The sequence below is a fragment of the Macaca mulatta genome, chromosome 3 (assembly GCF_049350105.2).
Source record: "Macaca mulatta isolate MMU2019108-1 chromosome 3, T2T-MMU8v2.0, whole genome shotgun sequence".
In the NCBI taxonomy this organism is placed as follows: Eukaryota; Metazoa; Chordata; class Mammalia; order Primates; family Cercopithecidae; genus Macaca; species Macaca mulatta.
The window spans coordinates 111,229,787-111,301,875 of NC_133408.1; the positions used below are offsets into that span (position 1 = coordinate 111,229,787).

The following is a 72,089-nucleotide window of genomic DNA, read 5'->3' on the forward strand; positions in this document are numbered from 1 at the left end:
TCTTAACCGTCCTGCCTCATCTGACAAGCAGGGTAAATGTCATCTACGTTACAAAGTGGGTGGTGGTTCTAAATTAGAGAGCCTAGACAAAGTGTCCCTGACTGCTGCATATCATAGGCTCTCAGAAAACATTAACTAACTGCCTTCCTCCTTCCTCCAAAGTTTCAGTTGAGAAAAGTATAAGCTCAAGGAATAGAAGATGAATGTTCAGTAGAATAGGAATGGAATCTAATGCTTTTTCATGCTGTGGTAAATCACTGAAAATGTGTCTTCATGTCACATTCTGTTTGCAGAGCAGTGTCCATTTCCCCTTCTAAATATCATTCATCATTGCATCCTTTCTCGTCTCCAAATAAATGAATCTTAAATCTCTCGTTAAATAGTTATAAGGCATGTGGCTGACACAAACCATAAATCTAGATAAAGATTTGAAGAATATGCTAACCAGGCTTGAGATTACTAGAAGAGAGAATAAGGAAAATTGCAAATGAACTGTTCTGAAATAAAATGACTACCATGCGTTACAATTAGAAAATCTAGGGGAAAACGACAAGTTGAGCTTTGTCTTCTTACCAGAAACTGCACTGCTTTCTTTCCATGTTTCTACTACCACTTTTGCCACATGTGGTGAGAAATACAAAATAGCACGTTAGAAAAGTGAATACTGTCAGATAGAAATCGGGCCTCACTCTTTTCTGGGAATTACATTCCAGGGTTTGAATGACTGATTACCTTTAAGCATGAACAACTCAATCAACTCATCTCTGTACTCAGCCCAGCTGGGTCTTGGCAATAATTCAATTTGGGAAGGATCTTCCAGAAAACCATGCTAATATTTTTAGTTTTTAGAAGAAAAAAATCATACATTGTAGATAATTGATTTGGGGTTTGGCAATGTAGTTGTAGGGGAAAGGGATTCAAGTGAGGACTATCATTTTTTTTCCTTCATGGAAGGCAAAGGATTGGAGAGATTAAGGAACTTGATTAAAGTCACAAAGCTACAAAGAGGCAAAACCATGGTTTTGGCGAGACCTGGCTGGTTTCAAGAAGCGTAGTTTAAGTGTTTTGAGAGCCTATTATGTACCAGTCACTATGTTCAGAAATTTATATACAGTACCTAGACCCCTCACAACAGGTATGCATGGTAGGCATTGTTACCCACCATTTATAATTTAAAAAGCTGTGACCTACCCATTGTCTCCAAACTAGTTACACTGCAAGCCTACATTTGAATTCAAACTTGTTGGATGCAAAATCCTATATTTTCTTTTACTATACTATATTGCTTCCTAAGAACTACAAGTATTATATCCTAGAAATGTTAACAGATCAATAATGTTTATTATCTGGTTATTCAACGGCTTCAATATTTCCTTTGATTGTGTTGATGTTTCCATCTTGAATTTATTCTGAGCCCCTCCTTGTAGAAAGGGTAATTCATGATTGTCAGTAGATAATGATAGAAGTCCTGTCTTTATACCAAAATAACATAAAGTAATGAAGAAATAAAACTGTAGTTATTGAGCTCCTGTTCTGGTTTTTACCAATGAATGATGAAAGTGACACAATCCATGCAAATGCAATCGTCAGCAGTATACTGTGGATGCAGATAAGAGCTTACAGAAAAGAATAGCCAATCTGAGACCATAGACAGAGAAATAGACACGCAAAATCAATGCAGAATGATAGTAAATAAAATACATTCAGATTTAAACTTCAAATTTTATTACTCAGCTCTGTGGCCTACTACTGCCAAGAAGCTTATTTTGAAAAAGTGTGACATATTAAGACTAAAACATTAAGAGAACATGCAACATAGACAAAATGTTCACAATTTAATGACATGCAATAGTAGTTAGTGGCATGGTTAATTTCAAAGTAATGGATCCATACTTTGGTTGATATCGAATCCTGAACCTGGAGTGTAAAGACCTGAACTACCTACGAAAATCAATAATCTTCCAGAGATAGTTTAACTAGAATGCTACTGCTTATACTAAAAGTAGAAAATAAGTGTTAGTAGCAATGGCACATGGTTTACCACCACATCATAGGACTGGAATGAGGTTAATGATATGTAGTCAAAATATTACATTTGTATAGAACTATTTTATCAAAAATACATATCAAAACAATTGTTTCTTGGAAAGCATTATATTAATAAATTTGGGTTATAAAGACTTAAAGTTACTAGGCAACTTTTCCTCCATTGTGTATTTTATCAGTCTTTTTTCTCTAAAATTTTGGCCATTAACTGAATTATTAAATTATCCTTTTCTAAGATTATACTAATACATCTTTGAATGAAATATTTTAATATAAATTTTAGAATAAGAACAATGTTTATGCTATGGGTATACTTTCTGCCAATCTAAGGGGAAACTTGATCAAGTTAAGAAGGATTTAGAATTCACTTCATGCAACTCTGTATTTTATATATTGGGGCTCAGATTTAAATATAATTGTTTCTGCTATTTTTCAGAAGCTGAAACTACCTCTAAAAGACAAAATAAACTATGGATTTTTCCATAGTCTATATTTTTAAAATATCATCTTTTCCTCAAAACAATTTAATGAGGTAAGGATTATTTCCTCTGTTTTACAGACAAAGAAATTGAGAACCCCACAATTTACATGCCTTGCCCCGATTCTTACCAGCTACTTATGTGTCTTGGCCCAATTCTCACAGTGGATTAAACTTTCAGTCATGATCTTCCTTTCAGTTACCCTCTTTATTTCTCCAATAATATTTGGTAGGAGGAACTCCCAACATAGGTTGAAAAAGCAAATGGACTAGTAGCAGGCTCCATTTATGGCTAATACTCACATTTTAGACAACAGGAAAACCACACAAAAACCATTGCTTACAGTTTACCATTCACAATAGTTTAATAATATTAACATAACAAATCTGGTACAAAATCTTAAAGAAAAACTCAAAATAATTTTTTATTCCCCAAAAGTATGTAGCTCCACTAGATAACAGTTCCAATTAGAACTTGACGAAAGTAGAATTGAAAAGCAGACAGATTCCTACAAGGAACACTGGGACACAGTGCTTCAGAGCTGTGTAGGATGTTAAAAGTTGTAGTCATCTTGCTGGTCATGAGGTATTTGCTGCCTTTCACATAAGCATATTATTTCAAATTTACTTTTTATTATTAACATGCAACATAGACTAAGGATTACACGTTCAGATTTTAAGCTTTGTACAATTTACTTAACTTCTCTAAGACACAACTCAAATGTGCTCTTTATAAAGTTGGAATATGGAGGGCATTGTTGTGTGTGTGAAAAACCCCAAAACAAAAACCTATAGGCAATATCCCAAAGCATAACAAAATGTGAGCAAATCGAATCCAACAATGTGTAAGTACCGCATGACTAGATAAGGCTTATCCTAGGAAAAAAAAAGCTTAGTTTAATATTCAAAAATCAGTCAAAGGTATTCATGATATTAATAGATCTTGAAAGAAAAATTACAAAAGCATTCAACAAAATCCAACATTCATTTCCAATTTAAAACAAAAAATAAAAACCTCTCAGTAAACTAAGAATAAAAAAGAATTCTTCAGCCAGATAAAGGACACCTATAAAATGACATAGCTTACATCATTCTTTTTTATTTTTTTTGTAAATTATTTTATTTCTTCCTTGATGATTTAGAGGGAATATAGTCAAACCAGTACAAATATTTCATACATAATACCTGGCCATTTTCTAACCAATTGAGTAATTTGTTGCACAATAAGCTACCTCACGTCTTTCAGCAAGAAATACATTACATTTGAATAGTAAAGACATTACATAATGAATTAGGACACAATTAAAATTTGCTTTAAATATTGCTTTGGGGGAGAGGACACCACACTTCTACTCAATGAAGAGAAATGTTTTCACAGTCCAGAGATCTTTTATTTTTTTAACACCTAGTATGCCATGAATTCACAGGGAATAGGTTCCAGCAGCTCAGGCTCCTTCCCACTGATTCCCACAAAGTGTGCTTTTCTGGGTGGAGCAGGCTGAAGCTTCAGTTGAACCCAGGTACCTTTCTCTTTGGCTTCTTTCTTTTTCTGATCATTTTCCCTCCCACGTTTCAGGAAGCTATCTTAGCTCTTATAGAGTGCTTAATGTGCTCAATACACACATTAATTCTCTTGGCAAGAATCTTGCCCTTAACTTGTTTGTTCACAACAATGCCAACAGCATGCTGGGGAACACTCTACACTTTCCCAGCCTAGCCATGGTAATGCTTCTGGGGCATTCCATTCCTTTGAAGTCTACAATATCACCTTTCTTACAGATCTGCATATACGTGGCCAAAGGAACAACTCCGTGTTTTCTAAAAGGCCAGAAAACATGTATCGGGTGCCTCTCCTCTTTCCCTTTGTGTTTGTCATTTTGGCAAATTACTGAAAGATGGCAGTTCCAGCCGAAATCTCTTACATCATTCTTAATGGTGAAAGACTAAATATTATTTTACCCCTACATCAGGAATAAGACAAGAATGCTCATTCGCACCAATTCTATTAAACACTGTCTAAGAGGTTCCAGCCAGTGAAATAAGGCAAAAATAAAATCTCTCCAGATTGAAGTAGAGCTATTATATTATTCACCATTACCATCATCGTCTACGTGGAAAAAGAAGCCCAATGTAATTGACAAGTCAATATCTACCTCCACACATAAAAATTAACACAAAATGGAACATTTGTGAAAAACCTAAAATCTTAACACTTTCAGAGAAAAAACGAGGAAGAAAACCTGTGATTATGGGGTAGGCAAGTATTTCTCAGACAAAACATAAAAACTATGCACTGTAAAAATTAAAAATTAATCAACTGAATTTTATAAAACTTTAAATTTTCAGTCTTCAAAGACACTGAACAGCATGAAAAGACAAGCCACAGACTGGGATAAAATATTTGCCATCACATATCTGATAAAGGACTTGTATCAAAAATATCTGAAGAACTCTGAAAACTCAGTAAGAAACAGCCCACTTAAAAAAAGATGAGCAAAAATTTTGAACAGAAACTTCACTAAAGAAGATATATGGATGGCAAATAAAGACTTGAAAATATATTCAACATCATTAATCATTAGGGAAATGCAAAATTAAAGCCATGATATCATACTACATGTAATTATTAATATTTAAAATTATAAAGGCTCACCACACAAAGTGTCAATGAAGATGTGGAGGAATTAATATGCTTTTATATACCACTTATGGGAATATTAAATGGTACAACCACTTTGGAAAAATATGGCAGTTTCTTAAAAATTAAAGCTACACCAACAATATGATCTAGTTATTCTACTCCTAGGTATTTACCAAGAGAAATGAAAGCATACGTTCATACAAAGACTTGTACATTAATGTTCATAGCAGCTTTGTTGGTAATATTTAAAAATTGAAATCAACTCAAATGCCCATGAACAGATGAATGGATGAATTAACTGTGGCATATCCATACTGTGGAATACTACTCAGCAATATAAAGGAATGAACTACTGATACACACAACATGGAGTGAATAAAGTCTGACCCCCAAAAAAAGAAAGAAAGAAAGATAATTCCAGAAAATGCAAACTAACCTATAGTGACAGAAAGCAGGTCAAACGTGGTGGTTCACGTCGGTAATCCCACCACTTTGGGAGGCCCAGCCGGGTGGATCACCTGAGGTCAGGAGCTCGACACCAGCCTGGACAACATGGCAAAATGCCTTGTCTACTAAAAATACAAACATCAGCGGGCGTGGTGGCATGTGCTTGTAATCCTGGCTACTTGGGAGGCTGATGCAGGAGAATCGCTCGAACCCAGGAAGCAGAGATTGCAGTGAGCCAAGATCGCAGGAGCAAAATTCTGTCAAAAGAGGGGAGGGGAGGGGAGGGGAAGGGAGGGGAGGGGAGGGGAGGAGAGGAGAGAAGAGAAGAGAAAGGAAGCAGATCAGTGGTTACCCAGGAACAGGAGTGGGTGATAGGAAAGGATGATAAACAGGCATAAGGAAACTTTCAGGGGTGATAGAAACATCTACTATCTTGATCATGGTGAGGACTTCATGTGAATATACAAATCAAAATTTATTAAAATATATGCTTTAACCATTTATAGTTTATTATCTGTCAACTTCCCCAATAAAGTTGTTTTTAGGCCGAGGCGGGTGGATCACGAGGTCAGGAGATCGAGACCATCCTGGCTAACATGGTGAAACCCCGTCTCTACTAAAAATACAAAAAACTAGCCGGGCGCGGCGGCGGGCGCCTGTAGTCCCAGCTACTCGGAGGCTGAGGTGGGAGAATGGCGTGAACCCGGGAGGTGGAGCTTTCAGTGAGCCGAGATCGCGCCACTGCACTCCAGCCTGGGCGACACAGTGAGACTCCGTCTCAAAAAAAAAAAAAAAAAAAAAAAATTAAAATAAAATAAATAAATAAATATTTGTAATCTTCACATATGTATTATATATAAAGTCCTTAGTATAATCTTAAACATTGTAAGATCTCAATAAATTTTGAGTGGTGGACATGGTAGTATTAGAGTATGAGTAGTGGTTGAAATAATCGCAACAGTTAGGAAAGCTACTTTCTCTTGGGCCCCACCAGTGCTGGATATTGGTAGTTCCATCATCTGTCCTTTACCTGCTAGAACGTGAATTCATAGCTCCTTGTACAAGTCTACAATAATTCTGGTGGGGCCAGAGGTAAGTAACTACCTGGCCACTGTCTTTCAAACATTCCCATTGCCACTAGAATCCTGAAGCCCTTCAGCTGATTATTCTCAGCAGATATACAAAATTAAATTTCAGTTAATGAATTACCACATCAAGAGAGTACCCCATGACAAGACAGGGAAATCTGGCTTATAAGAGTAATTCTTATCTCTTTGAGGATTAAATATTGTCTCTACATTATCCTATTTGCCAAAAAACTTTCAAAGTTGGTTAAATAGTACACTGTAAAAAACAAAATCATAGAAAACTAGAAGAAAATGTATTAACAACCTGATCTTGTGGTGGGGAAGGTCTTTCTAAACACTTTTTTAAATGGCCAAAATCATATAAGAAACTATTGACAAATTTGACTATGCTAAATTTAGCATTATGTGTTAAAATTGAAAGGGAATAAGAAAATTTATATAAACACACATACACATAAAAACTTGATATTTTATGTTAATGGCTAGTGTATATTATATATATATAAAAAATGTCAATGAATAAGGTTAATTCAAGTTTAGTCAAAAAATAAAAATTAACTCCACATCATTTTCCTTATAAAATGGGTAAAATAAAAAGAGGTAAGCTGGGCACGGTGGCTCACGCCTGTAATCCCGGGCACTTTGGGAGGCCGAGGTAGGCGGATCACCTGGGGTTGGGAGTTTGAGACCAACATGGAGAAACCCTGTCTCTACTAAAAATACAAAAATTAGCCGGGTGTGGTGGTGCATGCCTGTAATCACAGCTACTCTGGAGGCTGAGACAGGAGAATTTCTTGAACCCGGGAGGTGGAGGTTACGGTGAGCTGAGATCACACCATTGCACTCCAGCCTGGGCAACAAGAGCAAAACTCTGTCTCAAAAAAAAAAAGTAATATTACCAATACTGTTTATAAGTAAGTTCACATATTGCAGATAAAAAATACATTAAATTATACCCTTCTGGCTTGCACAACTTGGCTGTGGCGTGCACCTGGGGTGGAGACCTGACCCTGGCCTGGTCCGGCCTCATGGCGCCTGAATGCTTTGCCCACCACCTGTTCCCACCTCCTGCCCTGCGCCCATCCTTGGCTGAGCCCTGGTGGCCAGATGCCCAGTGTCTGTCTCGGAGTAGGAGCTGTACTTCCTCATCAGTCGGTACCTGTTGACCAGCCTGTGTCAGAGAGTGCTCTAGGTACCAGTGCTGGAGTTGAAGCAGCACCAGTTGCTGCTGAAGAGGTTGGACTGGGAGGGCAAAAAGCACAACAGTCTAAAAATTTGAGACATGATTATTAGACTGAATACAAAGAATTGGTCTTGTCCATTAAGCATGTGGCTCCTGATCATCTGCTGTGGGTCTGCCAGTGCTTCAATCTTATTTTGGATAAAGAAATTCCACTCCGTATTTCAAGAGTCACTTCTTTCCTTTGTGCAGGAGGCAGTCTTTGTTACGTACAGCAAAACGTAGGTTAATGTGGAGATGTGCTCTGCTTTGTGTTAATAGCTGTAAGCACTGTGGAGGAAACGTGATAATATTTATACGTCATGCTGTGAACTATACAATTCTCTGCATTTAGCATAGAACATTGAATTTTGCTGTGTGTTTCATGGGTCCTTCTGCATTTAAAAAATTGATAAGGACACATTTGTTAGCTAAAAAGCTTGAATTTATTCTGAGATGTATTTGAGGTTTTATCAGTGTGAATTCTTAATCTTCCACTTTGTAGCTCACTCATAACTTCATTGAATGTAATTGTATGTGTCTGATAAACTCTTTAAATGCTAGGAGTATTTCATTTGATATTTACATTATGAAAAGTCCTTTGTTATAAAGGGAAGTGATTTTATAAATTTAGAAGCAGCTTGAAAACAAGCACCAAAAATGTAAAACTGCTTGGTTCTTTTCTTTACCAATTTAATTTTTTTTGCAAAGTTACGTGCTAGCAAAATGTTTGGAATTGCTATCCTTTTTCTGTTAGCTTGGTATAAATGACTTAAACTAAGTATATGCATGTGATATGATCCATGTGTACATCTGATTAAATTGTCAATGGGCAAAGATTGTTGGTTCTTTTGATCCTAAGCATACATTAAATTACATCCCATGATTATTTTTTGTTGCAAGCTATTGCTGATGTGATGCTACCTCTTAAATGCACCACCAATATAAAGCTTAACTGAGAAGGAACCACCCTCCCTCTTAGTTCCACGCCAGACTGGTTTGTCAGCTTTAGTTGTTTCTTAGTCCTCTATAGCAATGCCACACTGTGGCATCAGGAAACCGTTTATATTCTTTTTTCTTCTGTGTCCCTATTCACTTTGTAATTATTCTGTTCTAGGTGGTTATATGGTAGTTACTAGGGTAGCATGTTTTCCTTTGTTTTCTCTACTTGCGTCAAGTTCAATGTCATGGTTTTGTTATGAGCACTGCTTGCTACTGGCCGATCTTAGAAGAGACTTCAGCAAGGAGCTCCAGAGTAGGGGCATTAATTCTCTAGTTGTTTTGTACTAGTACCACAAGAGGATGCCTTGTAACTGCTCTTTGGTCATGACAGTGGTCACGAATCCATTCATGTAAAATGCAATATGCCTGTTGGTTGTTGGTTTGGGGCACTGAAGATTCCACAGAGGTTTAGTATAATGCTCTGTCTTCTTTCTTTTTGAGTGGTGAAGAAACTAAATTTCAAGCACAGCATGACTGCTCATAACCTGTGTTCTGCTGTTATCTGCTATAGAGGGGGGCAGATGCTGTTTTCTTAGTGCATTTGCTGGTAGGTCAAGGAAGGATGGGACTTTTGAATTTGTGTTCAGACTCACAGATCCTACATATGGGCTCTTCTGTGGAGGATTATCTGTGATCCTAAAATAAAAGGAAAGGTACTTAATTTTAATTTGTCAATACTTCATAAAGAGACTAACGTCATGGCAGTATTGGCCAAATTAATTTTAAAACCGAAGAAGTCAAGAATGTTTATGTAAATTAAAGAAATTTAATTTTTCCTTATAAAAGTTTCCATTTTTAAAAAGTTGAATCAAACGTAAGGCCTTTCATCTTTAATATTGTATGGCATAATGCTATGTTGAAAAATCAGCACTTATTTGGCATTAAATGGGAAATAAATAAATAATAGCTTTCTGGAGACTCTTTGAATATCTATAATCTGATTTGAAAATTCCACCTTGAGAAATTTACCCTAAGGAAATTCTCAGAGATATATATAAAATATCAAATGCTAAAACGTTCATTTCAGTCTTATTTATGACAGCAAAAGATTTCAAAACAACATACTCAAAATTAGACTGAATAATGGCATTTTCATACAACAGAAGAACATATAGTCATACAAAAATCTTACTATAGAAGTGTATATTCATGTGAGAAATAGTTATACTATTATAAAATATACAGAATGATTCCAACTTTACAAAACTAACTACATATATATGCATGACAAATGCCAAAGAAAATGTTAAAGATGCTTATCTCTGGGCAATAGGATTATGGGTGTTTTGTTTCACAGTTTCAAAACTGAGTGTATGTGTATATATATATATATGTATATATAAAAAATATTATATATATAAAGATTTATATGTATATAAAGCTTTTTTTAAAAGTAACTAAATGGTGAATATAGAGAAGGAGGAGGAAGCATGAAGCATGGAGTCCAACAGTCATGTGGAAGAGAATAGTGAGAGAACTAGTGGGGTTAGCCAGTACATGGCAAGGGGAAGCTGTCCGTCTTCAATCAGTTTTTCAATAATCAAGGATCCAACCGATTAACCTGTGATCTTCGAGGCTATTTAATTGAGATTGTGCAGTTGCCACACTGTGAACTTCTTTCAGTTTCTGGTCATTTTCAATGAAAAAGACAGGAAAGGGAAGTGGCTGACACAGCTGCTCTTCCCATGGGTAGTCACGTTAATTAGGGGCCAAGGAAGAAGAACAAGGGAAGTTTTCTGATTTTTCCTGAGGAAAAAAACTTACTGTCAGCAGCTTTCTTTCTAATCTCGTTCTTTTAGCAAACCCCTCCTTCTCTTTCTGTCTTCTTTGGGATGCTGAATATTGATGAAAAAAATTTTTTAATCCCTGCCCTAAAATTGAAATAATTTACCTGCAATGCAAATAACAGGTATTGGTTTTCACAAAAGCAATTGAAAACTGTACCTCAGACCAAATTCTCAAAAAATTATAATTCACCAGGCTAATGTTATAAGAAGAAACATTTAGAGTGGAAGAGAGCAAGAGATGATCCGATAGAATACAAGGTGTAGAGCAAATGCTCTCAGATTCCTAGAAGTGCAGAAAAAGCATTAGGTATTCTGAGCTTCTGCTACAAGGTGATCAATGTCTAATCTTGGAGGGAAAAGTCACTGGAAGCCTCATCCATGAGAAATCTTGGAATCTTTGGAAATTCTGCCAGCAGGCTGGTGTCCGCCCTTGGGCAGGGATAGAAGCTGTATGCTCATCTCTCTTCTTAACCAGAAAAGCCAGGAAAGCCAGGCAGGCACCTTTCCCTGTCTATTTAATGAATGAGGGTGCTTTTCTTCAGGAGATAAGTCACAACTGAAGACCAGAGTTCTAAAATGCCAGGGTGGCATTCTCCCTAACACTGCCTCAGAGCAAGATTCTGTCATACATTGAAGAGAAAATGACTCTAGAGTTTGGTTGATTAAGACTTCTCTGCCGTCATATTTCAGTCATACTTCCTTTAGGAGACATGGAAGCCTTCATGATAATACTCTATTTACAATATAAATCTAATTATCCTTATTAGCTATTCTGTTTCTCTTGACAAATTAACATTTGATAGTCTTGATAATTCTATTTAGAGACTTTGTTACGGGAAAAACAACCCTCAACAAATGGCTAAATTTCCTAAGCTTACCTCAGATATAATTATTTGATATAAGTACAGATTGCTTTGATATTTCAGTAAATGGGATTAAAGTTTCTGGGATTCACTTTCTCATTAAAAAGAAAATAGCCAAGGGCAAGTGGGTTGAATCTAAGGCCCTTTACAATATTAAGTGCCCAAGAGATATACACCCCAAATCACTGAAAAGTTTCTTTAGAGTTTTCTTTGTGAGCCTCAGCTCTACAGCGAAAACGTATTCTGATCTAGAAAGGTCACACTGTTTTTATTATCTTGGACTACATCTCTAAGCAGGGCTAAAACAGAAAAAATTCTAATGCCACTTCCTGTCTCCCTGGGTTAGCTCTGATACTTCGACAATGACCACAAAATAGATGTAGATTATAAAGCGCTAGCTAGTATAGGGCAGTAGATCCTGTTTCAGTTTGAAACAGCAAAATGCCACTAATCCAATTAAGAAAGTTCAGCTTCCCAGGTCACTGAAGGAAAATGTCTCTCAGGAGAGGTTTAGACATGATAGAATTAAGGCCTGCTTCCAATACAATGCTTTGTAGACCTCTCAGTCAGGAAGATAATTAGAGATCAGCAGAAATCCATAGATAAATATATGTATGAATATGTTTGCCAGAAATTTGATAGAGCATTGGTTTCTTCATCATCTTATGAACAAATGAAGACCATTTCCACATATGTATCTTTACTTTCATGGCTTTTCTGCCTAGAGTATCTCTACTCTCTTTACTTTTCTGGTGAAAACTATATGCCAAGGCCTAACCCAGGTCCCACCTCTTCTGTGAAACTTTTCCAAGTTGGGTGAAGATTATTTTCTTTATCTTCATCCTTGTGATAACCACCATACCATTGTTTAGCTCATAATTTGCTATCTGGTATTCATTCATTCATTCATTCATTCATCCAATCAACAAATATTTATCCAAACTTATTACATTGTACCAGGCACTGTATTCACTCCTGTGTGTACAATGGTGATCAAAACAGAAGTAACACTGCCTTAGTGAAGCTTAGATTTTGGTAAGTTCTAAGGAAGAAAAGTCCTAGGGAGCTGTGGAGGGAGAGACAAGGGACACATGCTTTAGTTGGGTGATCAGGTGCGGGACGTGGTAATGAACATCTGCCATTGGGGGTGCCCAACATCTTTTGAGTACCCTCCCTATGTCATAGTAGCTTTCTACATTGTGAAAACAGCCTTCCTAAGATTGAAACCAAAAACCTGACTCTATAGGGTAAATACGTGGTATGTACCTTAGATTCCCTCCACTGCCTTCTTCCTTCTAAAGGTGCCACCCATTCTGAACAGTGCCAGCACTCTGCTGGGCTTGCAGGCTGGGTGGAGGCTGAGATGAAGCTCCGGGCCACATGGTCCACATCCCTCAGATGTTGAAGCAATCCACCCTAAGTTTCCCCTACATTTCCAGACCTAGAAGAAACGCCACAGTACCAGGAGTGGGATTCAACAGTGACCTGAATTATACAAGTTGAAAGTCTGAGGGAACCGGCCCATGGTGAGGGCAATCTAGTAAAATAGGAAACATATATGGGAGAAAGCTCCACAGATAAATTTCTCCTCTTTTCTCCCTTCTAAAGATTACCCTGAATCAGTTCCTCTTTTTAACTGCTCTGGAGAAGTATGACAGACCAGTGGATACACATTCTGAACACAGGAACCAACACAGAAATGCATCATAGCACCTTTCTCTGCTAATTTTCTTTACCCTCACTGCTGGATTTGTACTTCTCAAAGAAAGTGTCAACATGTTAATCCTTGCCTCAGGCTCTGCTTTCTGGAGAACATGGTGTAAGAAATGTACATTTCCTAGACTCCTTTGCAGTTGTGGGAGGACAAATACCCAGGTTTCATTGGTCAGATGAATCTCACCTGAGATTTGAATGTAGACAGAAGCAATATGAATGAGTGGCTACTAGTGGGGACATCTTTTGGCTTGTGCCGTTGTGAGAACAGTATTGTGGAGCTTCTGGAATTCAGATCCAAGATCCACAAATGATCACTGCCAACCAGGGACAAAAGCAGCTGTTTTTTTTCTAGGGGTTCGAAATATTGCGTACTTTACAGAACTGTTGAAAAGAAACTGTGCCAGCATATGTGAATGAGTTGCACTATCTCTGAAGTGTTACATAAATGCCTGTCTTTTTTTTTCTGTAAATTCAGGATATTGACATAGATTAGAGATGTCAAAACACCTAATATACTTGCCAACTTTCTCTATGCTGGGTCCATGCCTACATAAGTAATCAATTATAGAATTCTTTTTTCCTAATCCATATGCAGACCTAGAATTCTCAAACAATATTCCACACAACCACTACCATTTCAACAGCATTAACACAAGAAAAAAATACCTATTTAAAATCCCAGGTTTAGATGGTTTCTAAGATCTAGTCTATCTATAACACACTAATTCCAATACTATACTATACATGTGAGTAAGTTACAAATAATTCCACACTGTGTTATACCAAAAATTTGATATATATAATATATTTAGTATAACAGATGTTTAATTTAAGGAATGTGTCTGGTGGAGGATTATTTGTATACACTTTTAAATCAGCATGATGCTATTATTAACATGCCTGCTTTAGGAATATGATAGCCCAGATTATTTGACAAATTGAAAATCAATATAATTTTTATGCATTCTAAACCATGTGTTTATTACTGTGATTTTATTTATTTTCAAGATGCTTACTACTCTGTATGCCCACCTAACTTTTATTCTTTTCTTTCTTTCCTTCCTTACCATAACCATACTCATAATGATATCAAACACACACATGAATTCATACACACACACAGTTCTTCAAAGTTCTTAAGGTATAAAACAGAACCCACACTAAGGACAAATGTATAATGAAGTATTTCTTTTTATAAATGACATTACACATATCCACAAAGGGAGAACATGGGCATAATTTATAGATAATGCTCTGTGCTGTATTCGAGATGATAAAATCCAGGAATAAATGTCACTCTAGCTGGACACCCTCAAAAATATCTAGAAATTTACAAATAACTCAAAATGCATAGTAGTCTGAAGTTGAAGATCTCTGATCTTCAGAAAATAAGTAGTAAACCTCAACATTTAACTTCAGACCCAGTGTATGCAACCCATACACATCAGATTCACTCGCTTAGCCAGGATAGCAACTAATGAGAGAGGTTTTTCACTCACTTACACAGGAGGAAGGAAGGCTTTAGTTAGCAAGTTCACTTAAGCACTAGACCAAACAGAGACAAGCCATGGGCTGCTGCCCACTGACCTCAGAGGTTTCCCAAGACACTGAAGGCTTTAGGTATCTGTCCTCCCAAATGAGGCTCTACCTTAAGCAATTATTAGTATACTTCCACGTAAAAATAGTGTCCATGGGTGTCCTAGTATATATAACAAGGATATAGCTTTGGTCAAATACAGGTCAGTTACTGGTTACTTGTTAAGGTATTTTAGCCAAACTTATTGTGAATTAATATTTTTTAGAGATTAATCTCCCCCATTATCTATTTCTTTTCATCTAATATGGATAATCAATAAGAGGTCAAGTAAAACATTTATTTTTCACTTAATTTCCTACTATCTACACATAGGAGGAGCAGGGAAAATGGGATTCTCCTCTTTCCCCTGATTCTTCTACAAGAAAAGGAATAAAGCAAGGGCAAAAGATAAAGTAGGGGAAAGGGAATTTTTTCACTTGCCTTCTTATAGCTTTTACCCTCTAATGTTCTACAAAACTAATTCACTCATTCCAGTAGACAACAGAATGAAAAATGTTCTTGCTATTGAGATAAAAAAAAATATGGTCATAAAATTAATCTTGAAAACATACACCTACAGTTGTATTGATTAGCACAATCCAAGAACCAGAAATCCATTTGGCCTGGCCCCAAAAGTCAATGTCTGGAAAAACAATAATAATCTAAATTCTAATCTATGTTTTCTGGTGCAGTAAAGCATTTCTTAAGACTGTTTATGCCAATTACATTCAGATGCATCAACATTATGATATTATTAAAAGTGAGAGGAAGAAGACAAGTCAAATCTCATTATCACAAATAAGGTTTCATGTTTCCACGCTAGAGCAGTTAGCTTGTTCATTACACATAACTGTGATTTCAATGATAAGGTAAATTCCAGGACAGAGATAGAGAATCTTAATGGAAGCAGTGATGCCCCATTGAAATATTGTGTGTATTGAATCTGGACTATGGAAGTTGAGAAATATCAAGATTCATGATTAAAATATAGCAGAATATTTTGAATAACTAATAAATCATATGAAATATATACTAGTAGAAAACATAGACTCAAGCAAAATTACATTCTGTTTATGCACTGTAGTAAAAAGCAATAATAGAATAATGTTAGACAAAACCTATATCCCTGCAACAGTGAAAAGTTTCAATGGACATGATTTTTTACAGTTACAGATATATTTTCATGCAGAGCCTTTTTGAGCAGTGCTGAAACAAAAACATTCAATGTCTCCAAAACTCTACCACCTTGACCTGATTCTGTAAGGCTCATTCAGTCTTGAGTGAATTTGTGCTGCCTAGATTTCCAGATAGAGTACATAAGTCTTGGCCTTAAACTCCATCTTTATGTAAGGCATATGTTAAAAGTCTCATATTATTGAACTGTATTATATTAGGATAATTTTTCAACTACAATAGAACTGTGCACATGATTCAAACAATTGAAGCATAAAATTATACAGTTAGGTATGCTGTGCAAAATAGACTATACATGTAAACAAAGAGGGGAAAGAAAATTTAGGAAGTGATGGTACCTGAGTTGGATCTTGAAGGAAAATGTCTTGCAAAGACAAACTCGGCCCCTTTGTTTAACTTCATTAATATAGATAACCAATCTAATATAAATAATGAATCAACATGATACAGAGAAAAAAAATCTATTGGGGTTTAACAAAGTATAAATTACCCACAGATCACCTGTGATTTCATAATAGCATGATATGTGTATGTAATGTTATTGTCTCCAGTAATCTTTATGCAATTAAGGGTATCCTTTTGCTAAATTTGCTTATAGAAGCATAATCCTCAAAGTGCCTATGTTTCCTATGTAACTTTTATGGAAACATTCCCTAAACACCTTCGACAATCTCTACCTCTTTTATGAATTTGAGAAATCTTAAATTTAAGTCTTCTTGCTAATTCATCAGAACCACACATAGACTGTATTTCTGTTGTTTATAGAGTTTTACTCAATTGAATTTCATGATTACCTTAAAAACATTATAAACACATCCCTATGACTATTACTACATTTATACTTGTTAGAGGAAACATGTAGATTATACACTTTATATGTACACTATAGTTATCCACTATATTATGCCAGTTTTTCTTTGTAATAAAGATGCAAAGAAAACATTTCTCTTGGGGTTCAGCCTAAAGGAAAGCTCTATTTCTGAACAAAAGGTTCTCTTTCATCATTATAATCACCATGAACTTACAGATGTTTTCCTTTTTGCTACTTAGAAATGAATTGAAGAAAGCCTAAATAGATAATAGACTAATATCTCAATAAATGGCAGATGATCAAAACATTTTACCCCATCATATTATATTAGAGTGAGTTCAAATTCCATCCAGCTAAACTCTGCTAAGGGCACACACTCCAAACCACTAACTGCAGAAATGACCTCACTGAATATGGGAAAATCTCTTTTTCTTCCCCTGGTCCTTCAAGATATCCAGAATCTGCCTTGCTAGTAGCCACATTTATAAATTGTCTCGTTAGTTAATCTGACATAAACTCCTCACAAATCATCTATCATTGTAGGATGGTGTGGGACCATTAGTACTTTCTTATCAAACAATGTCAGAGAATACATATAATTCATTTTTAAAACTACAAAAGATAATCGTTCTTGGGTCATTTATAAGTTATTATTATTATTATTATGTTAGCAACAAGATCTTGCTATGCTGTCCAGCATGGAGTGCAGTGGCTATTCACATGCATGATCATAATGTACTGCAGCCTTGAACTCCTGGCCTCAAGTGATCCTCCCACTTCAGCCTTCCTAGTAGTATATTAGTTTTGAGGTATCTTTTCTATATAGTCTTTATATTTCTTGGCTTAAGTTTGTGAATCATTTTAATAAGCTAGTTATCTAAGAAGCCTAGTAGAAATGCTTTCTGGGCTGAGGATTCAGTGAGACCCATGGGAAAACGACATTTGGAGATGGAACTCACAGCTGGTTCCCACAGCCTCAATCCTCAAGTGAGACTCTCAGAGTGACAAACCTAGACCAAGGACCTTGGCTAGGAGAAATGAAAAGACTTGATTTTGTGTGTGAAAAACAGCAACCTATGTGAGCTGTCCTCCAACTCAGCCTCTTGAAGACCTGTGACAATTTTTTCAAGAGTGGAGAGATATACTAAAAATGAATCAAGAAATGCACTCCATAACTAAAGGTACAGTAGAAAAACAAGAAAATGAGGTCAACCTGGTTTTTGACTCACTACTAAGATCAATGCTTGTGATAAAAGGATATTTACCACAAATCTCTTTATGACCATGGTTTGAGCAGAGTCAACACAGTGATACAGAAAAGGTGACCTGAATGCAGTCAGCAGAGAGGGATGGCAATGAAAAATGATTAAGAGCAAAGTGTGAGTATATGCTGGGAACTGGAATCAGGGTCCCCTTAGCAGAAAAGATGATGGAGTCTAAAGTCAGAGAATGTGAACTTACCATCATGTTATGACTCTATTCATCATTCATCAGTTGCACCCAAGGACTACTGGGTAATAATCTGTCAAAAAATAGGATTTTATAAGTTAAAAGTATAAGATACACCTAAGTGTTAGAGTTCAAGACACATATGACAAAGAAGTTCAAAAGAGCAGAGGGAACCAACATAGGAAAAAAAGAATATGGAGTGTTCACGGCACTTGAGACTTCTGCAGTTACTGAATTACAGGACGAATATATTGAAAAGATGGGATTGGTAAGAGAGGTTGGAGTCAGGTTAGGGTTTGAGAACCCTGAAGAATGGGCTAAGGCATTTAGATTTGTTACTAGAGGAATTTGGGATCTATTAAATATTCAAGAACAGGAGAGTACATCTACCATATTTGTTGTCTAAAAGGTAAGAACACTGATAGTTTGGTGGGTGGAGTCAAGGCTGATGGTAGGCAGGAGATACTGACTCCTCCAAGGAATGTCACTGGGGATGATAGTGAAAAAGCAGATTTGAAATATATGTGAGTTGATAGAAGCAAAAAGATATGGTGACTGATTAAAGTTAGAGGGCATCAGGAGATGCCAAAAAGTGGTCACTCCTTCAACATCTAAGATGATTTATTGAGAACCTTCCATGTGCCAGGGACTGTGCTTGTTGCCAAGGATAAAATGGCTGACCAAAATAAAGATGGCTTCTGTGGTTTTGGAAAACAGTGGCAAAAGTGAGAAATATATTTATTTATGTAATAATCATTCAAATGTTTGTATTTCCAGGGCAGGCAGGTAGATGGGGCTGGAGACCGAAAGTCTGCATTCATCAATGTCCACTTAATACTTTTATTCATGACTTAGTGAATTTTTCCAGGGAAATGAAAAAGAAAAGAGTTTAGAATGGAACCCCAGGGAAGAAGCAATAATTAAACAATATGTGAAGCAAAAAGAGGGAGTAATAAGACTGGGTAAAAGTTGTCAGAAAGACTAAAAGAGGGACACAAGCGTGATGTCATGGGAGCCAATGGCAGCAATTTCCACAGAGAAAATGGTTAATTGGGTTGAATTCATAGACTGATCAAGCACAATGTACTGTAAAAAGCCCATGCTTAGTCAAGTCATAGGTCAAAGGCAACTTTAACAAAAGAAGATTCTGTTCAGGATAGAGTCTGGAAAGCTATTGAGGAATGAAAAGAAGGAAAGTTCCAGAAACACTGTAAAACAAAGCAAAAAAAAAAAAAATCCAGTTTTATTTCTATATCTCTTAGTAACCCTTAATTTTTCCCCCTTAAAAATAGAGACTTAACCACCTTCTCTAAAAACTGAAGTTGCAAAGCCAAATTCAGTGGATGGTTGTACGCTTGATATGGGAGAGTTTACAATTTTTAAAACTAGCCTGAGATAATTTGAGGGGAAACAAATCTGATATAATTTGAGAGAATAATATTTTTTGTGTGTGCTTTCCTTGTAGAATCAGATTTGGTTTGCAAAAAGGTAAAAGTTACGTATGTGGGTAGGATATCATCTTAAACACACAGCAGATTCCAAGAAAGTGTTCAGTGGTTAGGCAAATAGTTTTCCCTCAGTTCCGGTACTTTCCGCTGGACTTTTGCCTTCTGAGTTTGAACTTGCCTATTGGGAAAGCAAAGAATGCTGTAGAAACATGTGTCTGCAAGTGTATGCTTATTTCAAAACAGTATAAAAGAATTAAGTACGTAGGTTGCAGTGACTTTGTATAAAAAGTAGATGACCCTCACAAAGTGACAGGTTAACACAAATTTAAATAAATTAAAACTTTTAACAGCTTTATTGATGCATAACTGATAATATAAAAAAGTACACATATTTAAAGTGTACAATTTGATAAGTTTAAACATATGCAAACACTCTTGTAACGATTACCACTATTAATTGCTGGACAGATCCAGCAATTCCCATAGTTTCCTTTTTGTTTTTGTTTGTTTGTTTGTTTTGAGACAGTCTCACTGTCACCCAGGCTGGAGTGCAGTGGTGTGATCTCAGCTCAGTGCAGCCTCCGCCTCCTAGGTTCAAGCTATTCTCCTGCCTCAGCCTCCTGAGTACCTGGGACTACAGGTGCATGCCACCATGCCCAGCTAACTTTTTTGTATTTTTGGTAGAGATAGATTTGTCCAGGCTGGTCTTGAACTCCTGACCTAAGGTAATCTACCCACTTTGTCCTCCCAAACTTCTGGGATTGCAAGTGTGAGCCACCGCACCCAGCCCCCATAGTTTCTTTGTTTCTCATTGTTGTGTTTTTTGTTTATTTTTGTCATAAGAACACTTAAAATGAGATCTACTCTCTTAACAAATGTTGAAATACACCATACTGTATTGTTTACTATAAGTCCAATGTTGTACAGCAGATCTCTAGAACATATTCATCTAGCATAGCTGATGAATAACATAGCAGCTCCTGGCAAGCACTATTGCACTCACTACTTCTATGATGTTGACTATAAAGATCTCTCACACAAGTGGAATCATGCAGTATTTGACCTTTGGTACTGGCTTATTTTGCTTAGCATAATGTCCTCCAGGTTCATCCACATTGTCCATAAATGGCAGGATTCTCTTCCTTTTTAAAGCTGAATAATATCACATTGTACATGTATAGCACATTTTCTGTATCCATTCATCTGTTGATGAACCCTTGGGTTGTTCCCACATCTTGCTATTGTGAATAATGCTGTAACAAATAAGGGAGTGCAGCGAGCTCTTCAAGAGCCTAATTTCAATTATTTTGGATGTATACCCAGAATAAGAAATAAAACTCTACTTCTTCAGCTGGCAAAGAACTTTTATAAAAATATATTTTTAGAACTGTGTTAAAGCTATATATTCTTGTTAATTAACATCCTAGTATAAGTTTATGCAAAATGACCGATTTCCTCCCTATTACCGCCAGGTAGGCAGGCACAAACACACACACACACACACACACACACACACACACACACACGAAAACTAAAAGGCCATACAGAACTCAGATGACCTCCAAGCTAATAATAAAGGATACAGCATACAATTGATCTGCATATTAATTACTTTTAAATTAATAACTTCTGGAAAATTTCACTCACATTCCAAAGAAATTCATTATTTAATACAGAACACAGATGAGCTTGAGAGTGAAAATACATGGCATATAATGAGATATGTGCGTCAAATTCAACAAGACTGATTTTATTTTGAGCCACACATCTTTGCTCCATATTGACCCTTAGGTTTTATTTAATTCTCTTTAATCTATTAGCAAATCACACTATATACTATTTTTATATTATCTTAGCCTAATTTTCAAAACAGTAATCATGATGATAAAACAGCAACAATTTCTCCTGTCTTGTAGGTTGCAGAAAACATGTAGTAGGTGTTTTATACATTTTCATCCTGTTTTATAGACAAACTGATACTTGGCGAGTTAATGCAATTTGTCCAAGGTCGCACAGTTAGTAATTGTAAAAGCATGGATTGAAAACTCAAGTATTAATCTGAAACCCCAACTCTTTCCTTCACTACACTGTAATCCATTATTATGCCAACAGTTGAATGGAAGCATCATGAAATGAGAGAAAAAAAACAACAAACTAATGTGTAGAGAAAAATATCTGTTAAAATATGGGAAGCCAAAGCTTCTTACATGGTTCGAGCATTTGTTGTTGCAGCTGAAAATGATTAAATTCAGAAATCCAAATCAAGTATTCACAAAAGGATTTTTATTCTGGAATCTGTTTCCACGTTACAACCATTTTTATAACTTTCTTAAGTAGTATATTTGACTTGACCACCCCCGGTTGAAATTCTTTCTCTTAGTTCTTAAAGTTGGAACAGCATGTTTTTAGTATGATCTTCCTTGAAAACTCCCCTACCGGCCGGGCGCGGTGGCTCCCTCCTGTAATCCTAGCACTTGGGGAGGCCGAGGCAAGCGGATCACGGGGTCAGGAGATCGAGACCATCCTGGCTAACAAGGTGAAACCCCGTCTCTACTAAAAAATACCAAAAAAAATTAGCCGGTTGTGGTGGTGGGTGCCTGTAGTCCCACCTACTCAGGAGGCTGAGGCAGGAGAATGGTGTGAACCCAGGAGGTGGAGCTTGCAGTGAGCCAAGATCGCACCACTGCACTCCAGCCTGGGCAACAGAGCGAGACTCCATCCCAAAAAAAGAAAGAAAGAAAACCTCCCTCCCTTCCTTCTTCTCTGACTTCTACTGATTTTCCTAAGACATCCCCCAGGGACCCCACCCCTATATACACTCACTTTATTCTATCTGCCAGCCTAAGCCACTGAAGTCGGAGTAGAAATTCAATGGCTCACTCTACACAGCCTAGCTGTGCCTTATGGAGTGGGTGGAACAACAAGTGCTTTGCTAAATTAGGCACTATTCAGAGGCATCCCCAGTGTATTACCAGTCTTATTATTCAAACATGCACCCTATGATGTGACATGAACTACTAAACAAGAAAAGGAAAGGAGAAAGAAACCGCTTCAAAAAAGCATTAGAGATATCTGAAACTCGCTGTTTGTAGGCCGTGGGTACACTGCTACAACACAGAGGCTGTTCTGTTTTGAGAAAAGTCTAGCTAACCTTGAGACAAAAATGACAACTGGAAATATCATCTGCAGCTACATCAAAACAAACACTCAAGGTGCACAATGTGAAATAACTGCTGGCAACATACCCCCACACAGAGATAGTAATCACTGCCAGGAATGTTATCTTTGAAGGGCAGAAGTCTAAGTGATTGACTAGCCAGAAAAAATAGCATGGACCCTTAGAACTACTGATCAAAGCAAACTGAAGTTCCCTAAAGGAATCAGGATATGAAGTAATATACATGTTTTTAAAATAAGGATACACTCAGATTATGTGTGTGTCTGTGTGTGTGTGTGTGTAACCCCTGGATATCACCCATGGGCATCCTAGTCCAGACCATACCTTTTGAGCTCCAAGAGAATTGGGAGAAATAAGCTTGGCATAGCCGACCCTCTTGTTCATGGTTTTAAGATTGGGAACATTGAAATTCCTTACATTTCTTCCAAATTAAGATATTCAGATTGCAAACCCTTTAATCCAACTGGAAAGAGATATCTGGAATGTCTGAGTTCTCCTCCCAGATTGAGAGCTGTTTTTCAATTAGTAACATGGATTGAGGAATTTTCTGGCATCTGCCACTAAGTGAGTAAACTCAAAGATGATAAAATAAACTTAAAAAGAAAAAAAAAAAAAAACCCAGCTCATTTTAATTAACTTCCGGTGAGACTTAAAAGACAGCCCAAACCACAAAAAGTCCGTTTCCAAAAACGCTGCTCTTTTTTATTTTTGCCAGACAGCATGACTCCACTGCCACTTATTAGTACTGATTTTTAAATGTATTGCTTTCTTTTTTTTAAGTAACAGATTCACAAACAGAGAGAATACAATTCTCAGAAGAACCAGGACAATATTTTCATCTTTAAGTTGTTTTAAATTGATTCATCAAAACTAAAATATGAACACATCTCAATATTAACTATCTTACAAATCTAGGCCAAGACCACACTAAATTTGGACCATTTCCCTTAATAGTGCAGTAAAATACAATGGGTTTTTCAACAAGGAATACTTCTAACTCTGTGTGTGTGTGTGTGTGTGTGTGTGTGTCTATCTATATATATAACTACTGCCTCTATTTCCCTCAACCACCACTAGATCTTATATTTACTGCAATATCCTAACTACAACACTGAAAAGAAAACCTTATATCTATGAATTACATAAACGTATTGGTATTTTGAGAAAAGTTGGCATCACATTGTCATCAGATTCGATTAATTTTTCTGTTTAATTTTAACTTGTTAAAATTTATTTAATTGTATTTATTTCTTTTATTATCAGTATGTTCTTTGCCCTTTGTTTAACCCTATCAAACCTTTTGACAAGTGGCAAGTTTACAAAAGATGAAATTTTATGTTAGAAACACTTTACACTAAGATCTTGCCCAGATTAGAAATCTTATTCAAGTGAAAAATCTTTCCTTCATACATAAATGTGGCCCAATAACGTGAGAGGTTCACAGTATCTTAATTCAGTTCTTGTATTTTGCAGAGTTAGCAAAAATGGTATTTGTAGAAGTTTTACCCCAAGAAAATTGATTGATTGATCTGGCAATTTACTCAGTTTTCCAAATTCATCTTGAACTATAACCTTAATCCAATCTATACCTGATTGCTCTAAATGATAATGTGGCATTGTTTGCCAATTAGCTGTCCGAAGAATTAGCAACTTTTATTTGCTATACTATACAGGGTTTACTTGATATAGCTATCTATGTGTGAAAGGTTGATAACTTTTTAAAAGAAGGTGTTGAAAAACGTGGTAACAAATAACCTGTATCATTTCAAAGAATAATAGCTACAAATTCAGCATGTGATATGTGAATTATAATGCTGTAATTCTTCACACTTGAATTCTCTTATGATTCTCTCACTATTCACCTACCACTTGAGAACTCATTCTGGAGGCTGTCCGAAAAAACACTGAAGTTTTCCTACCACTTTCTTAGAAATTGTGGTGAGAAAACAAGATAGTATTCTTTCCATAGGGTATCTGCTCAAGTGTCAAAAAAGCTTGACATTTTTCTATGTGTTTTGGAAGAGCAAATTTTCCTTTCTTAAAAGACAACTGAATCCCAATACTTTCGGAGGCCAAGGAAGGCAGATCACTTGAGTCCAGGAGTTTGAGACCAGCCTGGGCAACATGGAGAAACCCCATCTCTGCAAAAAATACAAAAATTAGCCCGACATGGTGGCACACACCTGTGGTCCCAGATACTCAGGAGGCTGAGGCAGAAGGATCACTTGAGCCTGTGGGGCAAAGGTTGCAGTGAGCTGAGATTGTGCTACTGCACTCCAGCCTAGGCAACAGAGTGAGACATTGTCTCAAAAAAAAAAAAAAAAAAAAAAAAAAAAGACAGCTGTAAGAAAGCACTCGAAATAACTATTATTAATTGCCTCTCCTTTAAACTCTTTCCATCTCCTTTAGTCATTGAACCTGAATAGGTTTAAGGCGACCAGACTACTTTGTCCTCACTCTAGTCAAGTCTTGGGGGCAGCCTCAGAATTGATTGCGCTCCTTCAAGATTTTTCACACCAAGGGTGTTGCATACATGGACAATGCTTCCCCAGGATGCACATCTCCCCTTGTGAGATAGCTGAGTGTGGAAGAATCAACTGACCCAGGACAGAGAAACTACCTCCTCCTCCCTGCCAGGCATACAGAAATAAAGGGCACCCATTTTGCTGATGTAAAGGGCATCAGTGGAGGGAGGCAAAGGGAAGTAATCAGGACCAATACCCCAAATTGCAAATAAATCCTCTTAATTAGACCCTTATTAGTGGAAAACTAGAAAAGTGTAACTGTTACCAAAAGGAAGAACTTGTTCTGACATAACAAGAGCACCAGCATAAACATACTGTTCTGCTCTCAGTAACGCCTATCAGTCCCCACCTCAGATGAACTGCAGAAAAACCTTCCTCTCTGCTCTCCCATCATCTGCCACCCTCCTCTACAATCTAACCTCTTTTCAGCCACTGGCTCAAGCTCATAATGAATCATCCACCCACTCTCCCCTTAACATTTGATGTCCTTTACTCCTTAAGTAGGAGAAAAGCATAGAAGGAAACAACCTTTGCTGATCTGGCCTCAGAAAGACACAGCAATAATGCCGACAATTCATGTCTTGATAAGTTTGGCCACCTTATCACTAGCATAATTCCAGTGAGTTATGATGCACAGTCACTTCATAGCTTCTCCATTTTACCAGACCCTTTTTCTTTTTAATTATTAGAAGACAAGGTCTCAGGATAAGAGTGGGTAAAACACTTAACTCCAGAAAGCCAGTAAGAGGGAAGAAGGGATAAAACCTCATCCTGCACAGTATGATGCTGAGATTCCTCACATATGTTCAAAGCATCCTAAGAAAGTACGTTTGAGTATCTGTGGGCACTTGGGCTTCAAAGAACAAACAAGAGAGGCAAAATCAAGGGAGTTCACAACTCTCCCTCTTTCATTCTTACATTATAACATTTACACATTCGTAGACAGCAAATGAAGAGTCTCATATACATCATGTTTTGGATACAGGTCAGAAAGCTGAGACACAAAAATGTCAACCACTTGAGGATTTCTGACTTTTAGTTCTGATTCTCAGGACTTAATTTTTGTCTTTTGTTATGCCCCATCCCAGAGAAAGGTCAACTGTTTCTTCAAGGCCAAGAGACTGTGGGTGTCCAGAGAATCCTCAACTGGAATATTTTTTCAGCTCTTTTATTACACAAATGAAATACTCTTCAATAATTGTTGGGGGGGTGGTATTTTTGTTGTTCTGTGAAACAACTTCAGTGGGCTTTTTAGCTCTGCAAAGCCCCTCCACACAAATGGTGATGCTTGACATTTCAGCTCCAAGAAAGTAAAATTGCTTGGGGATGAAGTTATCAATGGTGATGTTGAAGTCAGAGATGCACCTCTGCAGACCAGGTTATATTTGAGGAAAACATGCTTAGCTAAAAGAAGAAAAAGAATAGTGATCAGATATGTCAAGGTGTCTGCCCAACCTCTTGGCCTGGGTCTCATGAAGAAGTTGGTGAGATTCAGAAGGCAATGAAACCATTTTCATTGAGTGCATAAGCACAAGTAGATCTGTCCTTGGGCCAGAAGGGCAAGGAAATCATGGGTTTTTACAAATTTAATTAGTATCTGGCCACTTCAACAAATTTCTACCAATGCTAATAATTCTTCAGTTGAGTTTTTAGTGTACAAGCATATTATCTTCATTTAAAGATAATGTTACTTTATTCTTTTAAAAAGTTGTACCTCCTATTTCCTGCCTTATTGCTTCAGCTATAAAGCAAATCTATATGTACTTAGTTTGAATGATGGAAAGGGTGTTGAGAATTTTGAGTTGTTTTCAGAAATATGGATTTGAGTACAAAATGCTGAAGACAGAGAAACTGAAGAACTATTGTAGTAGTTTAGGTGTGGGCCGGGGGCAGTGGCTCATGCCTGTAATTCTAGCTCTTTGGGAGGAAGACAGAGGCACATCATGAGGTCAGGAGTTCAAGACCAGCCTGGACACCATAGTGAAACCCTGTCTCTACTAAAAAAAAAAAAAAAAAAAAAAAAAAAAAAAAAAATTGCCAGGCATGGTGGCAGGCGCCTATAGTCCCAGCTACTTGGGAGACTGAGCCAGGAGAATTGCTTGAACCTGGGAGGTGGAGGTTTTAGTGAGCCGAAATCATGCCACTGCACTCCAGCCAAAATCATGTCACTGCACTCCAGCCTGGATGACAGACTGAGACTCTGTCTCAAAAAAACAACAAAAAAAGTTGAAGTGATGTGACAATGCATGAAATAGGATGATTGCTAAAAATATATAGAGAAGAAGAAGTAGCTATAGAATATTTTAGTTTTAAGAAAAAGATCAACTGGAAAAGATGGGTAGGCAACAAAAAATAACTCCAGATTTTTAACATGCACTATGGTTGACTAATAGACAATAACCAGGATTGCTATATTTTTATAGATACTAAAATATATGACAACATAGAAATCTAAACAGGGATTTAAAATGGTAAATTAATCTTACTTCTTAGTTTATAAACAGTGTGAATTATGCAGATCAAGAGAAACATTTAAATATTCTACCATATCTCCATGATCGCATATAATCTTGCTCATACCATAATATCTCACATTAATGACATTTGTATAAAGCTTTCACACCATACGAAGTAATTACACATATATTATATACAAAAATTTTTCCTGAGAGATTGACATTAACACTTCCTAAAAAGTTATACTTTAAAAAATATTTTCTATGATCTCAGTTGATAATTGCAATCCATTCTTTATTCTCTTTGCAGACTCCATTCTACCAAACCTGATTTACCAGTGGCTTTTGTATGCAAACATCTTGTTCTCCCATTCTATATATCCTTCACCTTTCCATTCTTGTACACAAAGTGAAATCCTAATTAACCTTCAAAGTAATCTTTTGCCATTCCCTTGAAGTGGCGGACTAAAGGGCAGAGGAGAAGAAATCGGTACAGACAGCAAGTTTCTATAGAGGAGAAATGTCAGTCACCTTGCCCTTCCTGGGCATGTGGGTAGAGCAGAAGGTCAGGGAGTGCACCAGCAGTTCCATTCCACAGCCCTTAAGGCAATCACAGGAAGTCACTATGTCAGCAAGCAAAGCACAGGAAACCATATCACTGATGATACTAATGTATCTGCCTTGTTTCCATCCCCAAAAACAAAATAAAAATTGTTCCTTCTTCCCTCTCCCTCACCCTCCCCAGCCCACAAATCTTTCCCATCAAGCTAAATTCATTTTCCTTATTTAAAGGAGGAAAAAACAGTGGCTTTTATTGCTTGTAAAGGCAAACCACAATGAAAGTTGCAATTCATTTCTCTCCAATCCCAATTTTATGTATGATTCTTTTGGCCAAGAAGAAATTTTAAAGAAAGCAGAAGAAAATTCTATGAAAAAAGTTCAACATAAAATGAGATAAAGCATAAGCAATTAAATTTATAAAATTATATCACTAAAGTTTTTAATATCACTTCTATGATGAAGAATGAAATTATCCAAAAATTTAGCAATTGCTCTTCGCAGAATAGTTTATTCACTTTAATAAAGTGTATTTAATACATGCAATTTTAGTTTCTTTATGCTTCATCTATTAAAACACTGTTGAGTCTTTAGTATAAACAAGACTGGTGTGACAAGTATATTTTTCCTAGTTGTATCCCCTCCCTTTCTATTCTTACATTCCATTTCCTTTTTCTAACTAACCTGCTGTTTTCAAATAGTTTTAAATGTTTTCACAACAGTTTGAGTCATTTAAGGTATTTAAAGCCCAGATATGACATTCTTAGGGAGTACACAAATAAAGAAGGTAAAAGCATCATGTAAGTATGATGGGGAGAGGTGAACAGCTAGCTTGCTAAAACTGTAGTTTTTGCCTTTTGTGAAGTGAGCATAGCATTTCTTTCTGACTTTATGGCGGAGGTTTATGGGCCATAAGCAGGAGCTTCTTTGGAATCAGACGTTCATGATACTTAAAAAAAAAAAAAAAAGCAGAAGTTCCTGAAAGTTAAGATGGAATTGTTATCGCAGACAGGTAATCCCTGTGATCTTGTTTACTATTAATAATTGCTGCTGACTATCCTATTGTCTTCAAATTGCCAAGGAGTCATTAAGAGAGTGAGGCAGGGAAAAGGAAGAGGAGGTAGACCATGCTGATGAGAGTAAAACAGTTTTATGCACCATTTTAAGCAACCAAAGAGATACCGTGTGAAAAATTAATGTCTGTTGCTAGTGATCTTATCCCAGAGTCTGATCTAATTTTGGCAATGCTAGAACAAAGCACATGCTGTCTGTATTGCTATTTGCTTACCCCTTTCACTATGACAATAGCAAAATGCGGATTATGAAATAATTTTCCTTGGCATAGATTTTGAGAAGTATTTTTTCCCTTTTTTTAGTTTCGAGACATTGTTCTTGGGTAACTTCTCAGAAACTGTGCTCCCAGGACAAGCAGCTTATCTGACTGACAGGGTGCCTCTCAAGGGTCCTAATATCCATTCTCACTAATCCTATCCTGTGGGTACTTCTCGATATACTAAATCACTCATGGTAGGTGACAAAAAAATCCCAGTCATTTACATCTGTTCGACAAACATTTATTGATAGTGTTATGATATTTTTAATATAAAAGTAGTGATGTTGTATTCAGCCAACAGTGGACTTATTACATCTAATTTACTGAAATCCCTTAGCTCCCCCTATAGGAAGGGTTAGATTAAGTAGGAAGTAAGAGAAGACAAATTCACATGCAAGCCCACTTTCATGGCAGAAAATAAAAGTTAATGAATCTGTTCTTCTTGTCCAACCATGTAAAAGCCAAAATACCAACTAAGAAGATTGGTCTTATCTTTACAGCTGCCTGATCCAATGAGTAAAGGAAAAGCACACCTTTGCTATTTTGCAGAAGAGGCAACTTAGAAAACAAATCTCATCTCTGTTACTCACCATTCTGTCTATTCCCCTATTCCCTCTACAGCTCAGTATTAGCACTAGCAAAGGGTCTCATTGATGAAGTTAATACCCAGCTTGGGTTTCAGTCTCATTTAAGCCACTGCACTAATTCAGTCATTAATTCAATGAACATTATTATGCAACTGATATATTTAAGAAACTCATAATTTCTCCTCTCAATGTTTGCTTTGAAATAGAGAGGTAGACTGTTATACACATGTTCCAAACTCAGTGAGATAAGAGCTACAATCAAAGTATGTCTAAGGTAGGGAATATTGTAGCACACATAGAAAACAGCATAATCAATTCTCTGTGGTTGAGAAAAAGGATAGTTTTAAGTTTCACAAATATATCTGCTGATTTCTTCATCAAGTCAAACTGATCTTAAGAGCTTTTATATCAGTATTTCCTTTGCATTCACACTGCCACTGCACTAATTCAGACCATTATTACAAAACACCAAAACTATATAGTCTCTTAAGTGTATTCCATGTTATCTTTCTTTTTCTCAGTACGCAACAGAACTGTGAGTTTATCGTCTTGTATTACTTTTTAAATGTCTCATTGAATAAAATCGTGAATGCCCCATCCACACGATACATAATTTGAATATAGAAGTGAGGCTAAATACCGGGACTTCAGGGCCATTACCATAATCTAGTTCCCTCTTTTATTATTATGGGTTACATCATAATAACCCAATTGTTATAAATCCAATTAAAAAGTTACAAAGCAATATTTGCTTAATTCAAAATCAAGAAGTATTACAACAGCACTCCAAAACACCTCCATGCCCATAGTTTACACCTTTTCCATTACAGTTTTTCCCTCCTTGCTAAGGATAACCAGCAATGCTGAGTCTGCTATTAGTCATAATCTTGCCTTTTATGGCGGACACTTTTGGGCTGTGTATCACAATTCCTCAGTCCGCTTCTAATTGCAATCACAGCTCTGTTGGACAGTTACCTGTAAGCTCAGTTAATGCTGACAATGCTGCACCTGAAGTGCCTGGCTTGCAATCTCAGCTTATCTGTTCCAAGAAATTTCCAAGACCACCACATATAGGAAGGGGAGTTATCATCCCAGAGTACAACCCTCTCACAATGGTGAATGGGAGCTAATGGATAAATTCCCCAACCTCCTGTTCATCAGACCTAATTCTGGAAGGCATCTGTCCAGCCCTCAGAGATCCTGGTGTAATACAACCTGTTGTCTTTATCAGTGGCCTGGAAAATACACACTTATATTGGTCTGCCTTTTTTTGTTTTTCTCACTCTCCCCGCTTCCTAAGATCCCTTCTTTTATAAACAATTTGCCATAAGCCTTTGACTCATGTTCTGCTTTCAGGAAACCCTAAATGAAAAATTTTAAATAATTTTACCACTTATGAATGCAGTCACAACTGACACATTGACACCATTTTGAACTTCATAAAAATGGAACCACATCCTGTGAGTTCCATTCTATCTTGTGTCTTTAAATCAATATTATATTTGTGAAATTCATCAATGTTGTGAGTGTATGTTTTTAGATCAGGTGTGTCCAATCTTTTGGCTTCCCTGGGCCACATTGGAAGAAGATGAATGTCTTGGACCACACATAAAATACACTAACACTGGCCAGGTGCGATGGCTTGCCCCTGTAATCCCAGCACTTTGGGAGACCGAGGCAGGCAGATCATGAGGTCAAGAGGTAGAGGCCATCCTGGCCAACATGGTGAAACCCCATCTCTACAAAAAATGCAAAAATTAGCTGGGCATGGTGGCGTGTGCCTGTAGTCCCAGCTACTCAGGAGGCTGAGGCAGGAGAATCACTTGAACTCGGGAGGCAGAGGTTGCAATGATCTCAGATCGTGCCACTGTACTCTAGCCTGGTGACAGAGCGAGACTCCATTAAAAAAAAAAAAAAAAAAAGAACACTAATGATAGCTGACAAGCTAAAAATATCACAACAAAATCTCATGTTTTAAGAAAATTTATGAATTCGTGTTGGGCCGCATTCAAAGCCATCCTGGGCACATGTGGCCCACAGGCCATAGAATGGACAAGGTCAGTTTCAATTATTCATTTTTTGGCTGTACAGTGAGGCATTGGAAAATTTTTCTCTCAGGAATCCAACTATCCCCCCAAGAAACCTTAATGATTATAACATCAGGTGTTTCCTCAACAAAAATAACCAAATTATACCCTCCTACTGAGAAGCCTACATTCAACAAGTCTCATGAAATTGCCTACAGCTTGCAATCAGTTCCTTAATGATACACTTGTTAACATAAATAGCCAAACCAAAGATTACTAAACTCTAGGCAAAACTCTAACGTGAAAAACAAAAAGGAAAGCAACCCAAAATGGAGGTCATTATGACAATGTAGAGAGTAAAAATTTTACAAAATTCATTATTACTCAGAAAAATGAAGGAAGATATATCTACAAACAAGAACAAAATTTTATTTTAAAATATCAATAGAAGGAAAAATCCAAATTATGTCTTAAAATTTAAAATGTGATGGTAAAAATAGAAAACTTAAAATTAAAGAAAACATTAGAAAGTAGAAGGAGAGAGGAAGGAAGTAAGAGAGTGGAGAGAGAGAAAGAGAGGTAGAGAGAAAGAGAGAGAGAAGAAAAGGAGGCCAAAGAAGAGAAAAATGAACCTAAAGAACTTATTTATGATGTCCAACAGGTGAATAATAAGGATTCAGTGAGGAGCGTATACAAATAAACAGACAAAATTATCAATGAAATAATTCTAAAAATTATTCCAGAATTGAAGGATGCATATTTTCAGATCAAGATGCTCCAGCTAGTAACCTGAGCAATGGAGAAAAAGGAACTCACAGCAGGATATCCACCTGGAAAATGCAACCACTTTGGGAAAAGAGGAAATACTAAACGTTTCAGAGAATAAAAATATGTTACATACAAAAGACCAAGAAAGATAATGGCTTTTAACTTTTCAACATCAGCTGTAGATGTCAAAGACAACAAAAGAAAAATGATTTCCAACTACCAACTAATAATCCAGACAAAGTGTAAATTAAATGTGAAAGTAGGCATTCCAATTGGCCATAGGAGTGGCTGCCTGAATCTAAATCTCTCCACACAATTTCCAAGAAGGAGGAGAAGGGGAGGAAGAGGGAAGAAAAGAAAAAGGAGCTCAAATCAAATGACACTTGACCTACATTTTCAGCATTACTAAGAGACCAAGAATACTGTAAACTTCAATTTCCCTTCATACAAAGACACAAACAATTCCAGCAGATCTTTACTGATTGGGAAAGGTAGGGTAGAAAGCCTTTGAACACTTGGTGTAAAAGAAAAAAATACCAGGTGACTTTTAAATAAAGCAAAGACAAAATCACAAGTCCAAAGTTAAATACCAAAATAGTGAACACAGGTCTGGAACTGGAAAATTCACAGCAACAGCTACAGAGAAGGGGTTTACAACTGAGTGAGTTGGAAATTGGCAACACTGAAGCATTGATTCTGGGGGAAAGGGAAAAAATAGAGAAGAGGAAATACCTGTCATAGACTGGCAATGAAGTGAAAGCAGAAAGCAAGTAGGAAAAATAAAGGAGTGTGCAGAAATAAAAACTATCACAGTACATGTAGACCCTTCTTATTTCCCATCTACCACCACTCATTACCAACAAAATCATCTATTAATGATATTTAACTTTATTACACTCACTGAAGAGAATATGCTCGACCTAAAAAGCCAGTCAACAAAATGCATAAGAATAGAAGCAAAACAAATTAGCCTTATACAAAGCTATTGTAAAAAAAAAAAAAAGATATTACATATCATAAAATAGTTCCATCATAAACAACCACAAAGCAGAAGAAACTATAATATAACCTCAAGTCTTAATTAGATGTCTTCAAATAAGCATTTAGATATACATATATAATTTCTAATAAAAAAATGCAAAAAGTAAGCACAGAAATATACAAATAAAGAAAGAAATGCAATGAGTTGCTAGATCTCAGGAAAGAAATTACACAGATAAAACATCTCTAAAATGAAGAATAAATTATAAGGTATCCAAAGGAAAATAGATTTAAGTGACACATTACTAATGAATAAATGCAAGAAAGAAGCCAAGAAAATGAAAATAAAGAACTTCTAAAAGTCAGAGAGAAGGAGGTTGGAATCTAAGGTAGACAAATATTCAATATACGTACACTTGGAATCCCTGAAGAAGAAAAACAAGACAATAAAACAGAGCTAATATTTAAACCAATAATCCAAGAAAATCTAAATCTATACATTGAAAGGGCTTCCTATATACCTGGAAAATTTTACTGAGGATGATCGAACTTGAGAAATAGCCTAGAAAATACCAGGATTTTAAAAATAGAAAGAACAAAAATCCACAAGCAGGCCCTCCAGACAAAAAAGAACAAATTAGGTATAAGAGTAAGACAAGTCAACCATAATTCTCAAGAGCAACTTAAAACCATACAGTGACATTTTCAAGAAACTTAAAGAAAGCAAAACCCAGAGATTTTGTTTGTAAGCTGAAATTGAAATACCAAGGCTATAACAAAATAGTCTTTAAAGTACAGAAACTTAGGAAATAATGAACCTATAAACCTTTGACAAGAAGTCTTCTAGAGGACGATCTTCATCCAACCAAGAAATAATATTAATAGTAGTAACAAGAAAACATACTGGTAGTGAACTTTTAATATGTTTAACTAGATATCTGTGAATAAAACAAAATTGAGAGTATAGATTTAAAAAAAGCGTGTAAAATCATATGTTCTGAAAAAGTAGAAAGAATGTGTCTATAAAATATATAGAAAAAATATAAATATACATAAGTATATTTATATAAAATATAGAGTAAAGAGGAATATAATAAGTTGTTGTATAGTTAGAAGAGAAAATCAAATGATGCCATTTAAAACTATCAAGAGGTTAAATAAGAATGAAAAAAGCCAAAAAAAAAATTTTTTTTTGAGATAGGGTCTTGCTCTGCTGCCCAGGCTCACTGCAACTTCATCCTCCCAAGCTCAAGCAATCCTCCCACCTCAGCCTTCTGAATAGCTGGGACCACAGGCGTGTGCCACCATGCCTGGCTAATTTTTGTATTTTAAGTAGAGATGGGGTTTCACTGTCTTGCCTAGGCTGGTCTCAAACTCCTGGCCTCAAGCAATCTTCCTGCCTTGGCCTCCCAAAGTATTGGGATTATAGGCTTGAGCCACTGTGTCCAGCAGAGAAAAATCTTTTTAATTTTGGGTTAGCCCAAGTGTTTTTAGACACCAATAAAAGCACAATCGAAAAAAATAAATAATTGATAAAATGGACTTCATAAACATTAAAACTTTAGCTCTGTGAAATATCCTGGTAGGAGAATAAAAAGACAAACAACAGACAGAAAACATTTACAAGTCACATATCTGAAAAAGAACTTTTATCTAGAATATGTAAAGAACAAGAACTCTCAAAACTTGACAATTTGAGACAAACCAATTAAAATATAGCCAAAAGACCTGAACAGACACTTCACCAAGAAGACACACAGAGAGCAAGTAAAAACATGAAAAGATATTCAACATTATTAGTTATGAAGGAAGTGCAAATTGAAGCCAAGTACTAAGTAACTGGAACTCTCATATATTGCTGGTGGAAAGGCAAAATTGTTTGGCAAATTGTTTGAAAGTTACTTGAAAAATTAAACGTACATTTACCACATGACCTAGCAAGCAACATCTAGGTATTTACCCTGAAGAAATGAAAAGTTATGTTCATACAAAGACTTATGTATAAATGTTTATAGGAGAATTATTCATAATCACTAGAAACTGGAAACAACCCAAATGTTTTTCAATGAGTACATGAATCTTTAAAAATTGTAGATGGAATACTATTGGGCCATAAAAAAGAATAAAATCCTGTCATTCATGGCAACATGGATGGAACTTTAGGACTCTATGTTAAGTGAAATAAGCCAGGAACAGAAAGTTAAACACCACATGTTCTCACTCATATGTGGAAACTAAAAAAAGTTTATCGCATAGAAATAAAAAGCTTAACAGAAGTTATTAGAGGCTGGAAAGTGTAGGGAGAATGGGGACAGGAAGAGATTTGTGAAAGGACACAAATTTTCAGCTAAATAGGAGGAACAAGTTCTAGTGTTTTAGAGCACTGTAGGATGAGTATAGTTAACGATACTATATATTTTCAAATAGCTAGAAGAAAGGATATTGAATGTTCCCAACACAGAAAAATGATAAATGTTTGAGGTAAAAGATATGCTAATTACCCTGATCTCATCACTATCCATTGTATGTATCAAAACATCACTATGTACCCCATAAATATGTACAATTATCATGTTAATTAAAATAAATAATTTAAAATTGAAGTCTATCTATCTATATAATGGAATATAAAAAAGCAATGAACTATTGATACATACAAAAACATGAATAAAGTGCAAATGCATTATATCAGTGAAATAAGTAAATTTCAAAAGATTACATACTGTATGATTCCATTTATAAGATGTTCTGTAAAAACCAAACAGTAGGACACAGTCACCTCCAGATAATAGTGTTATCAGAATCAACAGGTGCCAGAATTTATGGGCAAAAGGAGGGATTGACTTCAAAATGGACTTTTGAAAAAATGTTTTGAGGTGATAAAACTGTGTCCTGACTGTAGTGATGATTATATGAATCAACATGTGTTAAAAGTCACAGAACTATACATCAAAAAAGTTAAGTTGGTTGTAGACAACTTCAAAATATTTTATAGGAATATTTTTGTAAATTAAAAGAAATTAAAAATACATAATTAATTGCAATGCATAAACCTAGATTGGACATTGTTGTTGTTGTTTCGTTTTAGCAAAATAGTAAAAAGCATTTTGGTGATAATTGTGAAAATTTGAATTGAACCTGACACTAGATTTTTATAGGTGTGTTAGGGTACAACGTTTTTGTAATAAATTATGATCACTTTGGTGAGATCTATGTTGACATAGTTTGGTGTAAATTTCACAATGTCTACTTATCTTCACATGGAAAAGCAAATAAAAGTGAATATATATGTATGTATGTAGTTGTATGAAACCTAGGTAGACGCAGGTAACTACTTCAGTAATTTTTCAAATATTTGTGTTTGAACAATTTTATAGTAAAAAGTTTAAGAAAAACACATCACAAACAAGTCAAAAAAGAGTTCATTTTGAGAGTGTACAAAAGCTTAGTCATTTAACAAAAAATTACATTTTATAAATTTCTACTTATATAACATCTATGGAATGAAGCAATAATGATCTTCAGTGAAAAGAGAGGTGTGCTGGAAGCATGGGGACCAGGTTTACTTCATCTCTAGAAAGATGTGAATAAGAGGAAATACAAGGTGCATTGCCTGGTTTGGTCACATTCACTTCTAGGAATCTTCCTACTTAGCTGAGTTGACTTTCGTGGTTGAGTGGTATGACGAAGGCCCAAGTGAGGTAAACAGTATAAGGAGGAAGGAAATGTGTTAACCTATCATACTTTCAGTAAACACCAATGTTTCCAAGCTGATTGGGTTTTGTGTGCCAATGCATATACTTTCATTCAGCTCTTCATTCTGTGATATGCTTGTGACACCAATCTGTACTGTCAGTTCTCTTCTCAGCTGATGAATGGAGTGGAATGGAATGGAATGGAATGGAATGGAATGGAATGGAATGGAATGGAAAAGAAAGGAAAGGGGAGGGAAACGGAGAGGAGGGGGTGAGAAGGGAAAAGGGAAAAGAGAAAGGAAAGGAGAGAAAGGGAAGGGGGAAATAAAAGAAAAGAAAAAGAGTACAACTTCCTTGGGTGGTTTCACAGAAACTCAGACACAGTTTAATTGAGTAAATACCTCCTTTTTTCAATGCTATAACTTTAAAACAGTTCTAATTTTTTCTTACCTGTGAAGTGGGCATATCCATAGCACCTACCTTGTCAGGTTGTTGTAAAGGTTATGATTTATACAAAGTGTTTACTAAAGTGCTTGGCATTTATATAAGATCTCCTCTTATATAACATCTCTACATAATTACATAGCATCTCCTATTGAACATTTAGGAGATGTTAGTTGAGCTGTTGTTATTAAGATTGTGGCAAAGAACTTGAGCTAGGGTAAGATAGGTCTAGCTTTATTAATAGATTCAATCATTCAGGTCTGAAGGAGTAAAAATGAAGCCTGACACTCCCAGAACCCATATTATAGCTGTATCAGTACTCGATGTGGTCTTCTGTCCACTAGACCTGTCAACTGGATATAATGAAAAAGAAAAGAACTGTAATTATAACAACCCTCATTTATCGGGCTCTTCTATCTGCCATGTACTCTTTCAAGGACTTTACTTGTATTAAATTATTTAAAACTTACAGGTCTTATAAAATATAATGAAATCCTATTTGAAGGATTTTATAGATGAGGAAACAGGGGCAGACAGCTTAAGCAACTTGCCTAAAGTCATGGTCATAGTAAGTGGCATAGCCTGGGCCCCAGAGTTCATGTTGGTAACTAGAACTAGCCTCTCAGTTTCACAATGGTTTCAATTCCACCTTAAGTTCCTAGGTGTCAAGGGAGTGTGGAATGAGAATTTTCTAACTATTTCTTTGAAGGGACCATTTGTCTCTTGCAAAATTTCCTAAGAATTGGCCTCTCAAGTGCAGACCCAAGACATTTCCTGAAGTCCCAAGTGACAGGGCTCATGGGCTGCCAGCTTCATCAACAGCATCCCTGCAGATGCTAACTATTTATACTTTGCCACAGCTTGGAGCTACTTATCAGTGGGGAGTGTGACTGGAAAGCTTCAAGGCAAATACAGTCACTAATACATAGTGCTTAAGAATGTAAATTCAAGGTCAAAGAAGCACAAATCTCCAGATCTGCCATTTGATAGACATGGCAAATATTTAACCCTTTTAACATCAATGATTTTATCTGTGAAGAAGGGGTAAGAAAGACAGCTACATGATAAGACTGCTCTAAATGTGATAATCATAATGACAATAATAATTGAATGATGCACATAAAATGCTTACCACCAGACTGAAACTGCTCAATAAGGACTATTATTTTCATGATTAAGGTTTTTATCTCCCTTCAACAAACTAAGCATCAAAGGAACACGTCTCAAAATAATGATAAGACCCATCTATGACAAACTCACAGCCAATATCATACTGAACAGAAAAAAGCTTCAAGAATTCCTCTTGAGAACTGGGACAAGACATGGACGCCCACTCTCACTATTCCTATTCAACACAATACTGACAGTTCTAGCCAGACTAATCAGGCAAGACAAACAAATAAAAGGCCTCTACATAGGAAAAGAAGAAGTCAAACTACCTCCCTTCACAGATAGTATGATTTTATACCTAGAAAACCCTAAAGACCAACCCAAAGAGCTCCTGGAACTAATAAACAACTTCAGTAATATTTCAAGATGTACAAAAATCAGTAGAATTTCTACACACCAATAACGTTCAAGTTGAGAGCCAAAACAAGAATACAATCCCATTTACAATGACACACACAAAAAATGAAACTACCTAGGAATACACCTAACAAAGGAGGTAAAAGATCTCTATGAAGAGAACTGCAAAAGCATTACTGAAAGAAATAATAGATGACGTAAACAAATGGAAAAACATGCTATACTCATGGATTGGAAGACTCAATATCATTAAAATGGCATACCACCCAAAGCAATCTACAGATTCAATGCTACTCTATCAAACTATCAACATCATTTTTCACAGAATTAGAAAAAACTATTTTAAAATTCGCATAGAACCAAAAAAGAGCCCAAAGAGCCTAAGCCATCCTAAGCAAAAAGAACAAAGCTGGAGGCATCACATTATCCAACTTCCACTATACTATTAGGCCACAGTAACCAAAACAGCATGGTACTGGTACAAAAACAGACACATAGGCCAAAGCAACAGAAGAAAGAACCCAGAAAGAAGGATGCACAACTACAGGCACCTGAAATTCAACAAAGTCAACAAAAATAAGCAATGGGAAAGAACTATTCCATAAATGGTGCTGGGATAACTGGCTAGCCGTTGGCTGAAGACTAAAACTGGACCCCCAACTTTCACCACGTACAAAAATTAACTCAAGATGGATTGAAGATTTAAATATAAGACTTCAAACTCTAAGAATCCTGGAAGAAAACCTAGGAAACACCATTCTGAACATCAACTTTAGGAAAGGATATATGACTAAGTTCTCAAAAGCAATGGCAACAAAAACAAAAACTGGTAAGTGAGACCTAATTAAAAACTAAAGAGCTTCTACACAGCAAAAGGAACTCAGTAGACAACCTACACAATGGGAGATAATAGACAACCTACACAATGGGAGAAAATATTTACAAACTCTCACAAAGGTCTAATATCCAGAATCTATAAGGAACTTAAACAATTCAACAAACAAAAAACAAATAAACCTATTAAAAAGTGGGCAAAAGACATGAACAGACACTTCCCAAAAGAAGACATACAAGCAGCCAACAAACATGTGAATAAATGCTCCACATCACTAATTATCAGGAAAATGCAAATCAAAATCACAGTGAGATACCATCTACACTAATCAGAATGGCTATTACTAAAAAGTCAGAAAATAACAAATGCTGGCAAGGCTGCAGGGGGAAAAAGGGAACACTTACACACTGTCTGTGGGAATGAAAATTAGTTCCGCCACCATGGAAAGTAGTTTAGGGATTTCTCAAAGAACTTAAAACAGAACCGCCATTGACCTTGCATTCCCATTACTGGGTATATATCTGATACGGTTTGGCTGTGTCCCCACCAAAATCTCATCTCGAATTGTAGTTTCCATAATCCCCATGTGTCACAGGAGGGACCAAGTGGGAGGTAACTGAATCATGGGGGCAGTTTCCCCTATGCTATTCTCAAGATAGTAAGTTCTCATGCAATCTGATGGTTTTATACAGGGCTTCCCTCTTCGCTAGGTTCTCATACTTCTCCTTCCTGCCATCATGTGAAGAAGGACGTGTTTGCTTCCCTTTCTGCCATGACTGTGTCCTAAGGCCTCCCCAGCCACGCTGAACTGTGAGTCAATTAAACCTCTTTCCTTCATAAATTACCCAGTCTTGGGTATGCCTTTATTAGCAGCATGAGAATGGACTCATGCAATATCCAAAAGAAAATAAGTTGTCCTACCAAAAAGACACTCATGTTCATCACAGAGCTATTCACAATAGCAAAGATATGGAATCAATCCAGGTGCCCATCAATGGTGGATTGGATTAAAAAAAAAAGTGGTACATACATGCCATGGAATACTAAGCAGCCATAACAAAGAGTAAAATCACATCCTTCACAGCCACATGAATTGTAATTGGAAGCCATTATCCTAAGTGAATTAATGCAGGAACAGAAAACCAAATACTGTATGTTCTCACTTATAAGTGGGAACCAACCATTGGGTACCCATAGACATAAAGATGGTAACAACAGACACTGGAAACTACTAGAGGAGGGCAGGGGGGGAGCATGGGTTGAAAAACTCTTGGGTACTATGCTCACTACCTGGGTGACGGGATCCATCATACCCCAAACCTTAGCATCACGCAGTATGCCTATGTAACAAACCTGCACATGTACATCCTGAATCTAAAATAAACGTTGAAATTATTTAAAAAATTGTATCTTCTTTTAGTTTCTTGCTATAACTATCTTTCTCTTCCACTTAACCTTATTTTAAGTGTGTTGCATGACATTGGGTTTAATATGATAAATTGCCTCAATTCAGTCCTTTTTACAAATTAAACAGGATTCGAATAATTTAAAATTAGGTAGGTTTGTTCCTGGTAATAGAAAAATATTATGTTTTCAGCAATGGGTAATGTGTTATTATAAGTATGTATTGGGGGGGAGATGTGCAAAAGATAAAGGAAGCAGAAAACCCAATAACTCAGTCTTACCTTGCCACATAGAAACAAAAATGGTTGCTCAACAGCTGCAGGAACCTCAGCAACAAAATTCAAATGTCTCTGTCAATGGCAAGACTTAGTTTCCCTCTCCATCTCTACTTTTTGTGTGTTCATCCTTTCTTCTCGTACTACTTTCAGCAGCATCCTCATTTTCTACCCCATGTCCTTTACTCACCTAAGCTTCTGTTCATTTATAGTTTTTGCCATCCTCTACTTTTGTGTTACGTATGGTCATCATAGTCTGACTCTGACCATTTCTGCTGACTTTAGCTTTAGCTTCCACTGCTAACTGATATCTATCTTGATGTTCTACTTCAAACTGCTGATATAGAGATGCTGATTGACCTAGATCCTCTTTTCATACCGGAACATGTCAATCATAGGCCACTAACCAGTCTATGCATTGACTGCACTGGTTAGTTTCCCACCTTTGGTCTAATTAGTTGTGTTGCAATAGGTGGTGTCATATGGTACAAATAATTGAGCCTACTACTGTCCCTTCAGCAAGATCCCTGATGTAGCAATTGTTAATACCTCATAGGTCCCAGTGAGTATGACAAGGTACTATGCCCTTCTGGACTTCAGATTTTAGAATCGTAGGAATGGTCCAGGGTATAGAGGCATTCACACCACAATAAAACTACTCTTTAAACCCATTGTCAAGGTTACTTTTAATGAATAATTTTTTCTTTGTTTCTGTCAGGAAGAGTGATGCATCCACTCTTTCTGACAAATTTCTTGACTCACAATGTTAAGAATATCCTCATATTTGCATAGAGTTTTACGTTGTCAAAATTAATTTCAGCAGCATATGAAAGAAAAGCCAACTTAACAAAGGCTTAAACACAAAAGGCATTATTCTGTCATATAAAGAAAATATGAAGGCTGGCAGCCCAATGCTGACTTAGCGGATCCACAAATTCATCAGTGTTTTACCTTGTACAGTTTTTCATTCCAATATCCCTACAGCGAGGAGCCTCATCTCCACCATCCAAAATAGTATCTAGAGTGTTCAGCCATTACACCCATATTCCAGTAAGCAGGATTGATGAGAAAAAATGGAAGAATCTGAATCCTTCCTTTTAAAAAGTATAATACAATACTGCCTCTTACTGCTTATTTGCCAGACTTTGTGACATAGCTGCACAAGGATGCGAGAGATGCTGGGAAATATAATCATTTAGCCGAGTCAATAGGCCCTTAAAGTGAATTTGCAGTTTTATGATGGAGAAGGAGAAGAACAATGGATTTCTTGAGATAATCAGTGGTCTTTGTGATACTCTGCTCTTTTGGTTATTCAACTCTTTCCATGTGCATTCCTCTCCTACAAAAAGAACACGCTTCCTCTCCAGCAGACATGAACCAAAATCGTCCCCAGTTACTGCATTTAGCTCAAAGTCCAGGATCTCTGGGTGACGTACAGTTCTCTCCATCAGGTCAAAATATTGACCGTCATAATCTGGTGATCTGAATACTAAGAAAATCCTGCCTGAGGCACACTTGCTACACTCTGGCAGGAAAGGAACAGCACAACAGTAATAAAGCCTCCCAGACGGAAATGGGAAGAATGACCAACACAGCACACCCACTGGCTGAAGCAATGATAAAATCCATCTGGATTTTATAATTCAATAGAGTTGAAAGATGCCCAGCCCCAGCAGTGAGGTTGGTTCCTTGGTTTACCTTCTTGTAGCTTCTGGTTCTGCCTTCTGGGAAAGCACTCTTAGCCATTCTCTGTGACCCTTTGGTCTTTTTTCCTGGGGGACTTCTCTATGTCCACTATCAGCTGTGGACATAGTGAACTAGGTTCTGGAGTGAATGGCCGACTGGGGACCTGCACAGCTTTCACAGCTCCCTTCCAACTGAGACCCAAAGCCCACTCAAAAGGTTTAATTGTCCCAGGGCACTGTAGACCAAGTTTGGGGTCTCTTTGCCAATGTCATTCTTCAAATCTTAGTAGGCTTCTATTTGTTTCCAGTTAGTTCCACATACAAATAACCAAGATCTTGTGTGTACTAAGTTTTTCAGCCCGGTAACTCTCATTTTTATTTGCTGTCTTCTCTTCATTATCTATTGCCCTCTCTCTCAAATGAGTGGGAGCCACTAAGACACTATTTGATAAAACAGGCTTGGATGGGAAAATAAGAACCCTAAGCTAATACTTTCAATCTAGCTCCCATTGTCTGCAGAGAGCTCTTGCTTGCTTGCTTGCTTGCTTGCTAGCTATAGCTCTTGCAGGCACTGTATTATCTCCTACTAAGGAGGGCTACGCAGCTTCCAACACGTACAAGTGCTCTGATTTGAGCTACGGAAAAAGAAGGCTTTTTCAAAATTTCAGCACCTCAAATCACAGGACACATAGGCAATTTATGCCACAGGATACTCTCAGAGAGAGCCTTTGTAGAAACCAATGTGTTTCCTGTCTGGCATACTGTAGACCGAGCTCCTCTCTCACTCCTACAGGACTTTGCTAAAAATGGCAAAAGGTACACAACACCCACTAACATTCTGATGTTTTCCTACCATTTCCTTCCCTTTTGCTTTCACTCTAATTCATATGTGGTTTGACTTCCAAAGGACAAAAAGTGACCATGTGACCAGATATTTTCCTGTGCCATATTAAGAGTTATTCGTTGTCCAGCCTTTGCTATCTGAGTACCCATTACCTAAATGCCTCCTCACGACTAGGCCGGGGCACATGCTGTTGAGTTCTGTTATTGCACCCCACCTCCAGATGCCAAATTCTGTATTTGTTAGGATTCAGCTTGTATATAAATAAAACATCCCAACATAACAGAGTCTAAACAACATAGGGTTTGTTTTTCTCTCACATAAAATAAAATTCGGCCAAGTTCAGTGGCTCATGCCTGTAATCCCAGCACTTCGGGAGAATAAGGCAGGTGGATCACCTGAGGTCAAGAGTTCAAGACCAGCCTGGTCAACATAGTGAAACGCTATCTCTACTAAAAAATACAAAAACATTAGCCAGGCGTGGTGGTTGGAGCCTATAATCCCAGCTACCTGGAAGGATCAGGCAGGAGAATTGCTTGAACCTGGGAGGTGGAGGTTGCAGTGAGCCGAAATCATGCCACTGCACTCCTTCCTGGGCTACAAGAGTGAAACTCAAAAGAAAGAGGGAAGGAGGGAAGGAGGGAAGGAAGGAGGGAAGGAGGGAAGGAAGGAAGGAAGGAAGGAAGGAAGGAAGGAAGGAAGGAAGGAAGGAAGGAAGGAAGGAAAGAATTAATTCTGGGGACAAATATGCTAGGAATCCCCCCAGAGCAAGGAATAAGCATGCTTACTGTCCAGTCTATGAAAAATAATATCCCTCTGCAGAGCAAGGCCAGGCTTTCTGATTTGCCCATTATAAAATACTTTGGTTCCTAAATTTTGGGTTCATCTCACGTAATACAATTCATTGCTTGTATCTGACCCTCTTCATGTCACCCTGTGGGACCTGGAATTCAAGGGAACACTACAAATGCTACTACCTAGCAACTGTGGCTGCTATGAGTAGCACAGCCTCGTGTTTCTGACCCAGTGGTTGCATGTCTTCCTTCAGCATCCATAGAACTGTGAGAGGCTAATTTCTTAGCTTAGCACCAATTATTAGGGCAAACTCTCAGACCCGTTCCAGTTCTCAATGGATAAAACAGATAATAAATATTAGCTCTGTTTCCAGGGTGAAAATTATGCTCGGGGAAGTAGTCAGAGTCACCTAAATTCACACAACCTATGAAATTTCTTCCCACCCTCATCCAGCATGCATTGCCCCACCCATAGTTGCTTCTGTGGAACCAGAAATAGTTTTGGTGAAAGTTGTGGAAAGTGGCTCTTTGTCTTAGAAGCAGGTCTTGATGCTAGGATGAGGCAAAAGTGTCTCTCAAGGTGCAAAATGTAACCAGGCACTCAGACTCAGATGCGCAGCCTGCACTTGCATGAGGCTGAGAACGAACGCCTCCTTAAATACTATGCCCTAGGACATTATGCCAGGCGAAATAAAGCAGCCACAGAAGGACAAACACTGCATGATTCCATTTATATGAGGTGTCTGAAATAACCAAACTCATAGAGGCAGAGAGTAGAATGGTGACTGTCAGGGGCTGAGGATTACCGGAAAGAAGAGTTGTTCAACAGATACAAAGTTTCAGTTATGCAAGATGAAAACTTTCTAGAGATGTGCCGTACAACACTGTGCCTATGGTTAACAATATTGTATCATACACTTAAAAATTAAGAGGGTAGATCTCAGGTTAAGTGCTTTTACCACTAATATCAGACACACACACACACACACACACAGACACACACGCTAACAGCCTCACTTAATCCTGGCCCTGATTAGAAGTCTTCCAATCTAGTACTTTTTCTGTCTTTAGATGGATTTCCTTCTTACCTACAAATATCCTTACATTTTCTAACCCCACCATATCTGTCCTCAAAATCTGTAATTTGAAACAAATCTAAGACACATTCACCCAGTATCAAATAACTGCCAACCACTTAATACTATACGCGCAGCACTGTTCCATTCTGAAAGTAAGTTTTGCCACAGAAGGAGCAGTAAGAGTAGAATCTCAAGGATTATACCGAGAATTGTATGCTTCATGTGAAACATTCAAGGGAGAATTTATGGTTGGGAGGGACACTGATAAAATACTTTTAAAACACATAAAAATCATACCACTCCATATTACCAGGTACCAATACCATGTTTATCCCTTAAATCTAGAATCCAATATGTGAGGGTTATTAATAGCAAAAAGAATTTTTTAAAGAAATCCTAACAATTAATTTCAGAAGCAGAGATGGCCTCATTTGTCCTTTTAAAAACGGAGACAAGGGAAGGCTGAAAAGGCACTTCTATTCACAGTCATCCTCACTTCGGTCGAGCCACGGGAAGAAATGAAGGGATTCTCCATCAGCCAGATGGTGCGCGAGAGAAGTCAAGCAAAGACAAACCTTCGATTCTCTCTCTGCCTGGAAGCTGCTGGCATCTCCGTCCAAGTGCTGAACAAATGGGACTTTGTGTGCTCTCATAAGAGATCTCTTTGATGTTCTGGCATCCCGATTGGCAACTTTTCATATCTGGCCATCTTAGAGCAGGGGAGATTGAGAAACAGAGAGAGGAAGAACCAGGGGAAGAAGGCTGGCTCCAAGCCCAGTGGGTAAACATGCTGGCTGCCTTCTCACACAGATTACTTTTCAAAAATGAAAAGGGAGTGTTCAGCTTCGCTTGGAATGAAGATGAGGAAATGACTCTCAGCTGTCCACACACAACAAAACAACCAACCACTACAGAGTAGGGGAGCCTTCCATCCAAGGTAGACCAGACGGGATTTGTCTCCCAGACCCAGAATATATGTTCCCCTTCAATAATGTTTATACTGATAGTATCTTCAGCATCCTGACGATGGGGACTTTTTAATGAGATCCATAGTCTTTACTTTCTGCAAAGAACACACAGTCACAAACTTTCCTTCAGGACAAGAGCAGCTTTGCTTTTCTGAGTGCTTTCTTAATCTAATTATATAGATGGAGGCTGTGTGGCCTTTTGTTCTGAGTTTAGAATTATGGGTTTGAAAGTCTGAGGTCCAACTGTAGTTTTATACCTAACTTCTTGTGTGGCCCTTCACAAGCAATTATTTCCTGTCTTATTTTTCTGAACTGTTGAAGGGATTAAGGTGGTAATAATGGAGAGGGAAGGGGTTTATATCTAGTTTTAAATTATTAGAATTGATTTCAAGACAACAAATTATCAAGCATCTACTCTCAACTTAGCAGTGGGCTAACAGAAAGAAGAAAAATATATAGAAGAAAATCATAGGGACTCTGTGTCAAGAACCTTATAAATGACTTGACAAAACTTAAGTATCATACATAAGCAAGGTAGTATCCAGTCTGATATATATAACTGGATAACATTAGCTATAAATACTGTAATAATTAGAAAAAAATTAACACATTGCTATTAGTGGGGTTATTTGGCAGAGGTTTATAAAACAGAATAAATTTCAGATTAACTGTAAGAAAAAAGAAATAATGTACTGACTTGTAAAGAGGAGAGGTAGTTAAAAAAAATAATTCCATCTTTTAGATATAAAATAAGCACCAAATGGCTTTATCATGGTTAACATCAAGGTTAACCAAAATATTATCTGATTCTCCTGAGTAATTTGGAGACCTATTAAATTAAAAACAAATGCTTATGAAGAGACACTTTGCCGAATTTCTAGGGAGATTATAGCAGGATTGCCACAAGGTAAGTGACTTTTTAAGATATTGAGCCATTGTATCTGGTCCCCTGACTCCTAACATCATCCCAAAGTATTTTTTTTTAACCTACCATTTCTTCATATTTGTATTTTCTGTTTCCCAAAATGACAGCGTGTTTAAGCTTTGTTTAAAAGGCTTAATGTTGTACATCTTAAATCTATACAATAAAAAATAAATTTTAAAAAAAGGTCATTGAAAGTATCTTTATGTGAAAGATGTAGCAATAATATGACATTTAATAATATGACATTATAAAAAATATCCTATTTTCTTATAACTTTTCTAGAAACTAACACACATCCTTACTTTGTATAGTTGAGTGCTTTGTTTGTGAGAAGTCTTTTTCTTCTAAAATTCTTAGGACATCACCAAATTTGCAGTGTTTCCACTCATGTCATCTGTGCCAGTCATATTTTCATTTTCAACACATTGTACACACAGGCGGACACACACACCATATTCACTTGCCACCAGTAAGTTTTAAGTTTAACACATCTTAAAAGAGCTTTCAATGGAATCAAACAGGAAAGTTAAAGAAAGCATAAAGTCTATTCAATTTTATTGTCTCAGCATCTATCTGTAAAGATAGTACTCTAATTTCTTCTAGATATGTAGTATATGATCCAGGACTTGTTATTAAAACTGGATAAGGTGAAACATAAAAATAAAAATAAACTGGATAAAGCAAAACACAAGCCTAGAATAAAGTGACCTGCATTTACATTCACAGATCTGCTAATGATTACATATCCTAAAAGTAACCTCTGAGAATATGTGATCATTGTGTGCTCTAGAGATGCAGCTATTCTAAAAGAGAGAAGAGAGAGGGAAGAGACCTTATAAAATGAAGTCTATATGTTTTATCTGCAAAATTAAATTTTATTTTATTTTATTGAATGAGAAGTGAAACTCAACACCGGAACTATTGATCATAGTGATCAACCTGTAGCTAATTAATTTTGCAGAGACATCTGTAGTACCATTAAGGAGTCTTACCAACTCTGTCTGACACTTGACACTCTCTCTTGACAACGTCTTACCCTAAAGCCAAAGATGGTAAACCAACTCACCAGTGTGAAAGATAACATTTGTTGGGAGTCATAGGCAATTTTTAATGGAGACAGCAATAAAGAATGTTTTCTAATTTAAAACTGACATAGTTATTTCCAGACAAGACAAGAGTAAGAGGGACTAGGTTTATCCTCTCCCATGAAACAACTAAAAATATGGACATAATATATGAAACTGTGATTTCCAGACATTGGACATCAGGCAGCATAGAACAGGAAAAGACAGGAAACCAAAAAAGAACTGAAGTCCCTGTCGTTGCCCCAGCTTTCTACTTGGAGAGAGATTCCAGGTCACAGTTCGGGGAATAGAAACCCAGGAGGAGCCTGGCAGAGTCCCAGAGCTGAGGGAACAGAGCTGGGAGGCCAAGACAGCTAGAGTTCATAGGCAGATTCCCAAAAGAAAGCCACACACAAGGGTGTGCAGAGGGTCCCTTCTGAGCCTTCAGCTGAATTCTGATCAGCACACAACTGAGGAAAAACTATGCAAGTCTAGCAAAAGAAGCCCCTCCAGGATCAATATCCAAAGATCACACAGGGACAGGAATAGGCTGGGTTCCCACCAGCCAAAGTGGAGAAACTTCATAAGTCACAGGACATCAAATTGAGCATTCAGAAGGATATCACCTCAAGAGGGGGACAAATTAGCTCTAGGCTAAGGGCTGTTCTAATGCCACCTAACAAAACTTAAAATCTACCATTTGAGATCATTTATTTCTCATCCTTGGGGAGAACTATCTTTGAGAATCATCTGGTTCCTCAATAAATATTCGTTAAGTGCTTAAAGATTGAATAGAGATTTTGACTTGGTCCCAATTTCAGCTCTGATTCCTGCTATACACGTGCAAAGAAGGATACAGTGAGAACATCACAGATGTGGAAGAAAGCACATCACTCAGTTTCTACCTAGTCTTCTACTTTGAAGTGTTTTCCATTGAGCAGGAGATGAATCCAACTCCCTGGATAAAGTCATAGGACCTAATGTCCCCATAAGTTCAACTTGTGATGGCAACATTGGAAAGTGTTTACTTCCTCATTTTGAAAGGACAATGCACCCATTGTTCAGTAACATTACTGCGTGGTTCTTATGCAATTATCCACATAATATAATTAAGGATATATATATATAATAACAGAGACCATGCTGTTTTCCACCCGTGACGTTTGCTTACAGCTTCATTCACTATTAACGAAACCATGAATTTAATCAACTTAGTAATGTTGCCATCAGAATTGGAAGCTTGTTTTCTGAGGTTGGTCTCATAAACCTTTTGCCGAACAGAGATTTTTCTTTTAACTGGAGGATTTCACAGTTTTATTTGAAAAACAACAAACAAAAAGTGATTTCACTCAGGATTTCCCACCTGTTTGATAAAAAATTACATATTCCTCAGGAAAACCCTGATGACATAAATACTAAATTGTTCACACTTGCCTCCTCCAGCAAGCATGGAAGGGTGCAAGATCCTGTAGCAACATGACTGGTATTCTTTGATTTCTGAACCCAATTGCTATGGCCAGAGGATAACTGATGACTTTTCTGTTGGTAGAGTCTATTTTGAGAGATTGCTTGGAAAGTGGTTGGCTGCAAGATTTCAGGGGCTGCCTGGATAATATTGGAGCCAGGTGCTTCTCTTCCGGGCCCTCTCACTACTGGTAATTGCTTAGCCTCCCTCACTGAGGGTTTACACAGATGACAACAAGCCTTTGGATGAAACCATATTCTTCTTTGTTGATTTTTAACTCATAGTTATCCTTAGCTTAGGAGAAGTCACCAGGATGGCTCTATGACCACTATCCAATGCGGAAAACCACAACTTCTTGTGTCATTCCTGAATTCAGCCATAGGCCAGATAAAGGCCAAATACAAGGAATATAGGAGGAAAAATCCAGAGATCACCTCTCTCTGGCTTCAGTCCATTTCAGTCCTTATTGAGTGTCTACTACTTTGAAAGTCAATGGAGGGAGGAAAGAATGAATTAGAGTCTGTTTACCCTTATCTGATATGGGCTCTGAAATGTTACTCACACCCAGGTACTTGTTCATAATGCTGGAAAGGTCTGTCTCCTTTTTCCTAGGTGATGCAACTAGTACTTTTTCTTGCAAAAGGAGAGGTTCATATTAACGCATATCTAGTTAAGAATTCATTCCAAGAATTTAGATAAAAGGAAAAGTTGAGATCGACTCATTAAGCCCAGAGTTTAGAAGAAATTTCCAATTGATTTGCGGTTCTTTCACAGGTAGTTTTGTTTTGTTTATTGTGGGTTTTTTGTTTGTTTTGTTTTGTTTTGTTTTTTGAGATGGAGTCTCACTGTCACCAGACTGGAGTGCAGTGGCGTGATCTAGGCTCACTGCAACCTCTGCCTCCAGGGTTCAAGTGATTCTCCTGCCTCAGCCTCCCAAGTAGCTGGGACTACAGGTGGCTTGCACCACCACGCCCAGCTAATTTTTGTATTTTTAGTAGAGATGGGGTTTCACCATATTGGCCAGGCTGGTCTCAATCTCTTGACCTCATGATCCACCTGCTTTAGCTTCCCATAGTGCTGGGATTACAGGCATGAGCCATGCCGCCCGGCCCATAGGTAGGTTTTTTAAATGTATTTTTAAAAATCTGAGATTCTTTATAGCATAGTACCTTTTACAGTAAAGAAACTTTATCTGAAGTGTAGCATTTTCTTCAGTTTCCCTTCATTTCTTTCTTCTGTTAAATTGTAGTAAAATTAAATGGTAACTCATTATTTTAAAATAGCACCACAGTATGATCACATTTTTATAACAATGTCTCTGCCCATCTGCCTACACAACTATCCATATATATATATATACACACACACACACACACACTAGACATTTCTCTCTCTATATATAGACATATATAGGTATTGATATAGATATAGATATAGGTAGAATAATTTTTACCTAATGTTCATGATGGTGGGATTTATGATAATGATATTTGAATGATTTTTTTTTTTTTTTACATCTTCAAACTTGAATGGGTTTTGGGTTTTCCTTGTTTTTTATTTAGGATGATTTTTATTTATTGATTGATACCTTGTTATTTTCAAATTTCTATTCAAAATATGACTGTTTCATTTTTTAAAGACAAGCAAAAAAAAAAAGTAAAATTTTTAAAAATCCTTGTAAAGACATCAAACTATTTAAGGACTCTTTGGAAAATGTGTCCCTAGATTGCTGGTTCAAGGACTGCAATATTGAGTGTAGATGTGGGTCTCTAGAAAGGTAAAACTAGCATAAAACCATTTTGAGAGAAGTGGCCACCCTGTCTTCAGATTACATCATTACACTCGGCACACACCAGTCTCAAACATGAGGACTCTCAGGCATTAGCCCGTAACTACTATCAAGCAATCTTTTCTATACATAGCCTAGACTTTGTTCCTAGTTTTTCCCTTTTATACATAGCCTAGACTATGTTCCTAGTTTTTCCCTTTTAAAGTCCCCTCCATAAATAAAAACAAAAGGCTTTGTACGCTACCCACTTATTAATTCCTACATGTCAAACAACAGTTTACTCTCCTAACTGCGTGACGAATTAATTTCACAAGACACTGGGTAGCTGTGTCAAGCCTATTGCTATGGCACCCAAGAGACAAAGATTTCTGAGGTTGTCAGTGGTAATGGATATAGCAACAAACAGAAAGCACTTTAGTACTATACTGAGACTTTGAGACAACCAGTAGAAAAAGCAGTTAGAAATTCAGACAAGCCTAGGAGCAAGGTGAAGAAATCCTGAGAGAACTATGTAGAAAAACAGAGGCTATAATTATGGAATAAAAGGGCTTTTGTTCTGGATCATATTTTATTACCACCCCAAATGAAGCTCATAAAAATATAGAAATTTAGAGAAAGTACACAAGCATAAAGTGTGAAGAAGTGGCAGCATCTATATAATATTACTACATAATCAGGGGGTAGTAGTGGGAATCCTTAAATTTAGAAACTTATTTTGTTAATTCTGAAGATATTTTGAGTGGCTTTCCAAAATTAAAAAAGAATAATAATTAGAAAAAATGTAAAAATTGTGGTAAGAAGTGATAAAGAAAAAAATATTAGTAAATATTTTATTCACTGGGTTACATTATGAAATTTTTCAAAGAGAAACAAACATATGTCTGGATTCTGTACTAATAGAACCAAGTCTTGAATCATAGCAACATAAACCATCACCTGAGGACCAAACTATGTTTATAGAGAAGTAGCAGTAAACACAAGACAAAATCTGGATAGAGAAGTCAGATCATATGTTACACTCCAAATAAAAGTCTATTTTCAATGACCAAAAAGAAGAAATAAAGTGGTATGATTCTTAAAACACCGTTAAGTTCTACAGAAAGAGCACCCAATGTATTAATGGACTGTTAATTCTAGGACAAACAATTGTCGAAGTCTCCATCTGCACAATACACAACTGTCCACAACAGGTACCGCCACCTATTTAACAGTATTAAAAATACATTGGGTACCTGTCTACTTTGAGCTAGCTCCAAGCAAATTACCCAAAGTCACAGAGCATTCTCTTCCAGTTGCCCAACCTGTTTAAAAGAGCAGGTGGGGATAAAATTATGCTCTTACTGAACTGGTGCCTCTGTGCATTTCCAACCCAAGTATGATTTCAAAGCATGTGAGAGTTTGTATGTTTTATTTGCTCTCCTCCCCAGATAATTAAGATATTGTTATATTTAGGAAAACTGCCTCCTTGGTCCCTTGTAAATTCCAGGAACTCTAATTTAAGATCAAACCTCTAAGGAAAAGTTCATTCATTTGTAAAGGCTTTTTTGTGTGTATGTCTTTGATAAAAAGTCTAATTGGCTCCGTTTCTTTTTGAACATTTTGTTTATCCACCTAATTATCCTGGGAAAACTGACATGTTTATCAAGTTAAACTAAACAATTACACAGTAGAACAGACCCATAAAACAAGGACCTCAGGAGGGGCTGCAGATCCATTGGCCACTGGTTTGAGTTTGTCTTATTTTAAAAACGTATCGAATTCAGAGAATTAAATTCTCATAAAGGAAAGAGTGCATCTTAAGTGCAGCTATTAAGGCAAAGTTTGTTTTATGAACTACGTGATCATGGTAGGTCCATGTAATCACCATAATTAAAATTCAGTAGGTATTCATGTATTTAACAACATTTACGAGCTTGTTTCAATCTGTCTTCTTTGAATTCAATCAGCAATTTATCTTTTAGATAGTTGATGCCCAGACTTGCTGCAGCATAGTGCCCTCTGCTGGTCACACTGAAACACTGCACCATGAGGAAAACAGAAATGAAGGTTCAAATAAAAAAAAGGAGTGACTGCAAGGGAATGGAAAAAGGAGAGAGGCGGAAAGGGAAGGAAAAAGAAAAGGAAAAGAAAGTAAATAAATAAGTTAAGTTGAGAAATATAATCTTTAACCCCCAGGATATGGCACACATTAAAAATATAGTGTGTTTGCCACACAGTTATGGTTGCTTAGTAAATTGAGATTGTGCTTTCATTGAAAAGAAATATTTGTCAGACTTGAAAGATTAAACAGTAATATTGGATTGAAACTGTTCTGAGACCATTTTCTGGTGATGTTAAATTAATTTAGAAGATTTTCAAAGTTAAGGTGCTCAAAAATCACCAATCGTCAGACAGATGCAAATCAAAACCACAATGAGATTACCATCTCACACCAGTCCAAATGGCTATTATTAAAACGTCAGAAAATAACATGGTGGCAAGGTTGGGGCGAAAAGGAAACACAATACACTGTTGAGAATGCAAATCAACTCAGCCACTGTGGAAAGCATTTTGGAGATTTCTCAGCGAACTAAAAACAGAATTGCCATGTAACCCAGCAATCCCATCACTGGGTATATATCCAAAGGAATATAAATCATTCTACCAAAAAGACACTTACACTCATATGTTTATTGCAGCACTATCACAATAGCAGAGATACGGAATCAACCCAGGTACTCAGCAGTGGTCAATTGGATAAAGAAAATGTGGTGCATATATACCATGGAATACTGCAAAGCCATAAAAAAGAATGAAATCATGTCCTTCACAGCAACATTGATGTAGCAGGAGACTATTATCCTAAGTAAACTAATGCAGAAACAGAAACCAAATACTGCATATTCGCACTTACAAGTGGGAGCTAAATATTGGGTACTCATGGACACAAAGATAAGAACCACAGACACTGGAGATTTTAAAAGTAGGGAGGTAGTGAGAGGAACAAGAGTTGAAAAGCTACCTATTGGGTACTATATTCACTACTTGGGCAATGAGATTATTAGAAGCCCAAACCTCAGCATCACACAATATATCCATGTAAAAACTTGCACATGTACCCCCTTGAATCTAAAATAAAAATTATACTCTTAAAAAAAAGAGGCAAGGTAAGGGTCAATGAAATACAGCAACATCCTCTCCTTCCCATAGTGTCAATCCCCTTTCCCCAGACCAAGATTTTCAGATTCTAATGGACATCAAGAACCTCCTAGGGAGCTTGTAAAAAATACAAATGATTTTTGCTCTATGGTTAAGGATTCTAATTCACTGTACTGTAAACTTCAGAATATTAATTTTAATATTTACCCCTAGAAGATAATGGTGAAGATATTTTATTCCCCTCAATTAGAATACAAGAGCCAATGTGTACCTGGCCTCCTTGTTCAGGTACTAAGAACCTCAACCTCAGTGCTCCAGGAGGGTTTACCTTATCCAGGTATTTGCATGTCATCATCATCATCAACAACAACCATAGTTGCTATAATTTATTGAATATTTCCTATGTATCAGGTACTATATTACCATTTCCCTTACATATTCATGTTCCTTAGACACTTAAGGCTTTGAAAATGCCTCTGCTTTCTTTCTTTAATATCAAATTCTATATGAAAGAAAGCTAGACCATACTAGTGCATAATTGACCTCAACAAATGTTAGTTTTGCTTCCCTTTCTCCATGTTCCTTGTTATTTTAGATCGAATAATTAACTATAGGTTAACTATATCAAGATCCTTATTAATATTGACAAACTCCTTGTTGCTTTCCATAATTGCTCAAAGGTCAAGTTTCATGGAACACAGGCATGATTCCCTGATTTTGAAAGAGATTTTAATTTTCTTCAAAACATTTTGAAAACATGTTTTGATAGCATTAATAATGTTCAAAGAACAACTGGGAACATACCTGCATTCTCTGAAATGCATTTATTTGTGCGTCATTCTGCTTTTCCCTCTCTCTGGTACTCAATTATATGTCTGGTTAGTTGCCTCTGCATTCTTTGTGTGCTAAGGAGCGACAGCAGAGAAACTGATGAGATTGCGTTCCAGTTGAAACGAATTCCTTTGTTTCATGTCAATATAGAACCTGATTATTTCTCAGTAGCACCTAAACAGACATCAGCAGGTTTTATGATAGAATTATTTCATACCACTTCATGTAATTTATCTAGCACATGGAGGGTCATGTGTATCTCATAAAGCTGGTACACTTCAATAAGAAAAAGGAGTTGGCTATTGGAATGAATAGGAGCCCAGAAGAAGTTACCAAACTGAATTGATGAAGACTCATTCAGGTGCAATTTGCATAAATTTACTGAAACTGGCTTAAAGGGGGAAGGGATCTTTATTGGCATATGTAACACAAAAATCAAGGAGTGATACAGCATTAGGCAGGTTAGATTCAAGTTCTACAAAGATGTCCCCAGAAAAGTTGCTTAATTCATCTATAAGCTTTGTTTTCCTCTATGTTGGTCTCATTCTAACATAAGCTCTTTTTCTCTGTCTTTAAGGAGTTAGACATGGCCCCTTAACAATCTCAGAAAAAGAGCCAGTCCCCCTTGCAGGAGTTTCAGCAAAAGACTTTGGTTGAGTCACTTGTTTGTCCCTGAAGCAACCATTGAACAGGAAAGGAGAACACACTAACCAGACCAGGGTCCCGTGCTCAGCCCTAGAAGAAAGGGATGGAAGCTCCCAGCAAATCATACTGAAGGAAAATGGGGCGAGAAACTGGCAGGAAAAGAAAAATGCTTCCTGGTCTGATGCGTCCTCATGAACACTCACAGAAGACATTTGTCAAAAACAAAAAGATTCATAATTCTATGACTTAAGAATCTGGAAGTGAATGTAACTCAACATGGTTGGAGAACCAGCAAAAATGCTGTTCTGGTTGAGTAAGTCTGAATCTCAAAAGAGGAGTAAAGAGAGGGGGAAGCTAAAGACTCCAGTAAAGATACACAGAAACAGTTACAAAAAAGAAAGCACACTAAGATGCCCAACTTTCAAAATAGAAAGAATGTCAATATACTTTCATAGTCAATAAAATGAACTTATTACTCATGTTTGAAACAAAAAGTGGTTAAAAACCTAGACTTATTTCTCAAGACAAATGTGTTTTTGAAGAACATAAAAAAGAACTCTTGAACTCCTAGTTAGCTTGTGTTCTCTGAGTTTTAGCAGAGATGGCTCATTGCTACCCAATAGCTATTCTCATCTTCTAAGTAATACAAATCCATTTTCACTGGGGTTGCAGTGCCCCTGGACAAAGATTGCATTTCACAGCCTCTCTTATAGCTATCCTTACAAATGCTCATTAGAAAGCTGTGGCCATTTCATGAAATTCTGGTAAGAGAGGGTAAGCAGGGTACTTACAGAAAGCTGGCTTGGTGGTGAGATGTCTTGTTCTTTCCACTTCCAGCTGCCTGGAAGATGGAGGCAATAGAAGGAACTCCAGCAGCATGGTGAACCTTGAGGCTGACAGCCAAGTCTCTGCAAGCTACTGTAGCCTAAGGGACAGGTTCACCCAACACCTAGGAATTCAGGTGATTCGAGAGAATAAATGACAGCAGTGAGTGCCAATTGAGAAAAGAGATATATGGGGGATGATCACAAAAGGAAGAGTGACCATATAAAGCAAAGAGAAGATAGACAGAAGCTGGTTACTACTAAGAAATGTTAGAGTGGGAAAATGAGCAAATGCAGACTAATTGAGCTGGGAAGCCTAGTGATTCAGGGGACAGACTGTGCAAGTCAGTCTTGCCTAAAGAAGAACTACGTACTGCTCATCTTTCTTTTGTTTGGGTTTTGGGAAAAATAATCTAGGTTCATTTAATTGTACATTGGTTGTTTGTGCTCTAACAGTTTAATATCAGTATCTTCTTTTGTATTCCCTTTGGAACATCCAGGAAGGAAACAAAAATCAACAGCACAGATTTCTGCAGTGCCTGGAATGACTCTGCTTTTTCCATTTGAAAGCACCAAAAACCATCCTGTAATGAAGGAAAAAACCTCTAATTCTGGAAGTATGGGGAACCTAAACTACATGAGATTGGCCCCATGGTCAAACAATAGTACTTTCCTACCAGAAAAGAAAGAGAAAGTCCAAAGGCAAATTTGCAAGGAAAAAATGCCCTCTGAGCCTTTACCGTTCAGATTAAAGCCATCAACTTATTCAGCCATCAGGAGAACACACTCCAAGTTTCTAAAGGAGCCAGTAAGCTGAATCATTGCATATTAAATAAACACGCTGAGTTGAATCACAAAGTAAATAAAGGCCTCTTCTGACATAAGCTTGTATTTACAGAAATTCTGTGACTAAAAGCAACTTAAATTTGGATCATTAAAAACAAAACAAAACAAGTTTCTCTAAGTTTACGTTAATTATACAATGCATCCAGAAACCCAGGGCCTGACAAACCATGTAGCAAAGTCTTAAAAATTAGTTAATCAAAAAGCATTTTTAGTAAAAATGAAGCTATCATTTAAAACAGAAATAAGCCTATTCTCAGACTAACTCTACCTATAGATGAAAAAAATTATCATCATGATGGCACTGGTGATTATGACAAAAGTCTGTAAAAATAATACAGATGCTGTTTTTTAAGAAATTCAGCATCACCTACTGGTTCAACATCTCTGGTTACTTTGCAATCAAAGTACTATAGTGGAATTAAATAATCTATACCTCCAAACAAGTTAATTGATAACATAGTCCAATATTTAGGGAAAGATTTGATCTCACTCTTCAGTCTTCAACTACTTTTTATTTTTAGTCTCAAAAAATAATAATATGAAGAAAACAAAACCAGCTCTTCATCCGAATCCTATGAAGAGTCTGTTGAAGAGTCTCAGATCAGGAAGATTATTACCTTTAGGCGGGTCTGCCTGTGCTGGGCAACTGGCTGCACCTTGAAGATGTACATATGATAAATAAGCTGTGGTCTTCTCATAAAAATGGAAAAGGTTTCTGGGGAAAAATGAGACAAGTTTTTAAAACCACTAGGAGTTAACCAGCAAAATAACTGTGAGGAGAAAAAGAGGATGGGAATTCTAACCAGAGAGCAAAACTGCAGGAGTCCAAGAAAGCAGGAAAAAGGTCTTGTGAAACTCACAGGTAATACAGTGAAATTGAGTGTGGCTGATGGAGAAGCAGAGCAGCAAAAAATGAGACCAGAGAGTTAGGCAAGGGCCAGATCAAGTGCTAAGGGCCGATCAAGTGCTAAGGGTGCCATGCAAGGAAAAGTGGACCTCATCCTGAAAGCTGCTGAGAACCACCAACGGGTGCTGATGGTTGCTGCTGCCGTTCCTTTAAGGCAGCAACTTGATCAAATTTGTGTTTCATAAGGCCACGCTACCAGCTGTTGGTTAAATGGCATGGAATGGGGAAGGCTGGAAGCAAGAGATTGTTAATCATAATCCAAGTAGAAAGTGTTGAGAGCCTGAAACAAGTCAACTGAAGTAGGAGGGGGAAAGAGGAAGAGATGTGTAAGAAGACACAACCAATTAGACTGGATAGGATTTAGGAACTAGGGGAACATAAGACCCTGATTTTTATTGAGAGACAGTATTTATAACTCGGATTCTGGAGTTACGAATGTCTCTTGGAGTGTAGCTGGATATTAACTCATGGAGGAATTATAATGTGGGAAGTGACATGTCAAATGAAGGGGCAGTGGAGATAGCAAGGAAGACAAAACTGGGGATAAAAAAACAGGTATGTGGCCTACTGCAGGGTAGTTCAAGCTAGGGAGGGCAAAGTGTCAGGAGAAACACACGAAAACTCCCAGATCTGTGGCTTGGATGCCATAAAAGTACCGGACACTTGTTGAGACACGAGCCTTACTTTTTTCTTTCACAATCAAGACAAGTGAATTATATGAAGCCACGCACTTATTCCTTAGATGTGTCAACTATAGAGACATTAATTTTCAATCTCCAGAGCTGAGAATTATTCTAGAAGCATAGTAAGTACTAGGTAAATATTTAGATGCATATTTGCATTAACACTAAGAGAAAAAAAATAGTATTAAAGCAAACTTGAAAGTGTTCAGATATAAATGCACATATTTACCAATATGTACCCTCATATGTGTTACTGCACACTTTTGTAACTTTTGAGAATTTCAGGACTCAATCCCTCTGTTCGAATGCTATATCCAAGCAAACAACAATCCCAGTCATTTTAAAACTGGTTCCAAGTTGTTATGCAAACTATTAGCACAATATAACCATCTTTTCTAATTACACAATTTAAACAATAATAATAGCAATTCTTTTGTCTGTAACTCCTGCATCAATATAAGGAGAATCTTATGTCTACAAAATAATCAAATGTGACTTTCAAGTTAACACTGTTGGCAGTATTCCTGAAGAGTTCTCATTTCTTGCACATTTTTTGGCATAACTGAAATCAAACATTTAAGGTAAATAGATGACCAAAAGCAAGGTGGAAAATGTTTTTTCTTTTTATCTGTGGACATTTCAAAAATTGCTTGAAGACTATCACCTAATGGTTATCATGCTTATGAAATGAGATCTTATCATTCTTATGAAATATCATTGACAGTGTCAGGGACAATTTTTCAAGTTGCAGGCAGCCTGCAGAGGGAGGTGTATCTTCCCTTGATTCTCTCTTTGAGGAGTGTGAGATGGAATGTCTCTGGCTCCTCTCTCTGATGCCCTTTTTGCTCCTCCAGAAGAAAAGAATAACTAATCTGATTATCCTGAACTTGATGTTCATGGACTATGTTTCACTGTTGGAGGCTTGCAGCAGCTCAAAAGCAAGAATTAGTGCAAGCACTTCCTCTTTCTCTGCTTACCCTTAGGTGAGGTGTTACCTCTTCCTCAAATGCTGCTTCTTTCAAGCAGTTAGCAAATGTGAACTATGCTTTCCCCAAAGGCTGGGAGGAGGATGCCATTCACCCCGTATCCATTCTCAGAGAGTAGATGTGAGACTGGCCTGTAGACTTATTCCATAAAAGCTGGTTGGGCAACTGGATCCCAGAGTCTACTCTACCTACATGATCATAACCCACTCCTCCAACAAGCACCCCTCAGCATTTTCATTCTGAGATTTTGATTTTCAGTATAGGAGGAAGAATACCTCACTTTAACCTCTAGTCTAAGCTACATTTTCTTTAACCAAAAAGCTCATCATTGGATGACTTCTCGTCCTAGCTGTAAGTAATATTATGGCATCTTATGGTTCATGGCTTGTGTGCATTCTCTATATGAAAACTCCTCCAAGGAAGAAAATGTGCAGATAAACCAAATCTCTGACCAATAGCCTCCTCAGAAAATATGTTCTCAAAAATAATTATTAATGAGAATTTTGGATGATCAAATAAGAAGGTGATTTGTAAGGTGAAACTAAGCAGGTTTATTCAGTATGTTCAATTTCTACTGTATATTATAACCTGAATAGTAAACTCCAAAGTACTTAGAAAACTTGTCTTGTGTTTTTAACTTTGAAAAATTGTGTATGTGCATGTACATGTATATGTGTGTGCACAAAATTTGTTTTTAGAAAAATGCATAAATAGTCCATTTCACACACTGGTGTAGATTTTAGTGCAGTCTCTTAAAATTTTTTATAGTTCCTCCCTTGCCTTTCCCCCAATAAGAATATAATCATTTTCTTTCCAACTAGTCATCCCATTTTAATAATCTATTGTTCTTTCTTATTTTTCTTTGTGATAATGTTATTATATGCAATTAAATATACATACATTACTGATTTTACCAAATGGTATATTATATACACTTTATACTCACACATTGACACATTCTTCTATTCCTGGGCATTAGCTTTTTGATACAGTTTGGCTCTGTCCCCACCCAAATCTCATCTTGAATTGTAGCTTCCATAATTCTCACATCATGGGAGGGACACAGTGGGAGATAATTGAATCACGGGGCTGGTTTCTCCCATACTATTTTTGGGTTAGTGAATAAATTGCATGAGATCTGATGGTTTTAAAAATGGGAGCTCCTCTTCACAAGCTCTCCTTGACTGCTGCCATGTAAGATGTGACTTTGCTCCTCATTCGCCTGCTGCCATGATTGTGAGGCCTCCCCAGCCATGTGGAACTTTGAGTCCATTAAACCTCTTTACTTTATAAATCACCCAGTCTTGGGTATGTCTTTATTAGCAGTGAGAGAACAGATTGACACACTTTTCTTTCTTTCTTTCTTTCTTTCTTTCTTTTTTTTTTTTTGTCATTTCAAGCAGTCTCACTACAAATATCTTGTTCCTATATCATATATACTGGTCTTTTTATTAATTTTTTTTATTTCTGTGGGCTAAATTCACAGGTGTGAAATTGCTGAGATGAAAGGTATGTGTATGTCTAAATTTAAGAGGTTCCACTAAATACATTGTCCCAAATGCTATAACAATTCATATATCTACCAGTCATTCATGAGTACCCATTTCCTGCATTGATTGAGTTTACTCATCTATTAAATTTTTCATATTGTTTGCCTCTTTCCTATTGAATTGTATTTTTTCTAATTGTAAATTTGTTGTTGTTTATGTTAAGTCTTTCCATTCAAGAATAGGGTGTCTTTTCATTTGTTTGGATTTTTTTTTATATTCTTCATAAGTCAAGAAGATGTGATAGTTTCTTCATATATATCCTGTGCTTCTCTTGTTAAATCTATTATATAGTATTCATCTATATATTTTTTACTCTCTTTTTTTTTTTTTTTATTTGAGACAGAGTTTCACTCTTGTTGCCCAGGCTGGAGTGCAATGGCACAATCTTGGCTTATTGCAACCTTCGCCTCCCAGGTTCAGGCAATTCTCCTGCCTTAGCCTCCTGAGTAGCTGGGATTTACAGGCATGTGCCACCATGCCCAGCTAATTTTGCATTTTTAGTAGAGATGGGACTTCTTCATGTTGGTCAGGCTCGTCTCGAACTCCTGACCTCAGGTGATCTGCCCGCCTCGGGCTCCCAAAGTGCTGGGATTATAGGCGTGAGCCACTGCACCCGGCTCATCTATATTTTAATAGAATTTTTTGTATTCCACCTCTAGGTGTGTATAGCTAGTAGAGAAAGTCTATTGATTTCTGATTTATATTGTGCTACGCAACTTATTAAATTTTTATATTAACTTTAAAATTTTTAAACAGAATATCTTGAATTTGTATCATCAGCACAAAGAAAATTTAATTTCTTTCCTGTGCTTGTATCAATTATTTCTCATTTTGTCATAAATATCTTAATTAAATTAATTAGGGAAATTTTCTTCTTTTTCTATGTCCTGAGAGATTTTTAAGTAACACAAAACAATGTATGTTTTAAACATTTTTTTAACTTTGCAGATAAAATTTAGTAGTAAGACCATCTGGTCTTGATGAAATTTTTAATGATATTCCTGTATCTTCTATGGAAATTGCTTTGAGTATTATATTTTCTTGGATCAATTTTTGATAATTTGTATTTTGATAGAAATCATCTGTTAAATTCAAATTTTTAAATTTGCGGCTATAAAGTTGAATGTATTCCTTAGTGCAGTTTCTTTCCTTTATCCCATTTGAAATTACTTAAGGATGAAATAATATGATGCCTGGGATTAGTTGCAAAATAATCTGCAAAAATGTATAGAGGTGAATGACACTTATCTTCATGCTTATAATTGTTGAAACTGAGTGATGAATCAGCGAAGGTTAATCACTCTGTTTTATTTTTCTAAAATTTTTACATAATAAAAACAAAAATTCGTGGACATGTTCTAATGTTTGTTTGTAATATTTAGTTATTATATAGACTTAGGCACATCGTTTATTCTTTCTCTATGCTAGTGTCAAGAGAGAAATCACAATTAAATGCTTTACTAGTAACCTTTTATTAAGAAAATCAAGGCTGGGAGCAGTGGCTTGCACTTGTAATTCCATCACTTTGGGAGAGTGAGGTAGGAGGATCACTTGAGCCCAGGAGTTCAAGACCAGCCCGGGCAATATAGGGAGACTCAATCTCTACAAAGAAAAAAATGTAAGAAAAATTAGCTGGGCGTAGTGGCACATTCATGTAGTCCCAGCGATTCAGGAGGCCAAGGTGGGAGGATCACTTGAACCCAGGAGATTGAGGCTGCGGTGAGCTGTGTTTAGAATTTCAGACAGAGAAAGACCCTCTCTTGAAAAAAAAAAAAAAAGAAAGAAAGAAAGAAAAGCACTAAAATTAAGATCATCAACTCTGAATTTTCCATTCATCCTCATGTACTTTAAATACAGTGAGTTCTCATGTAAAGTTTTGGGAATGTCAACTTTTAAGTAAAACTATGCACAACAAAACCAATTTTACTATAGGCGAATTGATATAAAAGGCAGCAAGATCCTAGGGCATAGTTCTGGTCACAAAAACATTATGGCGCTACTAAGTAAGAACCAAAACACTTATAATATTAAACATGGAAATAAATGAAAGCTACATTTAAGAAAGATGAATAAAAACAAGTAAAATAATTATTTACCCAATTTTTGGTGAGTCAGTGAGTGACTGTGGTCATAGTGCAGGTGGGTTAAATCAAGGAACAAAAAATTGCAAAGCAAAAATTGTCAGGAACACCTACCACCCACCACAAAGTTCAGAAACAATCATAAATGTTGTGGACTCGCTGTGGGATTTCCTGCCTTGTTGTTTACTGCCATGTATTTGTATGATTATCGTCCACTTTACAAATTGGTATTTTACAGTAATTTGTTTTCAACCATTCATTTTTCAACCTACTTAATCCAGCTCAGGATGGAGGGTGGCTGGAGCCTCTCCCAGCTCTCTCCTGCTTAACCAGGCCTAAACATGATGCCACTGCATTGCAGACTCACTCAGACTGGGCCTAAACATGATGCCATTGCATTCCACACTCACTCAGACTGGGACCATTTAGACACGCCAGTTCGCCCAACGTGCCCAGCTTTGGGATATGACAGGAAACCCACACAGACATGGGGAGAATGTGTCAATTTCATACAGATAGAGGCCCCAGATGGGAATTCATTTTGTTTTTCTCATCCAGGTTATAAGGAGACAAGTTGAACGAAATGACATTATTCAAGGACCTGCTGCATTTGGTCTGAGTGAGTCTTCTTTGCTTTCTGTTTTGGATAAAGAGTTGTCTGTCCTCTTCTTCAAAACTAACTCCCCTCACTTTTTCCAACAACCTATCCAATTATCCTTAGAGCATTTTATATGTGTTCCATAAATCTCATCTGCACTCAAGAAGGCACAAGCTGACATAGATTTAAAATCTGTTTGCTGATTATAGCCACCTAGCAAAAGGATAAATCATAGGACACAATTTCTATTTCTCTCTTCTCTATGAAAAGAGGTATCGGAACACCCAGTTGAGATGACTGAAGTCTGGTGACTTCTTCTAACCAGCGATGTATGCATACCCTAGAATCACTTCGGGAATGCCCCTCAGAAGGGGAGGAACAGATGTGCAAGATCACCCAGGGCAACCTTTAGAAATGTCGGCAAGTAATCCCCTTATCCAGGGAAAGCACGGCATTCTATATCCATTGTTCTGCACCTTCCCTTTTTTCAGTACCAGTATGTCTTGCAGCTCTTTCTAGGTCAGTAGTCAGCTTGCTCATTCTATTTCTTTTTCTTTGCAGATGCAAACAATTCCTTTGGATGGCTGAGTCATCATTTATTTAACCATATACTCTGTGTTCTGAAGCAAAACAGAAAACTATTTTATCTTTGGGGGGAAGGGGGAAACAAGTGGAATCAGGGATGAACCAGCCAAGTACCACCCCTGTAGGGAGCCTTCCCTAGAAGTCATACTATGCAGGATGCAGCTTCCACCCCTGACCTTGTGGGTCAGAGACAGCAGTGGCACTTGACTGTTCATACAGCTCAGGGTAGACCGACACCCTGCATGGATTGTGTTAGCCCGTGGGAGTCCTGTAAAATTGAAGAGGAGGGTGTTGACTTGGAAGGAAGAACCAAAGGACCCACTAAAAAGGCAGGTGAATGCTTGAATAACTTATTAGAAAGGCCAAAGGATGCAACCCTTCTAGGCCTAAAGTAGTAGAGTGCTTTCTACAGAAAATATAAGCAAAGTATTACTCTTTCTACTGCTAAATTTCATAAATAATGTCTCAATCTGCTGCTTCTGTTTTCTTGTCACTATCTTTTTAAACCTGCTTCCTGTTATCTACTATAAGATTACTCAAAAAATAATGAATGAATGCATTACTACTACCTAATGGGCTTTCCTTTATGTCTATTTGACCTAGTATCTCTACAGCACTTGACATGTGTCTCTGCTAAAATAGTAGTGCAGGCTTAATCATCCATCCTCCTTGAAATTATTATTTTGTAGTTTCATGAATTCCTTTCTAGCCTACTCTTCTCCTACTCCTCTGTCTCTTTCTCTTTCTTCTGCCTCTTTCCTGTGTTTGCCTGCTCCTCCTCCTTAAATGTTAGCCTCCCCAACTATGACTACAATTTAAAATTTAATAGATATCTTTATGTATAAGGATACAGAATAGGATAAAAGGAAAGAAAAATGCTTTATCACAAAACGCCAATGAAAAGGAAATTGTAGAGCCATAATGATATTAGAAAAAGCAAACTTTAAGAAATGATACTAAAGATCAGTAGATATATTTTGTAGTAGAAAAATCTCATTTTAACAGAAAGATATAACAAGCCTAAATACATCTGCACCTGACAAGCTTCCAAATCAATAAAGAAAAAAAAAGACAGAACTAACAGAACTAAACAAATTCATGATAATAGTGGGAAAATGTAACATACTTCTCTCACTAACTGAAAGAACAAAAACGGCATTAAAGAAGCATTGTGGAAGGTCTGAACGCTATGATGAACAAACTTGACCTAATTGATGTTTATAGAACACTGTATTCAACATTCCAGAGTCCATATTATTTTCCAAGGCATTGGAACATTTACCAAAATAGAAAATTTCCTAGGCCATAAAGCAAGTCGTAACAAATTTCAAAGGATTGAAATAATACCAAGAATGTTTTCTGGTTTCTGTGGAATTAAGCTAAAATCAATAACAGAAAGCAAATTAGAAAATTTCTAAATTTGTTAAAAATTAAGCAACACATTCTGAATAGCCCATGGGTCGAATTAGAAAAGATAACATCTCACAGTCATAAAACTGAGCAAATAAGACAGACGTGAAGGGGTAGATGCTAGACAACTTCAAGTATACAAGGTTCCAAATAATCTCTAGTGACAACGATCAGAATAATGACTATCTTTGCAGGAAGAGGATTAGGAGAAAAACTCGTAAGATGGTGGTAGTATTCTACACCATAATTTTCTGTGTTACATGAGTGTGTCACTTTCTAAAATTTTGCTTAAAATTTGAACATCATACTATGCTACATTTAAATACAAACTTTACCAAAAGAAGCAATTCAACTTTTGTTAAACAGAGCTTCTCTTTAACATCACTCCTTGCTTCTCCTTATCCACTGCTATGGTTGAAGTAATTTCCTCTATGCGTTGGCTCTGTAACTCTATCCTATTTCTGACGTCTAATTTTAGTACCAGTCCTGAACATTTAAATTTATTCTTATTAGACATGCCATTCATGATCCCACTAGAACAGGTTTAAAACTGAATTCTGCTAGATTTCTTTCTACCTTCTCAACAGTGCTATTTGCCCAATTATACAGGCTCACAACAAACCAGCTGTCCTTAGATTTTCTGTTTTATTAATTGTCCATAACTTGTCATGAACACCTGAGGATTTTTTCTCTAAGTTATCTCTTGCCTACACCCATTATTTCCATTTGCACTAATCTGATGAAAGACCCATTTCCCTATAAGAGAGCCCCAGTTATCCTTGACCGTGTAACTATGAGTTTCTGCGAAGAGTACTGTAACAGTCTCCTCACTGGCCTCAGACTTCAGCTGCTCCTCCTTCCAAAGCCTCCTTTGCACAGCTGCTGCATACATTTGCTTAAAACATTATTTTTATCATATGTTTCTCTAATTAAAACAAAAACTTTTATTATTTTCCATTAACTGAAAGAAATATGAAAAGTTTTGAGCCTTATATACAGTTTTACATATTCTGACTCCAACTTGTTTTTCTAGTTTTCCTAAACCTCCCATAGCTAAATCAGTCTTTGTTATCTCCATAATCTGCTTTGTGCTTATTTTCCAACCTGACCTGCCCATCTCATTTTTCTCCAGATATTTAAATCTTATCCATCACTTCAGAGCATTGTATCACAAGAGGCCTTAGGATTTGCAACCACATAGACTGAGATGCAAGTGCCAGCTTTGTCATTTATTGGCACTGTGACCTTGCACAAGTTATTGAACCTCAGACCCTCAGTCTCAGACCCTCATCTGTACTCCACAAATAATTATTAGGTACTTCCCATCTGCCAAAGGTTGCACTAGGCTTAAGGAAACAAGGGCGACCAAAGGCAGATAAATCCATCTCTGTCCTCATGGAACTTCCAGGCCAACGAAAGAGAGACATTAATAAAATCCTGTAAGACCCACATTGCATAGTGTTAGAACTAAAGGGAATACATGCAAAGCAAGTAACTCAGCGTTGGACACATTGTGGGCAGAAAAAAAAAATAGTTATTACTAATAATCCTCCAAAACCCAGCAAAATATCCATCTTCTGTGATACATTCTAACACTTCAGTTTCCTCTCCAAGGACTCTGGAAATTCAGATCACCCTCATATTACCATGAAGTCTACAGATATCCCTTCATTCTCCAAGTTCTTCTTTTACTGCTTTTACCACGCATCCGGCAACTGACCATGTGCTTTTCAGAGGTGCTTTCATTTGTTATATTGCCATTCAACGTGGCAAGCATTTTATCTCTGCAACTCAATCTTAGCTTTTTAGGAGTATGGACTGAGTTTTTAAAAGTTTGATATGCACTAAAGCTCCCAGAACATGCTAAATACTTGTTGATTTAGTAAGTCCAGCCCTACAAGTCCAGCTCTATGAATCTCCATGGAGTACTTGAAGTGATTCCAGAGGTTTTCTTCCCCCACATAGAAAAACAATCTGGCCAAGAATATTGGGAAGTGGAAACATCATTACTCATTTACCCTCTTTGAGAGTTTCTCCCACCCATTTTCCTCTGTGGCCTGCCAAAATGTTTCAGATTTCTAGGAGCCCAGGAAAAGGCTGGTTTTGGCAGCAGACAAGAAAAGGATGAAATGTTGATTACAAGGGGAAAAAAATTAAAAAGAACCAGAGCCAGAATCCCTGAAAAAAAAAATTTTTTTTTAATTGAATTTCTAAAAGGAGCCTTGATTCTTGGAGTATGTTTATTTCCCATTGAGCTTGGGAGATTTTCCAAAGGAAGTTAAAACCAAAATATTTCCCACTAGGAATAGTAGACATTGGCTTGCCAAGTTTAGAATCTACTAACTCATTGGGCCCTAGATTTTGAAGCAGTCACAAAGAATACCATTTCACTTTTCTCTTGGGAAATGATTTCCAGTTTCATAGTTTTAAAGTGTTGTAAGATGTAAAGTTATACTCAAATAATATCTTATGAATGTTAATTTTAAAGAATAAAAAACACAAGTTTCTGTCAGCCCAAGTATGTTTGAAAACTGATGAGAAGGCTATTTTGTTAGAATTTGAAATCTTTAATACTAAGACAAAAAGAGAGGAGGTGATATTAAATTTTTAAACTACGTGCCTGAATTATAAGCCGTAACGTTTCTAGCATTCTATTCACCTCAAAACATCTGAAAGCGGCCAGACGCGGTGGCTCGTGCCTGTAATCCCAGCACTTTGGGAGGCCGAGGCAGGCGGATCACGAGGTCAGGAGATCGAGACCATCCTGGCTAATATGGTGAAACCTCATCTCTACTAAAAAAATAAAAAAATAAAAAAATTAGCCAGGCGTGGTGGTGGGCACCTGTAGTCCCAGCTACTTGGGAGGCTGAGGCAGGAGAATGGCATGAACCCAGGAGGCAGAGCTTGCAGTGAGCCGAGATCGCACCACTGCACTCCAGCCTGGGTGACAGAAAGAGACTCCACCTCAAAAAAAAAAAAAAATTCTGAAACCAATGTTCTAAAATATGGTTTTAAAATAATCACCGACACCTCTCTGAGTACCCATTGTTCAGCAAGTAATGTCTGTTAACATCAATCATCCAATTGGATTAATTAGCCATATTTTGTTCCCTGCTTGTATTAAATTCCATGGATATTTTCTGAATGACAGTGGCCTTCAAAGCACCATGTTAGGTTCTATGGGGACATAAAAATAAACGGCATACTCTCAGCCCTTCAGAATCATCTCTTGGTTAGGGAGTCAAACACCTACAGTCATAATACAATCAGGAAAATATTACAAAGCAGCCTTTCAGAAACATGATAATAGAGATCCATACACTGTGTGATGGGAGATGAGACCCATGGATGGGTGGTGGTGTGTCCAGAATTTATTCCTTCCGATGGGTTCTTGGTCTTACTGACTTCAAGAATGAGGCCGCAGACCTTCGCGGTGAGTGTTACAGCTCTTAAAGATGGTGTGTCAAGAGTTTGTTCCCTCAGATGTTCAGATGTGATCCAGAGTTTTTTCCTTCTGGTGGGTTCATGGTCTCACTGACTTCAAGAATGAAGCTGTGGACCTTCGCAGTGAGTGTTACAGTTCTTAAAGGTGGCACATTCAGAGTTGTTTGTTCCACCCGGTGGGTTCATGGTCTCCCTTACTTCATAAATGAAGCTGCAGACCCTCACGGTGAGTGTCACAGCTCATGAAGGTAGTGCAGACCCAAAGAGTGAGCAGCAACAAGATTCATTGTGAAGAATGAAACAACAAACCTTCTATAAGGTGGAAGGGGACCCCAGTGGGTTGTCGCTGCTGGCTCTGGCAGCCAGCTTTTATTCCCTTATTTGGCCCTGCCCACATCCTGCTAATTGGTCCATTTTACAGAGCGCTGACTGGTCCATTTTGCAGACTACTGATCGGTGCATTTACAATCCTTTAGCTAGACACAGAGTGCTGATTGGTGCTTTTTTACAGAGCGCTGATTGTTGCATTTACGATCCTTAACTAGACACAGAGCGCTGATCAGTGCATTTACAATCCTCTAGCTAGACAGAAA

At 37.0% G+C, this 72,089-nt stretch overlaps 1 long non-coding RNA gene across 1 annotated transcript; it reads right to left on the minus strand.

Moving 5' to 3' along the window:
* Positions 1–2,649: 2,649 nt before the first annotated feature.
* Positions 2,650–47,549, minus strand: LOC144340086 (uncharacterized). The gene is made up of 3 exons (XR_013415810.1): positions 47,333–47,549; positions 18,330–18,390; positions 2,650–5,869 (listed from the first exon to the last, which is right to left on the minus strand). It is a non-coding gene; the product is annotated as an uncharacterized LOC144340086 (long non-coding RNA).
* Positions 47,550–72,089: the final 24,540 nt, after the last annotated feature.